Source organism: Carya illinoinensis, chromosome 9 (assembly GCF_018687715.1).
Source record: "Carya illinoinensis cultivar Pawnee chromosome 9, C.illinoinensisPawnee_v1, whole genome shotgun sequence".
Classification (NCBI taxonomy): Eukaryota; Viridiplantae; Streptophyta; class Magnoliopsida; order Fagales; family Juglandaceae; genus Carya; species Carya illinoinensis.
In genome coordinates, this window is record NC_056760.1 from 6326748 (window position 1) to 6398211 (window position 71464).

A 71464-nucleotide genomic window follows, 5' to 3' on the forward strand; every position below is an offset into this window, starting at 1 on the left:
ATAATAATATTTTATTTAATTTTTAACAAAACATCTCATCTGAATTGTATAATCAAACAAGACCTTAGTCTTTATACATAGTATTATAAGTTATTACATTAGTTTATTATACATCGGTATATGTTTACATATATGTCATACACTATTATTAGGTTTTTTTTTTTTTTTTGGAAATAGACTTCAATTCACTATTATTAGTTAATTGACTCACTTTAATTTATTTATATTATAGTATAATTATATTATTTAGGAACAATAATTAGCTCATATTATTATTGAATTTAACTAACTATATAAGTTATGAATAATACTAGATCCCCCGTTGGGAGCTACCGCTCCCAGCTTTTTATTTTTTTATTTTTTTTCTTTTTCTTAGTGATTAAGAAAAATTTATTTAATATTATTGTGAATTTTTTATATTTTTTTAAATATATAAAAGTATTAAAAAAATGATGTGAAAAAGAAAACATAAAAACAAGTTTTTTTTTTTTTTTTGGCCCAGCAGGAGCTCCCAGCGGTGGCCGTAGCAGTGTTCTATAGGTTATAGTTATATAAAATATAAATTTATGATAACACGCAATTATAATGTATAATAGTTAAAGTATAATAACTAGTACTATATATTAGTATAATAGTATTACTTGTCATTATAAATTTATAGATTAGTGTTTGTACATTAGCATTAAATATTATTATAAATTAGTTAATATACATCAGTATTACAACTAGTCTTTGTGCATTAGTATTACAAGTTATTACATTAGTTTATTATACATTGGTAGATGTTTACATATGTCATACACTATTATTAATCAATTTAGTATACTTATATTATAAGTATATTGGTTAGGAGTAATAATTAGCTCATACTATTATTGAATTTAAATAACTATATAAGTTATAGTTATATAAAATATATATGATGAATGTATAGAAAAATATATATATATTTTTATAACATGTGTACAATATCAGAATTGAAGTCAGAATTGAAATTGGAGCGGAGTTGGAGTCTAGCTTTGCCTCCAACTCCGACTTAAAATTTTTTAAAGAAAAAACTTTCAAAAGAGAATTAGATAATCGGAATCAAATTTTTAAATTTTTGTTCACCCCTGAAGAATGTCGATAACAAGGCCTTTCCAATCTCTTAAAATAGCAACAATACCAATTCTGCCATCTACACCAATAATGGCTGCCAATACGATGGGATTGCTACTTTTTGTTATCAGTTAGGTTTTTTTAAAAAATTATTCCTCGACTTTTATTGTACAAAAATTTGATTTACATAAATTTCTTAGATGGATTTGCTCTGTATTTCTTTTTATTTGCTGAGTAATGTTAGATTGATTTACGGCGTTTAGGCATCGTACACCCCAATTAAAAAATAGGAAATTTATTATTAAAAAGTGAAAATTTTCATGTAGGTCAAATATTTATTTATTTATTTTAAATAAATTCATGAAACTTATATACACTAAGATTATGCAAATAATTTTTATAATTCATTTATATATGAGATTGCATTATCAAAAGCGAAATCCAAACTAAATATGTCAAATGATTTTTAAGATAGATGGTCTTTCTAGGGATTAAGTTTTATAAATTTACAGAGAGAGTGGGTATTTGTGGATTAGACAGACAGACACCCTCTCCATTCCACTCAGCCTGCCTATACTGTATACTACGTACCAAGCTATAAAGTTATTTTTCCATTGTTAGATACGGACGATGCCATCGTTCTGGTGGTCCCAACCGTGTCTGATGGCTCAAGAAAAATTTTAAACATAACTTCATACGCTATATATTATATATATATTTTTTTCTTTTTTTCTTTTAATAAATATTTAATATATAAATAATAGGTAGAAAAATTTAATTAATTTTAAAAAATAAATTTAAAAAAATTTAAAATTTTTTTAAAAAATAAAAAAAATAAAATATGTGATGCGTGGGGCTTATGAATAGGAAAGCTTGATGGCTCAAATGACATCAAAGTCTTTATTACCCCAAAATAATCAATAATACCAAGTTTCTTGCAAGTATAATACTGTTAGAGTTTTTTATTTTTATTTTTATTTTTTATTTTTTGGCAAAAGAAGAGATATGGACGACTAGCATAGTAATTGTCTTTAAATGTGATCGTATGAGTAGCTTTTTGCTGCTGAATGTTTAGTTAGCTACTGTCCCAAACGTGGGCCCATCACCACAGCATCTTCAAAGTATTTAACTGATCCAAAACTCATCTCATGGCCCAAAAATCAAACTTTATTAACACAAGTGGTTTCAATTTATGTCTAGTATCTACCTTTCCCTCACTTTTTTTTTTTTTTTTTTTTATGTTAGAAATATCAACTCATTATTCCATATCTTAGAACTATAAATCTCATTGTTCATTAAATTGATTAAGTTTAGTACTATCAAAGTATGAATTCTCTACTTTTATAAAATTATTCATCATTTTTTAACCAAATTATTTGAATTTGCTACTCAAAATATAATTAAGTGAAAATTTTAATTAAAAAAAAATAAGAATATTATGTTTTAAGGATAATAACGGAAAATACGAGTGATTTAATTTAAAATTATTTATTAAAGGAAATTATGCTATATAATTTAAAGAATGATATTTATAAATATAAATAATTTAGTTAGAATATTTAATATAAAAAATACAGGGGATCTTCTAATTGCGCTGTTTTATATTCTATAAACACATATTTCTGTTCCTTTCGCATCCACACAAGCACTACGTTCCCGTGCGAAACCCGTACCCTTGGCTGGCTTTACAGCTAAAATATCCTCCGTACCTCATTCTCTTCGATAGAGACTTGGATTCTTCCTCCTTCCCCTTGGGTGCTTATATTAATCCTAATCTAACAATTCCTTCTCTTCGATTGTCTCTCCTCTCTTGTCTCTCCTCTCCGTCTTTTCTGACCCTCTCTGTGCGGTCCCCGCCGCCAAAACCCAACTCCGGAACCCATCGCACCTTCACAGACCTCTCCAATTATGCCGGGTCCATGGAATCTACGGCCACCGTTGCCCTCCGTATGCGACACGTTTGATAGCTTAAACACTGTACAGCGTAATTAGAGAGGGAAAAGGTTAAAAAAAATCTATCAATCTTTCTATCGTAACTCTAGTCATCGATTGGTAAAGCTGATGGTCAAATACCCTTCAAAGTCTCGGTGATTTTGTCACCATCACTCGTGGTGAGCTTGTGGCTTGTGTTTCTTCTCAGGCCCTATTATCCTGTTCTTTGTGTATATTGGGTTATTTATGCCTCTGGGTATTCCTTAGTTTTGTAATATATATATATTTATATATATTTTGGGTTTATCATTCTCTGGACCCAATTATTGGGTTTCTTCTGTGATTAATGGGGTCTACAATGATGAGTTTTTCTAGTTGTCAATATGCACGAGTTTACCCTTCCGTGTTTTAGGCTTTTTTCTATTATTTTATTGTTGAGAGTTTTTTTTTTAATTGATTTATTTAGTGGGTATTTGTTTGGGATTTTCCAGGCTTTTACGGAAGGTGGGATTTGACTTTGAAGCCAAAGGGGTTTGTTGGGTTAGGCCGTGATGAGCAAATTCTGATGTCTGGGAGGTCTGTGTTTGGATGGGCTATGATGGGTTTCGACTTCGAGGGATTTTTCTTCTGATGAAGATGAAAGTACGTTTTGGGGCTGTCTCATTCATGGTCGGTTTTCAAGGATTTCAATGGTTCTTTGATTTTCATGAAGGAAAGATTTGATTTTTAGTAGCCAATTTGTCAATGGTGGTTGATGGGTTTTAGGAAATTTGGTTTCTGGAGCTTCGAAATTCATATAGTATCGTTTGAGATTGACCCTTCTGCTCAGCTAGAGGGAAGAAGATTGCGGAGGTTTGTGGGTGTAAGGTCTTGTAGAGTTTCAACGAATTACCACGACGGAAAAATGGAAGAAGAAGCTAATTCCTGGATTAGGAGAGCAAAGTTCTCTCATACAGTTTGTCATCGATTGGACTCTTCTAGATTGATCTCTATTCCATTTTCAGTACAGCCTGACCGGTATGCAGGTTTGAAATCAAGGCCCGGAACGACTGCTACTAATGAGAAATCGATTCCCAGTAATTCGAAGATACGGCGGAATCCTATTACAAACAAGCAGAGATCGTTGTCCCCTTCACCTGAAACCGTGCTCTCTGATGAGTTTAAGGAAGCAAGGTCTGAGCGAAAGAGATTCACCACTCCGTTTCCCAGGAGAAGGGAATCGGAAAAGGGATTTATGAATACGGATACCAATTCCCCATCTCGGTCGAATACTAGTCCGCTTAGGCACTTAGCCTCGCTGAAAGTTAATGAAAAGTCAAAGTCCCGGAAGGAGTTGTCGTGGGCAAGGTATTTTGATCACGGTGGAGGGAGGGTTAATGCTGTGGAAACAGCATATGAATGGAGTGTTGATCTGTCTAAGCTGTTTCTGGGGTTGAAGTTTGCCCACGGGGCTCATAGTCGGCTTTACCACGGGATATACAACGACGAACCTGTTGCGGTTAAAATTATTCGGGTGCCTGATGATGACGAAAATGGAGCCTTGGGGGCTCGGTTAGAGAAGCAATTTAATAGGGAAGTCACTCTTCTATCTCGTCTCTACCATCAAAATGTCATAAAGGTTATCAAACTTCTTCTATTTCACACCCCCCCCCCCCCCCCCCCCCCCCCCCCCCCCCGCGCGGCGGGGTCTGTTATTCCGTATTCCTATATGCTTTACGACAGAAATTGTCCTCTGGCTTATTCAGTTTTTTAATGTGTTGATCACATATTTGCTAAGCCTTAAGTTTTTTAATTCGTTATTGGTTTTTGAATTTATTTTTATCACAGTTTGTAGCAGCATGCAGAAAGCCACCAGTTTATTGTGTCATCACAGAATATCTATCAGAAGGTTCCTTGAGGGCATATTTACATAAGCTTGAGCATAAATCACTTCCTTTACACAAACTAATCGCAATTGCTCTGGATATTGCTCGTGGAATGGAATACATTCACTCCAATGGCGTAATTCATCGAGATCTTAAACCAGAAAATGTCCTTATTGACCAAGACTTCCGCATGAAAATTGCTGATTTTGGTATAGCTTGCGAGGAGGTGTACTGTGATTCTTTAGCTGATGACCCTGGAACTTATCGCTGGATGGCACCCGAGATGATTAAACATAAATCCTACGGGCGAAGGGTTGATGTGTACAGTTTTGGGCTCATCCTGTGGGAAATGGTGGCTGGAACGATCCCCTATGAGGACATGAATCCCGTACAGGCTGCTTTTGCAGTAGTAATTAAGGTTTGTTCCTGCTTTTTTTCTTAGTCTCTTGATCTTTCTGAATTTTCTAGTTGTGCCATGTGATCTATATGTACAGAATTGCTTACAAATTGATGGGAAAAAGACTCGCCGTCTCTCTTTCTTTTTGTTTTTCCTCCCTTGGGTTTGTCTTCCTTGCCATTAGATTTCAGTCTTCTTGTATTTGGAAGTTAATTTGCGCATAATTGAAGTTTCAACAAAAAAGATTGTTAAAAATAAACGCAGACTGACTTTGTTTTATCAATGTGTCATTCGAAGCCCGGATTGGATACACAAAACCAAAAAACTCATCTCATCTCAACTCATCATTACAATTTTTTCAAATCCCCATACAAAATATAATAAATAATTTTACCTTTTCAAATCTCAATACAAAATTAATATTAAAAAATTATATTATAACAATATTTTATTCATTACTATTTAAAACATTTCATCTCATCTCATCTCATCTCATCTCATTTATGTAACCAAACGGGAGACAATTTACTCAAGCATGTTAACTTATTTTTTAGTATTAGATGATCGTGACATAGAATGACCATTAACTTTTAATCTGCACTTGAAATGAGAATCGATTTTAACCGAACCACATTCTCCTTGTATTTAGTACTCCGGTTTTCTTCCCGTGTTACCTAACTCTTGTGAATCACAATTAGATGTGTTTTATGGAAGCAATTATAACACCAGTAAATTTTGCATTTTCAGAATTTGAGACCTATTATCCCAGGGGACTGTCCACCTGCCATGCGAGCTTTAATTGAGCAATGCTGGTCCTTGCAACCGGAGAAAAGGCCGGATTTTTGGCAGATTGTGAAGGTGTTGGAGCAATTTGAGTCTTCACTTGCCCGTGATGGAACCCTAAGTCTGGTACAAAATCCTACTTGCCAAGATCATAAGAAAGGGCTTCTTCATTGGATCCAAAAGCTTGGTCCCGTGCATCCTAATAGTTCATCAATGCCTAAACCTAAATTCACATGAATCTTTCATAGGACCTGGCCTTTATAGCTGAATAGGTCATTGTAATTAAAAGAAGGTTTGTTTTTTAAGCCTCTCTTATTGCATTATTCTACATTCATGTGAAGTTGAATGAATAGATTAGTAGGCATGCATTGGCGTGAAAATCTCTTTTATTTACACTAAATTCAAAACGGATGACAATCAACTTAGTGTGTGTGCCCCCCCTTCCTGGGACACTTGGTCTATCTTACTATTTTATTTTCACACCAATTTGCTTGAATCATTGTTGATTTTCTTTAATTGAACTTACAAAAAAGAAGGGGGAAAAAAGACCAAACCCCAAAAGAAAATAGAATGGGTTCTATCGATAGGGATTTTTTACAAGTATTATTGAAAATAAGTTATTCTGGTGTAAGTTAATTTCATACGACACATTTTAAGACGTTTTTTGCCCTTTTGGGTCCAGCAAAAGGGATTGACCCCTGTCCCATAAATAATGTCATCAAATTGGTGGTGATGACAGTAGTCCTATGCTATTATCCATGTGACTAGTCTTAAGTAGCATACCTTTCACGTAAATGCATATGAGCATAAACAAACATGCACATGCATGGTCTACACACGATCTTTCCGTGTCTTTTCTCTAGGATACTGGTTATATCAACCTGTGGGTACTAGGATCTATGACCAGAAAAGGAAAAGGAGCAGGAGTGGCTGAGATTCACACGTTCTCTCCGTGCCTGTTCCATAACCTGGATATTATTAGGAGCACAAACTGGGTTCATTCGATCATGTTTTGGATGAAACTGTCCTCTCAGAGTTTGTGCATGGAATGAGTACTCTGCTTTTTAGGTGGTCATGAAATTCCTCTGTATCAGCTTTGCCTAGATTTTTCTCTTGCTAAAACCACTGTAGCTCTATCATCCCTAATGAGATTTTTTTCAGATCCCCACATCAAATTGTTAAAGAGTTTGGTGAGCATATGCATTTGTATGCACTCACCAAGCATACATGAAGGCCGATTTAAGAACAATCTACTTTTGTTCAAGTTGTTATTGTTTCTGATTCTCTCTGTCTTTCAATTTTCTTTAATCTGTGAATGCGAATGTGAATGCACCACCAGAACTCCCGTTGAGCAGGTGGAGCATACCCTAAATTGGTGCCAGATACAATGCAACTGCTTAGCTGGCCTTGAAAATCACGTTGAATTTTAGTGCAAGTTTCTTAGTTTGATTGTTACTTTATTTTAGTGTCAATATCAAGTTGCCAAAATTGACTTGTTCTTCTTAAGTTGCATGACACGTAAAGTGGTTGCTTGGGCCTCGGATGGTTTTAAGAAAAAGCCCATCAAATTGAAAAGGGCCATCAAATTTTGTGCAAATTCAATAATGTAACTAATACTAATAGGCCGATTGGCTTCATTGAATCCGTGGTAAATATAAATTCAGTCCATATTATTGTGTCGAATGGAATATTTTGTATGACACGCAAAAGGGTTACATGGGCCTCAAGCAAAATGCAACTTGGACTGGCTCAATGAAGCTCACAAATATGGACTAGGATGGGGTTGTTTTAAACGCTGCAGTTGTACGGTATTGGAAAGCAAATGACTGAAGTTGTTTTCGATTTTTGAACTAAATCCAATTCATTTCAAATTAATTATTGATGGGATCTATAAAAAATTTATAACTCATTTCAACCTAAAAAGCTAAATTAATCTCATTAATCTAAAAAATTTAATCCATCTTTATAGGATTTACAAAATATTACTATTCACAATTTAACATCCAAACATGGTCTAAACCTTCTCCCAAAATACATGCTCAAATGATTCGAAGACTATCTCTACATCCTGAAGTAATTACGTGATTAGAGTTTTTATAATCCTTTGTCTAGTGTCTAACAATTTTTCAAATTTTTAGAACTTTTTCATATTATTTATATCTTAGAAGAGGTGATAAAGATTGAAATATTCTATTAAAGCAATAATGTTTTTAATGATAAAGCAAAATCATTTTGGGATTTATATAAGAGTTATTCTGTTTTCAAGTCGGAGTATAGAGCACATAATATATATCGCTGAAATGATAAATTTTAAATTTTCAAATTTAAACTATATCATACATATAAGTACTTCATTTATAAGTGTGTTATCTTCACCAGCTTGTAAATACAATTTTTCTTTATAAAATCGCACCCAACAGAATTGTGTATCAGAACATAATTAAGAAGAACTCCTACAATTATTCTGACGGGAGCTCAATATTCTCAATAGGTATGGACGTGCATCTATCATCAACTTGTTTCTTCCTCTATAAGGTCTTCTTTTGTATCGAATGGAATTATAGTCAGCTTCCAAATTTTAGGATGAGTCTCTAAAATATATTGTTGGGAGGAACTCCATGATCTTCGATCTTCAGAAGTTCATGTAGGCTTCTAGTGCAACGCAATTGTCAGTGATCAATTTGATTGAAAGCTCGTAGGAAGGACTAAGGAGCCTATTGGCTGGTTGAAAACTGTTTGCAAAATGCAGATCATGCATTAAAGCATATAACAGTTTTTGTTTTTTGTTTAAGCTGAATGCGGTAAATGGTTGGTGAAATCTGGCAATGGGACATGATTCACGGTTAAAACACTCATTTCTCTCCCCACTATGTCTTCCTCCTTTTTTTTTATTTGAGGAAAGTACGAGGAAAGTAAAAACAAAAGAGAAAGAAGGCGGTGGTGCGTTGTTAGGTAAGGTTAAAATGAATGTTTTAAATTTTATTTATGCGATTATTTTAATTTTAAATATTGAAATTAAATATTCTGATATTGGTACGTTTTAATGTATTGCTTCAAGATTAACTAAATAAATTCATAATTTATAAAGGAAATACATATATATATATATATATATATAAGTGTCAATCAAATATGTATTGTGTGGGTATATATATATTACATGTGGAAGAATTAAAATTTTCTAAAATAAATATTCGTTGAAAACATTAAAAAAATATAGAGATATAATTATAAAGAGATAATATTAAAATAATTACCAACTTGAGTTGACACACAAAATTAAAAGCAAAGATAAAAATATAGTCTATAAATTATTAAAAATAATGAGATTTAAAAAAAAAAAAAAAAGAGTAAGAGAATGAAGAGACATATTTAAAATTACAAAAAAAAAAATTATATAAATTCTTTTTGGATTTTAAAATTACATGAATGTAATATAGATTTAAAATTTACAAAAATGTTATATAAACTCAAGAAAATTATAAAATTTCCATTCAAATAATCTGGACCGGATGTAGTATGAAATTAGCCGCCTAAACAGACCAAAAATTGAAATAAAATGGAATAAGAATATAGAGTACTATATCGGGTAGAGAACGGCATAGAATTCAAAGTATGGTTAAAATACAAAAGACCCAATTAATGCAAAGAACCAAGGTCTAGTCTTTGTAGTTTGTACTATTCTTTCATATAATAATACAATGAGTTTTTAGGCATTAGCATAACATGAAGAATCGAATAGAAGAGAGAAACGCCAATAATATAAGTGGGATTCAAGAATTCACAAGATCAGATTATTGTTTTCTACCTTCTCAATGTACTCAATTCTAAGAAATTGCCTACGTTCCTACCAAATATTGACAACTTGAATTTTGAGTAATTGAGCAGAGCTTTCTATGTGTTTTTCCTTTTTCTTTTTTTAATGTATTAATTAGTCTTGGGTCCTTTTATTGGTGTTGGACTTGACTAATGACTTCCCTAATCCAATAAACTTTTAGAGCAAAAAGGTAAGTGCCCAGTCGTGCTTTTACTTAAGAGTCGTGTTACCATGACGTTGGGCGTGCTCTACAGGTACTTAAACGAAGTTTTTTAATTTTTTTTTAAATATATTTTGTTAAATATTTTTTAAAAATAAAAAAATCTATTAATCTATTAATATTTACTTTTTTAACTATTAAGTAAAAAAATAAATAACAATAAAAAATTAAAATACATAAACGGCTAAAATGAATCAACAAATTCATGAAACACCATTACTCTTTGCTTAATCAGCAAACAAGGACAGCAAACAAGGACAAAAATAATTTCCCCAACTCAATATGGCACATAGGATGATGCTGCGTCCACTGCTGTAACCATTAGTTATATGTAGTTCTTTTGTTATTTTTTTTTATGTATTTTTTTTTTACACTTTTAAATATTTTTTATAAAAAAAATTCATAATATCATTAAAAAATACTTCATTAATCACTAAATAAAAATAAAAAATAAAAAAAGGTGAGCGGGGAATATCATTTCTCACAGCACATGATAGAGAATTGTTATAGATACAAAGAAATTATACAAAATAAACTCATAAACTGATGTTGATTCATAGAATTCGTTAGATCGGTTTTGTAATAAAAATAACTTTATAATATGACGTATCACATCAAGTCACATCAGTTTATGAGTTTACTTTTATATAATCTCTTTGTGGTTAAAATATTTTTCCACATGATATGTTTTTTTTTTCTCGGCTCCCACATGATATGTTTTCACGTACGTAAGTGATCCTGATAAATGATAATGATCCGTGACAACAAAAATGTTTTGGGACTCGAATTTGCGTCCCAAGTCACTATTTTTTTAATTTTTAATTTTTAATTTTTAATCTTAATGATTAAGGAAATGTTTTTTTAGTGATGTTGTGATTTTTTAAAAAATATCTAAGAATATAAAAAAAAATGAATGAAAAAAATAAAAAATAAATAAAAAAACTTCTTTTACCTTTTTGGGTGGGTTCTCGGGGATGTAGCACTACTCCTGTGAAAATGTGCTGGAATATTATCACTTTTTGTTTTTCTAATTGGAATGGACAGGTATCTTATTTATTATTTGGACCCAAAAAAAACAAGGTTTAGGTTAGTACGAGATTAATTCAGAGCAAAAATAAACTATTTTATAGCTGTTCTAATTAAAACTTACATGGTCGTGACTGGATTAGTACTGGACGTGTATCATATAATAAAATAAACAGATAAAAGGGTATTTCATTAGGAAGGAGGAAGAGGGGCTCTAGTGGGAGACCTCTCAGCCGTCATCTTGACCGTAAAAGTTGTTCTATCAACTATATTAATTCGGCCGTTAAAAAATCGATTCCTGAAAGTCTGTGAAGACCTGAGACAAGCTTCCAAGGAAGCCGACAGGCATGAGACATGCGACGATGATATATAAATGTTTACAACGTGGCCGCCCAATTATAAGACCAATTATATATCTGGATTAATAGCGCTGCAGATCCCAATCCTTTGAAATAATTAAGTTCTTGATGTATCTTGTAACTTTTCAACTTTTTGCATGTTTGAAAAACGGGTGTTCATCTATTACTCAAGTTTATTTCAAATTTTATTTATTTATTTATTATTTTTAAATACTTTTTTAACATCTTTAATCACTGAGAAAAACTTTAAAAAAAATGTAATTTTATTAATACTCATTTTCTTAATCATTAAGTAAAATAAAATTTTAAAAAAAAATTAAATATAAAAATAATAGTAGATGAATAGTAATTAAGTTGTAACTCTATTATTATTCTTCAAAAACATTCAGAAAGAAAACCCAGGCCACAAGCTGGAACATCATTAACTAGGTTGTTTCAATCTAGAAGCAAGAGGATGTGTCTGATTCTCTGCCTCGCATTTTACCTTAAATTCTAAAGTGAGATGGCCCATTTAGTTTTACCTCTCAAGGAAGGGATTATTGTCTTTATATATTTTTTTAAATGAGATAATTGTCTTTATATAGAGAGCTAGCCTCGCTCTCTTTTTATTATCTGTGTTTTTTATGCATGCAGTGCTTTCTTGAAGTTTTCTGCACATATACCTATCAACGACAACCAGAACTATTCTAAGGTTGTGATAAATACAAAGTTAAACCAGCTGGCAGGCAATAGAACACATGCAACACATGCATATATACACATCTTTTATCTTTATATATATAAAGAGCTTATTAAATAGAAATTTCTTGTATTAACGGAATTACAGTAATTTTAATTATTTTTTGTTAACTTTCCATTAAATTCGTCTGGGCCATCAAACTTCACTTGTCTCATTGGTTGCTATAAAAGAATATTTATGAGAAAGGAAAATAACGATTCCAGCAATAAGCGTCTTTTCGTATTCATCGCTCTTGCTTCGTCTTCCACATGAGAGTTCTCGATGTGTCTCGTCAATGGCTTATGCCAACCCTCAAAATCTCCCTCAGAGTGTTCAAATCCCTCATTCAGCGTTACTCCAAAGCCCTCTAGCGCCTCCATTCCTCTACTACCATTGCTAACCATAACACTCATCTTATACTTTCCAAAACATTGCTTCTAAAGGGTTAAATTTGTCCAGTATTTCTCATTTTTTTTTTTTTTTATTTTAGGTTTTTTGTGATTTCGAAGTTATATTTTCTTGTATTAAGATTAATTTTTTTAATATTTTTATGAGGTTTTTAAATGGATTCCTAGAGCTTGATGGAAATCGCAATTGATAGAAGCCTGCTTGATAGAAATTTGCTAGCCGGATTTTGTGTTAATATTTTTGGCATCTCGTACTTCGAATTTGGATTTTTGTGGGTTTGCTGGACCTCTGTTTCGTGCATTTACGTATGTGTAAATAGTCTTACATTTAGGGTTTTTGTGTTTAATTTCTATGGGTTTTGTTTACTTTTTGTTTGTAGTTCATTTTTTTGATATTTATGCGTTCAAATATGTGAGCTTTTGATGAGTTTGTACATATTTTGGTTCTTATGGATATTGGTCTTCTAGAATAGAGAAGTTGTTTTTTGAACTTTTGTTATTGTTTATTTTTTTTCTTTTTTATTGCTATTTTTAGTTTGGGATTGGGGAAGTATTCTTGAATTTTACCCCCCGATTTTGGTCTTGTTAGGGACAAATGTTTATGGAGTTTTGATATTAAATAAATGGTATTTTTAATAAATGGTATTTTTTTTTTTAATTTTGATTAGTAATTATTCATCACAATCAGGGCATACCAATATATATAAAAGGTATTGGATGGTTTCAACAACAATATTGGATGTGTAGGGCTTGATAAGTTGAATTTTCGGCTAGAAAGTCTTTGTCAAACCGAATTGGGCCGGTCATAGGAGAATCTCAGTAAAGTTTTGCTAACTTTGCTGGTTTTTTAGGAGGGGTAGGTTGAAATTACCACTGGTTTGTATTGTTCAATATGTTTAAGAGTTCAATCTGATCTAGATTCAGCGTTGCTACTCTATACACTGTCATCATGCTGGGATACTTTAGATCACACTGTTAATAGGTTTGGACAATAATAAAATACTAATTATATCATGGATAGAACTTAAAAAACTTTTTATTCTACTAATGGTTGGTTCCTTGTGTAACTTGCAAGTACTTCTTTCCAAGATTTTAGCTGCCAATTGATAATTATGTTTTGTTCTACCTGGACTGCTACAAATCTCTTGGCTGCCAAGATAAAAATTGACAACAGTTACTATCCCAAGGTATTGGAGTTTTCCCAATTATATTTGGTTTTCAAATATTGTATTGCTTATATATAACTGTTTCAATAAATCCACAGACATTGCATCAAATGTACATTGTCAATGCTGGTCCTGGCTTCAAAAAGATGCTTTGGCTTGTTGCACAGAAGTTTATTGATACAAAGACCATAGCAACGATACAGGCCGTATGGGATATATTTAGGCTTATAATATCCCAATATGTTTTTCCCATGCCTTCACCTGTAATGGGTTTTTTGTAATATTTTTAAGAAGTAGATCTTTTTATTTTGTTGATTCAATTTTTTTCTTAGAGTTTTGGATTTTCAAGAGAATATGAACAAGTTGTCAAGGTGATTTCTTGCTTATATTTTGGTATTGAGCTTATGGTTTTGCTAGGGAAAGTTGAGCATTAGCCAATATATATATATATTTTTTATAGGTAATAAGAGATTAATTCCGGCGTATATTGATCCGATGAATATTGATCGATATTCAAGTCAAATGTACTACACGTGAAAAAATAGGAAAAATCCTTCATTTGTGAGCTTGATGGCCGGAATATCATGCAAACTGATCGATGATTGAGAATGTCAAGCTGATATCAGTTGAGGTGTGCAAATCTAGCAATTAAAATCGTTTGACAATTTTTTTGTCTTGTATTCGAAAGTGTGTGCATTTGCATGTCTTGGCCGGTTGCTTTATTAACAGTACTGCTGCTTAAATAATTGTGCATGTTTCACGAGGCTAGCTGCAGCCTTCGCGCTGAGGCAAAGTCGAGCCAAACAAACATTTCAACAAACATTGTTTGATATTATCAGTTTTAATGCAATATTGTAATTACACGTACACTCATGATGATGGCTGCAGGCTTGATCACACGACCGTCGACGGGATTTTTTTTCTTTAGCTTTTGGTCATGGATCATGATGCATGCAAGCAATACTTGTTACGGATCTTTCACGATCTTTTTGTCCCTTGATCAATGAACATCATGGCTTTGTCGGTGCTATAATTTCCACGTTATTATGCGGCTTACCAGGGCGCGCAATATTTCAACGATAAAACAAACAATATTAGATAGAAAATGAATGATTCATTGATTTATATAAGTATTCGAATATCCATTAATTCATGTGTGCGACGTTTACGTACGTACAGAGCCTTACAGGGCATAAATTTGAACTTGGGGTCTATATATACGACTATCTATGCACAACAAACTTAAAAGGAAAAAAAAAAAAAAATTACATAACTGAGCTTGCTTGGCTTCCATGCATGCATGCATCTTATCTGTTCATTCAAGCAGTTGCAGGGTTTGATCGAATGACCTTACATGAGATAGATCAATAGTTAATTACCTTCGATACATAAAGATAACGTACGTTATGATATGCGTATTTACAGATCATTAAGTAGAAATAAATGCCCGGATGGTCAGTACCATTTAAAATTTGAAAATTGGAAAAAATAAATTCTGAGTAAATTGCATGCGCCTATGTATGCAAATTACATCGACAGCCTTTTAGCAATGATGCATGCTGCATGCTCTTCATTCATTTGCAATTATTTTTTTCCGACAACATAGAATTTTATTATTCCCAGCGGGTAGACTGTAATTTGAAGTTAAGCAAAGTCAGTCAATTTCCATCGAATTTAATCATGCTATTGATGGAATTTAAAAAAAAAAAATTCAAAAAAATATATAGGTGCAGTTATAGTGAGAATCAATAAAGATAATTTTAGATAAAAATTGAAAGTTAAATAAAATATAATTTTTTAATATTATTATTATTTTAAAATTTAAAATAATTGAATTATTTATTATATTTTATATAAATATTTAAAAATATTATAATAATAAAATACAATGAGATAGATAAAATTGTGATTATCGAAACAGGGCGCAGCGTGTACATGCATTTTTCACAGTAAAAAATCGGCGGCGCCCAACGAATGGCTGGCCGCTGGAGTTAACAAAATTGACAAAAGAAAACCGTGCGGTCCGTGCGTGTTGATTCTTGAATTTTGAGTCTTTGACTATTATAATTACTGTTGACAAATATGCCAAAGGTTGGTAAAGCCGAAATTCATACAGTCAAGACCCGTTTGATACTCAAAATATTTTATCTAATTTTATTTTATTATTATAATTTTTTTAAATTTTTTATATAAAATAATTTAATTTTTTTAAATATTTAAATAATTATAATATTATAATAATATTTTATTTAATTTTTAATTTTCATTTAAAACCACCTCACATCACTTTTAATTTTACGACACTCGTCTTCTATCGGCATGCAGCAGATCAAAAGAAGCATAACTACTAACTAGCCATCCCCACCACCGTCTGAAATCAGCCACATTTTTTTTTTCTCCCAGCGGCACGTGATAATATATATATATAGCTTTCACCTTTGGCTTTGGAGTCTGATAAAAAGATTTCAGTAAGTTAATGCCCAAAACGTCAGATGAATTTGATGGTTTCTTGTGCTTTTAACTTCGTGTAGCTAAAACTTAATCATATCGATGGAGAACAACCCTAGTTCGTCATCCAGAACTGATCGAAAGACCATAGAGCGAAATAGGAGAAATCATATGAAGGCTCTTTATTCCGAGCTCAATTCTCTTGTCCCCCATCAAAGTTCAAGAGTTCTCTCTCTCTCTCTCTCTCTCCCCCACTCCCCCTCCCCTTCCCCCTCAAGCATACACGCACAACACATGTACATATAATACATTATTGCTGACAGTAACAGATGATATTGATCATGAACTTTTGATGGGGCTGGGCATGCAGGAAGTGGCCGCATCGCTACCGGATCAGCTGGATGAAGCTGCAAACTATATAAAGCAGCTACAGACAAGCTTGGAGGAAATGAAGAAGAAGAAAGACAGCTTAATGGGAATTGAAAGGCCAGGTGCAAGCACAAATAGCGGAGTGACGGTGGGGTTAAGATTACCACAAATTGAGATTCAGGCAATTGGTTTTGCATTAAAGGTGATTGTGATAACTGGGTTGGATTTTCATTTCGTGTTCAAAGAGACTCTTCGTGTACTTAATAACGAAGGAGCTGAGATTATTAATGCCGGTTTCAGTGTTGTTGAAGATACAGTGTTCCACACAATACATGCTAAGGTAGGCAATTTTTATTATTTTTCCTTGATCTCAAGCCCTCTTTTGCGAAAGATTAATGTCTCGCGTTTGTTTGTTTTTTAATTTGAATATAAACCTATTTTAGGCTTCATATTCTGTATAGGTTGGGGAGTCAGCATCGATGGGTGATGAAGTTGCAAGAATATCTGAGAGACTCAAGAAGTTTGTCAGTGACGTCAATGTAATTTGAAGTACTATATATGATGATGATACGATGAAATAAGAATCGATCGATCATGAGATCTCAATGCCCTGTGGCAACTATAAATCGTATGTTCCCTGCAATTAGTGTTATGCATATATATGTTACCATTTTCGCTACTAATGCAAGTTAAAATTAATATGAGTTCAAATATTTTATGCTTGCCCAATAAAAAAATGTCAGTGCATGTGTGTGTGTATCCACTAATTACTTCTAAATTACAAGGAAGCTCACAAGAAATATATCTTCTCAAGGAGAAGTTTGACCATTCAAATTGGATAATAGGGTGAACAGCAAGACCCGCATCCATTACCCCGCATTTTTCCCGCCCTGTACCCCACTTATATTTTTACAATATATATAAATATATATTTATAAATATTTATATTTTACAAATTATCACCCCTCCACAAGGACAAGGTGCAAGGAAGGGATGACTCTGCTCCCGCATATGCTGATAGCACCCCTATTGAATATATATATATATATTTACTCATCCTGATTTCCACATGATCCACAATTTACTGAATTCATAGTATATTACTTGTTAGGGTATGAATCATGATCATGATGATATATATATATATATCAACTAAGCACTAGTACTCGAACAAGAGATATATATATATATATTTATATAGCATGATGACATGTTAGAGAATAAATTTAAATTATTAAATTATAACAATAGATAATTAAGTGATCAATGTAAATGAGTTCTTGTTAACTTGAAAGATATATCATGATTACTATGATAATGAGTAGCTAACAGTACTTATTATAATGTTTATAATTAAAATGTTGCTGAAATCACGTAGTACGTACAAGCTAGTACTCAATCATGTACGTATATCAGATAATTTTGCAACTCTAGCTATTTCTTACTCTATCTCTCTCGATCGAGCAAATCGCACAATATGTATTTGTTTTATAAAATAATCACGTTTTCCTTAATTCACTATTTGGTACACAATTAAGCTGCGGTAATGGCAATGCTCTGAAGACCATTTGATTCCTTACTGTTAAATTAGGTTAATTTGAATTATAGCAAAGAGTCAAATTTCTACAGACTCGGATCTTTGCTCGTCTTACAATGCATGTTATTTTGTTGATTGCACCTCTACATCACTTAGGAAGCTATTAGAGTTTTTTTAAAAATTTCGCGCTTCAAAATCAAGAGATTAGAGAAGATATGAGATGAGATAAGATGTTATAATATAGGAAAGGGAATGATATATAAGATAAAATGAAATATGATATGATATATAAAATGAGATGAGATATAAGATGATATTTGAGATGAGATGAGATATGTGAAGATATGATATATGACATGAGATGAGATATGAGATGGTATATGAGATGAAAAATAAGATAAGAGGTGGGATGAGATACAGTCAATTAAGAAGTATTAGATACTTAAAACTCCCATATTTCATATTAAAGAAACTGCAACCTCGATCGACCGATCCCATATTTCAATTAATAATTTTCTTGCTGACTATTGAATCGGAGAATTCCAAACGCTAAAGGACTGAAAGCTTTCTATGAGAAATTGGGAAACACAGGACACTGAAAATACGAAAGAGAGGGAAAATTTTTTATGGGAAAACCGCGAGTAAGAGAGGAAACAAAGCTGTGAAAGAGAGAAACTTAAAGAAAAACCAGCTTAAAAAACACCAAACACAGTCGGTAAAAGAAAGCAAAAGACAAAACAAATGGGAATTTTCTTAGAAAATAAGTGGCATGATTGGAATAAACAAGTGAACCAAAAATTACTGTTCATCAGCATAAACACTTGTATAACTAAGGTAGATATATGTTTTTTTAAAAATTTTATTTACTGTCATTTTTACGTATTTTTTTACACACTCTATTTATTTGATTGTTTGCCTATTAAAAAAAATTAATATATCTAATTAAAGTAATAAAATATATAAAAAGTACATAAAAATAACTGTATGTAACTCATAACAATTATATCCTCAACTTTTCAAATAGCACTCCTCGATAGATTAATTCTGAGGCAATATATAACACATTGTTCAGTTGAGAGGCGCCCTTTTATAATAAATTTATCTTTGCCAAAATCCTTGGTAAAACCTAATCAAACCGACTTTTTTTCCTTGTCTATATTCAATCGTGCCGTTATGGACCTGGCCTAATACACCCGCCTAATGCCTATGAGGTGCCCTATAATAAGCATAGTTTATCTGAAAAGTTCCCTCAAAGTGTAGGCCCATTGGGCCGAGGGCACAAGTGGACAACACAGAAACCCAACAATTGGAAAGTTGTCCATCAAGACAAACCAGGCCATAGGATGATTAAAATTTTTCAGGTTTTTCGATTGAATTTCTTTTCTATCCTTTCCCCCATTCCAAAACCCTCGGGTTTCAACCGTCGCCTAGGGTTTCACTCTGCTTTTCCTCACTGGGCACTCAGATCCAATACCGGAGGAGCAAGACGAATCCTTGAGCATGGTAGGACTCGAAGTCGGATCGGTTCCATTCAACCCCGACGGATGGGGCCCACCCGATTACACCAGCGCTACCACAACCGTCGCCGCTGGCAACATCAACCACCACCTCCCTCTGAATGTCCCCTTCGCCCCCTTCTCCCGCTCCGACAAACTTGGCCGGATCGCTGACTGGACCCGAAACTACAACAACCCGGCCCGCTCAAAGAACCCTTCTGACTCCGTCTTCGACTTTTCGAATGACGATTCATTCCCCGCTTCTGCCGATGATGACTCCTCATTCCGCCTCGTGGACGGAAAACCGCCCCCGAAGCCGAGATTTGGCCCTAAATGGCGGTTCCAGCCTCAGCGCCAGCTCCCTCAGCGGCGAGACGAAGAGGTCGAAGCCCGCAAGCGCGAGGCCGAGAAGGAGCGCGCCCGCCGCGACCGTCTCTACCACCTCAACCGTTCGAACAACTCGCAGCGCCGCGAGGCCGCCGTGTTCAAGTCCTCCGTGGACATTCAACCCGAGTGGAACATGCTAGATCAGATCCCCTTCTCCACTTTCTCCAAGCTCTCCTTCTCCGTTCCTGAACCGGAGGACCTCCTTCTCTGCGGCGCGCTCGAGTTCTACGACCGTTCCTACGATCGCATCACTCCGAAAAACGAGCGTCGCCTCGAGCGCTTCAAGAACCGCAATTTCTTTAAGGTTACAACCACAGATGATCCGGTCATCCGCCGCCTCGCTAACGAGGACAAGGCAACGGTCTTCGCCACCGATGCAATCCTCTCCACGCTTATGTGCTCGCCGAGGTCGGTTTACTCGTGGGACATTGTTGTTCAGAGGGTTGGAAACAAGCTGTTCTTCGATAAGAGGGACGGCTCGCAGCTCGATTTGCTTTCGGTGCACGAGACCTCACAGGAGCCATTGCCGGAGGCCAAGGACGATATCAACTCCGCGCACTCGCTCGGTCTCGAGGCCGCGTACATCAACCAGAATTTCTCTCAGCAGGTTCTGATAAGGGATGGGAACAAGGTGACCTTTGACGAGTCCAACCCCTTCGCAAACGAAGGCGAAGAGGTCGCTTCCGTGGCGTACAGATATAGGCGGTGGAAGCTCGACAACGATATGTACTTGGTGGCGCGGTGTGAGGTCCAGAGTGTGTTTGAGGTGAACAAGCAGAGGTCCTTCCTCACCCTGAATGCGCTCAATGAGTTTGATCCTAAATACTCTGGTGTTGATTGGAGGCAGAAGCTTGAGACTCAAAGAGGTGCTGTATTGGCCACCGAGCTGAAGAACAATGCGAACAAGTTGGCGAAATGGACTTCTCAAGCTCTGCTAGCTGGCGCGGATCTGATGAAATTGGGGTATGTCTCGCGGGTTCATCCTCGTGATCATTTTAACCATGTGATATTGGCGGTTGTTGGGTACAAGCCGAGGGAGTTTGCGGGGCAGATTAATTTGAACACTTTGAATATGTGGGGGATTGTGAAGTCCATTGTTGACCTGTGCATGAAATTGAACGAGGGCAAGTATGTGCTTGTGAAGGACCCGTCTAAGCCGCAGGTTAGGATCTATGAGGTGCCACCAGATGCGTTCGAGAATGATTATGTAGAGGAACCGCTGCCAGAGGACGAGCAGGTTCAGCCTCCCGTAGAGGATGCTGATGCTGGCGAGGCAAATAATGCTACAAATGATGTGGAAGTTAAGGAGGTTGATGCTCAAGCTTAAATAAAGGTAATGGTTTTCAGTTCAGTTCACTTGCCACATACCTGTTATCAGCCCTTTTTTTATTTTTACTACAAATGGAATAGTTCAAAATTACGTTATTTTTAAGAGAGAGACTGCGTAAGCATCTCACAAAAGTTTAAAAACTTACACCACCCCAATGTAGTTTTGAATTTTGCCAGCAATTAAGAACTTTCTCGGTGCCCTGCAAACTAGAAATCAATTGTGTGAGCTTTGTGGGGGAGTTGAGTTTTTTTTTTTTTTTCATTGGTAAAAATTTCATTGAAAAGCTCAAAATGCACATTCCAAGTGCACAAGTTGTGTACAAGACAGACTAATCTAGAAAGAGGAAAAGATACAAGAAACTCACGTATTGTGCGTAGTTGAATTACTCTACTCATTTGAACCCCAAGGGCCAAACATGTGATCCAGGGAAAGATGGCTGCAACAGAGAAGTGTTTTTAGTATGTCAATTGTTTTAAAACGTGCAAAGGTGTGCTACCCAAGTACACCTCGATGCATACAGAAGGAGTTTATTCCTTAACTAGTTAACAGTTCGGAAGAGAATACAGAGGATAGGAGAGTTGAAGGTGCATGAGACTTAACAACATGAATATTTCCTATCATCTCTAGGCTTTGGCGAAACCTCTAAAAGCAATTAGAGACATCTACAGAGGCTAAGTAATCTTCCAGAAACTGAGAAAGTACCAAAAATTAGCTTGTAGAAGTATGACTTGTAAAGAAGCCTTACAGGACTCTAAAAGTACTAAAATACTCAAGTTCTGAATTATTTGATTCATTTATTTTTACCTGTGAGCTGTTGATGGATGAAACTCATAATCATGCCTAGATTGCTCTCGAGGGTCAAATAACTTCTAGTTTTCTACCATAGAATAAGAGTGCAGTAGTTTTCTCTCCCAACAGCACTATTATGTAAAAAGCTCCAAATGAAAGCTCTATAGAGCAAATGTTTCAATGCAGTACTCTGCCGATGCCATGACAACTTTACATTGCCCTGCGAGTCTTCATCAGAGCTGGTTTGGATTCAAAGATGAAATGAGATGGTTTTAGATGAAAGATTAAAGTTAAATATAATATTGTTAGAATATTATTTATGTTTTGGAATTTGAAAAAGTTGAATTGTTTATTATATTGTGTTGAAATTGGAAAAAGTTGTAATAATAAAATGAGATCAAATCAGATGCTTTCCGAATCCAAATGGATCTTAAAGTTTCCCGAGGTGGATTCAACCTGTAATTTGATCTCTTCTTTTGTTATGCCTTTGTCCATGGTCATATTTGCTGCATCTTGAAACGGTTGGGCGATAGTGATGCACTTCTGGCAAGTTTTAGCACTATAATGACTTATCAAAAAAAGTTTTAGCACTATAATGTGTTCTTTTTAAGATTTAAATTAACAAATGTCCCAATTGAACCGAATGTTTCCATGTTGATTTGTTTTTATTTGCATATTTATAAGAGTACAATTATGTTATTGATTGCTAAATATTGGATGGGTGCTTGCAGATCAATACCATCTGCTGAGGAAGAAGCGATTGGCACTGACATTGCTGGCAGTGAAACAGATATGTACACATGGTACTCTTTTTTTACCCCCTTGTGTTTTGCAAACCGTTGCAATTTAGTAGAAAGACGCGACCTTTTTATAGCTTGCATTTTTGGAAAACTCTGTTGATCCTTAATTACTTGCAGTTTGAAGGATTGTGTGTGGGTCTAGAAATAAAAATCGCACCATTGGTTTGTTCAGATGCCACGTTTTGGTTTTCACATTTCAGCCTTACATTGGATCAATTTTTGTCTAAAGTGGCAACTACTCCTTTGAGAACTTGTTTGGGAAAGGCTATAGAGAAACAAAAACAAAAAGAAGTCATTTTCCATTTCAGTCATTTATCTTCTATTGTATTCGAGAGAGAGCGTGAATGGTAAGAGAGCCCATTTCCGTCGGGGGCTGATTCTCATGTTTTGGGCTCGATTCAACTTCTAAGCTGAGCGAGCCTGGGCTTAGAAAAACAAAATTAAATTTCGTGCAACAAGCTGGAAGAACCCAAAAGAGAGAACGAGTCTTTTACATGCATGAAAAATCCAAAAAAAAAAAAAAAACTCTTGCTTAATTTGTATTATCTCTTGTGCAACAAGATTAATAAATAAAATGGTGGCTTCCATCCTAATTTTTCAGGGAAAAATTTAGTTACAACTATAATTGTATATTAATCTATACATTAATTTAATGTGATTGGTTAAAAAGTAGATTTTATTAAAAATAATGTTAATTTAAATTTTAAGAATGAATAAATTATTATTAATACGTAAATTAGTACACGATTTTGTTTGTATATAGTAAAATTTAATTTTCAGTACCTTTATGCATTCTCTCCTCGTACATGCATACTATGTGTGGTTGTCATTGATGGGGCTTGATTATCATTAACTAATGCAATTGGTCTGTAAGTTGCTATTGGGCACGAAATTTACGGACTACGCATGAATGGGAGGTTTTTTTTTTTTTTTTTTGATAGAGCATGAATGGGAGTTTGAACTGAAAAAGAAAAAAGAATTCGCAACTGGGTCCCATTTGAGGATTAGAAGTAGGAAAAATATAGTTGTAAGTATAATTATATAATAATTTATGTACTAATGTAATGTGATTGATCAAAAAATAAATTTTATTAAAAATAATATTAATTTAAATTTTAAATATAAATAAATTAGTATTGAATATATAGATTAATATCTGATTGTATTGGTATATAACAAAATTCTTAAATTATGATGAGGCAAATACCAAAACAAAGTTTCGAGTCAAGGACTGAAGCATTTTACAGCAAGTATCAGTATTAGCAATTGGGAGAGGACATTGGGATTGGGGTTCAAAGTTTTCGAGGTTTGTGAGATTTACAGATATCACGTGGATGATTGACCCCCACTCCAAAAAAGGAGGGGGAAGGTAACGGACCATTTCTACTAGACTATTCCTCCGTATTTGGTTTAGAGTTTTGTCAACTACCAGCAACATGTTAATTTATGTATTAATAATTATTTTTTTATATTTAAAATTTAAATTAATATTATTTTTAATAAAATTTATTTTTTATCATTTATATTAAATTCGTATACATATTAATATATAACTGTACTTACAATTAGATTTCTTTGATTTAATTTCAAAAACAGCATTCTTAATGTTTTTCTAAAAAATCATCTCAACTTTTTCCGTGTAGATAGAATTCTTTATCTCATTTTATTATTATTATTTTATTAAATTTATATATAAAATATAATAAATAATTTAATTTTTTAAAAAATTTAAAATAATAATAATATTAAAAAATAATATTTTAATAATATTTTATTTAATTTTAAATTTTCATTTAAAATCATCTCAATATTCAAACTGACTAAAACACTTGCTTTATTCTATCTCACAATTCTGTAATGTAATTATCGTCACTTTATTTCCTCGTTTAAATTATCTTCTAAGAATCCTTGAGGAGATTTACGTAAATTCTCTCCTAAGAAACAAAAGGGAAGAAGAAATTTACGTAATTTTTTTTTTTTCCCGTGAATTCTTTCAAGGGAATTAGTTATAATGTAAATAAGGTAGTTTTTAAAGGAGAAAATAATTTTGTCACGTCTTTTTTTGTTTTAATATTCTTTTATTAAAGTGAATGACAGAATAAATAATTTTATATATTACAATGCGTAAATATTACATAATTATTTTTAAAAAAATAATAGTTATTATTATAAAATTAATATTTTTATATAGATCTTAATTTTATTTTATTTTTTAAAATAATTATATGACGATTTTATAATTGATAATTATAAATATTTTTTATTTTTCACTATCAACAAAAGGTAATACTGACGGGACAGGAATATCTTAGCCATAAAAGCAAAAAGTGTTCACCAGCTCACCGGCATAATAATATTTTCGACCTAAAAGATGAGGTCGGCGTCGAGAAAATTGATGTCCAAGACTGTGCAAGTGTTGATAACTTGATGGTACCGGTTTAGGACGACAATGCCCATTTTAGCCTTCACATAGAACCAGAGTATATTCCATAAAACAAAATAAAAATTGCAATTTTTCTTCAATCACTTTCAAAATAGATATGAGAAAAGATTGATACAAATTTCAAATATATAAGTCTCATATAAGTTTTTTTAAAAATTATACTTCACAAAAAATAATATATAAAAAGAAAAAAACTTATTCTTTATTATGGAATCTACATTTTTACAAATTATTTATATAAGACTTATTTATTTAAAACTTATACCTAACATTATGTTATATATATATATATATATATATGCATTTTGTTTGATTTTTTAAACATGTCAACCCCACATTATTAGTAAAGCTGAGAAAGGTGTCTTGAGATGCGAAACACACCCAAAAACCCGCCACAATGAAAGGCAATTAACAATTATAGGCCTTGACGGTGCGGATGGAAGAGCACAGTGTCCGGGTGAACACTCAGGTTGTACAAAAATGATGAAGAAAAATAAATGACATCATTATTAAATACTGTTCTTGAGGACCCAACATTAATCACTTTTTAATGTTAAAAGCAGAGAAATGGAGGAAGATTTTCCATTATCCACCTTTTAATCATTCAGATAAAGATAAATGAAATTTTATATATATACATACATTGATTTGACATGAGTAAATACTGTTGAGGACCCGACATTAAGCACTAGGAAGTTCATACATTATAAAAGATTAACAAATTTATAGGAGTATTTGACAAACAAAACAAGGACCAAATTCTTAAGCACTTCCTCGTACTCCGTATAATTTTTGTAAGTTGGCATAAAAAATAAATTTTTAAACTTTAAATCGTTAATATGATATAATTTAATTTATAAAAAAATTAAAAATTTAAATCACTTATAAGTTAGAATTTATCACAATAATAATATAAAAAAAGTATCATAATTTTATCTAATTCGTTAAATATGTTTTATAATAAAAATAATTTTATAATATGATCAATCATATTAAATTATATCAATTTGTATGACTATTTTTATATAATTTCTTTCTATATATAATATTTGTCAAAATAAAATGACAGCTTGTTGTTGGGCACTGCTTTACATGCATATTCATGCGCAATTAATCATGTAGCCAAGAAGTTACGGGATCTATGCACTTATATTTAACTCTATAGTATTAAATTTATTAATGGTACATTAATTTTAGTTTTTTTTTTTTTTTTAATTTTTTTTAAATATTTGTATTCGTTGATCACATCGAACAACCGCAATACAATCGAACGTGACTAGCTATAGCTACTACAATCATCACTGCGAGTGAAAGAAAAACAAATACTCGTAGAATATTAACCCTTTGTTCCTGATCTCGGATGCTTGACCCAACTCATCCACTCTCATTGCTTCTCGATCCCGTTATGTCTCGATGACAACTAGGAAAGGATCACTCCCATGTTCCCATCATAAATTTGAGATCTATAGAAGAAAGACCACATTAATATCAACTAAGAACCTCAAATAAACCTACCCTAAGTTGAGTTGGAAACTCCCCTTTCCCCCGATAAGCGGAGAATAATTTAAATTAATTGACATCTCAATGGGTTCGATACAAAGAATATTTAGACATTGTTTATGACTTAGACTTAACTTAGATTAATTTAGTTCAATCTAGTTTTAAATTAAGTCTAATATCTAAATACCTAATTCTCAAATTATTAAATTCATTTCAATTCAAAATCTTACACATGGAACCCATCAACATTTTCAACTAATATCTTTTTACACGTGGGATCCATAATTTTTTTTAACTTTTCATAAATACATTTAAACTCATTTTAATATTTAAATATATCTAAAATGTGAGATCCACAAAACTCACTCTACCATTTCAACTCACGACTATTCATAACTCAATATCTCTTTACATGTGGTACCCATAACTTTTTTTAACTTTCTATAAATATATCTAAACTTATCTTAATATTTAAATATATCTAAAATATGGGCTCTACAAAATTCACTCAACCATTTAAACTCACTACTATTTATAAAGAATTCAACATTTAAACATGACCTAATTAAATGAAGTAGATTGTATAATTATAATTTGAACTTACAACCTCTCTACTTATCAAATTACCGCTTATCCCTACATATTAAATTAATTTTATAATTTAATTTATATTTTTAATACCCATATCAAAACAAAGGAAGGCTTATCTTTTTGAATTGCCCTATTCTCAAAGTTGTTTTTTTTTTTTTCAAAAAATAAAAACAAATAAAATAGAGGGAACTTTATAACAACGATCGTAAAGGCTGACATGGGAAGCATGATTATTTTAAAGCACCATGATATTCACCATATATGCTAATAAACAGAAAAAATCATGAATAGATATGTAATGATAGTCATGCCTACCACTGTCACACATTCTTAATATTTTCAACTTCAAAATGAATATATAATCTAAAATACAATTTGAGTTACGGCGGTCCAACCCAAACTTTGTCCTGACTTCCTTTGTCTTTTTAAAGCATTTTTCTATCTTCGAGCCTCTTTTTTCCTAGCATTGGTATATGAGAAAGAAAATGCACCCTCTGGCCTCAATTAATTAATTAGATATTAAAAAAAATTAAAAAAAAAAAGCACTCTATGGGAGACTATGACCAAACCTAGATTACATGGGAAGGGTAAAAAGTGAAAAAGAAGCCTAACTCCTTGTAACGTACACTATTCTCTCAGCAATCAAAGCCCTGCTCGACATCGAGTACTCTCTGCTTTTCATTTTGGCCAAGAGCCACATCTCCCTCTTGTTAACCTTTTTCTTTCCTTTTTGCTCTGTTTATTTTGTTTCTTTCCTCTGCTAAAGCCCCATGTAGTCTAAGCTCCAGTAAAGTCGTAACAATTTTCAATTAAGCAACGTAATTTTAATTAAAGAGGTAAATGTGTTTTGATTAGCTAAATCATAGAGCTTAACATTAAAGTTTTAAACCATGGAAATCGGGTTCATACACCAATGACCTCGGAAACTTCTACATTTGCCTCGCAAAATGTGTAACTTCCAAATATTTACTCTTTCCATCATCTGCATGTGACCCTCTCAGGCACTTGTTCACGCCTCAATCACTCGTCACCTTCTACTCTGCCGCTCTTCCTGCCAAAATCAACTTCTCATTTATTTTTTTAATTTTTTAATTCATAATATTTTTTCATTTTAAAAAATTTAAATAAATCAATACACTAATAATTAATTACTTAACTTTTATATAAAAAATTAAAATACACAAAATATGAGGTCAAAATAGCATTTTTCGAATTAAAAAAAAAAAACCTACTATTTTAAGGGCTCATCTGAATAGCACCTGGCCCACAAGATTATGGAGCTCCTCTCTCTTCTTCCTCCTAATAGCCCCTGGCCCACAAGATTATAAAACAAGTTTTTATCAACAAAAACCGGAATGAATCAGGCTAGGCTTCTATAAATCACCTCCTTTGAAACCTGACCTCAACATCACTACTGGCACAGATCTCTCTCTCTCTCTCTCTCTAGCTTCCTTCTGAGCTAGAAAAGCCAAGAGAAAAAATGGGGTTTGCCCTGAAACGGTTCGTGCTGCTGCAGCTCACAGTACTAATGGTGAGCTGCTACCCTGTGTTTGGTGAAGAGCATGCAGCTCTGCCACCCAGTCCACCACCGGCAGAAACCCCTAGTCACCACCATCATCACCATGCTCCTCCCCCGAGTCATCCACCCGTTAAGCCTCCGAGTCATCCACCAGTTAAGCCTCCGAGTCACCCACCCGCTCACCCTCCTACTCACCACCATCACCATCATGGCCACCCTCCAAGTCAAGCTCCAGCTCAACCCCCGAACCATCACCACCACCACCATGGCCACCCTCCCAGTCACTCACCGGTTCATCCTCCTCCTAGTCTCCCCCCACCTCACCTGCCTCCAAGCCACCCTCCGGTTCACCCTCCAAGTCACCCACCTCATCATCATAGTCCTAGCCTCCCTCCTCTTCACCCCCCAGTCCACCCGCCGGCTCATCCCCCAATGCCGGCTCATCCCCCGGCGCATCCACCTGTTTTCCACCCACCAAGGAGCTTTGTAGCTGTTCAAGGTGTTGTTTACTGCAAGTCCTGCAAGTATGCTGGGGCTGACACACTTTTAGGCGCCTCGCCAGTTCTTGGTTTGTTCGAACTCCCAAAGCTTACTTGTCGACTATTTTCACAAAATGCTTTTTCTTACAAAATTATTTTATTTTTTACATGAAAAATAATTGTGTAGTTTACTTTTATTCTCTCATGTAGTCTATACAGTATTCAGTATCGTGCAATTTCAACGTTTTGTAAATACTCGTTAGGGGAAAACGTACTACTTGCAGTTCTTTTTAAAGTTTAGAAATTATTTTGAACGATATTGGTTTTTCATTGTCGGACATGGCTGACAAGCCAACCCCATCCCCCACAAAAATTGAAAAATTTCCCAAATTTTTTCATGGCCAAACACATACTTACTAATAAGAGCAACCATTTTGTTGACTTGAAGTATTGGCACCCATGAAAGGTATGAACGAGACTAATACGTTGTTCTTCGATTTTCATGTGATAATTATGTTTCATGGAGTTAGAATAGAAATGTCATGAAACTGAAGTAACTTTACGTATGGTCCTGCTCATACGCCTTCCCCAGCTGCACAAGCATGAATGTTAATGGACATTGGTTATTTTGGCAGGTGCTATTGTAAAGCTACAGTGCAATAACACCAAGTACGGGCTGATCCAGAAAGCCAAAACAGACAAGAACGGCTACTTCTACCTCACAGCGCCCAAGTCCATCACTTCCTATGGCGCCCACAAGTGTAAGGTCTTCCTAGTCTCATCGCCGGTGGCCGCATGCAGCAAGCCCTCTAATTTACACTACGGTCTCAATGGCGCCCTCCTCAAGCCTGAAAAGCCATTTGTATCAGATCAGAAACTCCCTTTTATTCTCTACTCCGTTGGACCTTTCGCTTTTGAACCCAAATGCCCACACTAAAATGTTTAGAGCGGCTTGAATCATGTCTGTTGTGTTAACGCACGCGCGTATTGTACTAGGGTTGTGTCTACTGTTTCACGATTTAGACTTTTCCGGATTATTATGTTTTGGGAATGGTGTTTGTACCTCGAATTAACAATAAATTGATGATATTAAATTATAATAAATGGTATATTTGAGGTTGTGCAATTTTAACATCTAGTAAAAAGCCAGCCCAACGGTCCATTATTTTTTGTGTGTCATATGGCAGACACGAAGCTTTTTTATTGAGGAGGCTTGCTTCGAGCTTTGAACCTCAGCATGGCATGCACCAGCTCTCCCATTGGATTCCTCGATCAGTAATGTCACGTAATGTCTGTGGATAAGTAGTTGATGGTACGTAGCAGAGTGGGCCTCACGGTACTGAAACGTCTAGACCGTTGATATCGTCGTTCGAGCTTGAAAATTTGAACGAGTGAAGTGTTATTCACTAAAGAGAAAATGTACTATAATGGCGTAGGGTTCCCCAAAGTGATCGTAAAGATCACGGACTTCTTCTCTTCACAGTCCGGCTACCTATCTTTTGCTCTGGCGCGCTCTGCTTCATGCCCTGCGAAAGCTTCTTTTTTGTTGCGTTTTCAACTTCCAAGCAGTATATATACTACACAAGTCTACAATCAGACATATCAAAATGGCACGACTCATGTTACATGGCCTAGCTAGCTATCATGATAGCTAGCTCAAATGTGACAAGAATAGCGTATACGTAAAATTGAAAAATGTTAATCATCGTTGCTCATAATATATATACATCAATAAAAGCGCTACTTTATTCAGGAAAAAGTAAGTCGCAGGCTTGAATGGATAAGCTTAACAGGGATTTGCCCGCTACATGCTATTTTATTCGAGAAGAAGTAAGTCTCGTGCATATACGTAACTGTTTTAGTTGCGTAGAGATGGTCCAAGTCAATAAACAAGTAAATGATAAATATCACATGACAATAATCTCATAGAAGAATGATCTAATCGAACAGACATTCTTTATATATACAAGTAACTCCAAAAACAAATGATTTTCTGAATTCTAAATTTTTGAAAAGATATATTGTACTACTTATGCATTGGAGTATTTTCAAGTGTATTACACCAAAATTTTTTTAATATTTACAAGTGAAGAGTTGCATAAACAGTAGTGACACACGTTCTTAACAGTACGTATAGCCTTTAGGCTGCATGCATACATCTCATAGCTTCTTAAGTTTATCTACTTCGTTCTAAGGGTGAAAATCGATCTCATCGGCATGGTTTTTGGGTAAAACCGACTCCGACCGATGAGGTGAGATTTGCCGGAACAATCGACCATAACCAGTCGATAGGGAGGAGGAAAACCGTCCGTATCTACTACGATAATTCTTTGGTGGTTCACGGTTGGTTCTCGATCCTCTAGTTGCGTTGGTGCTCGGAGAGAGAGAGAGAGAGAGAGAGAGAGAGAGAGAGAGAGAGAGAGAGAGAGAGAGAGAGAGAGAGAGAGAGAGAGAGAGAGAGAGAGAGAGAGAGAGAGAGAGAGAGAGAGAGAGAGAGAGAGAGGCTGTGAAATCCAGGTGAATCGAGGAAGAAGAAAAAAAAGGAAGAAGGAGATCAAAACAACACCGTTTGGTTTTAAATAAAACGGCGTCGTTCTACTTATTATTTTTTTGTTGCTCATAGATAAAATGACGTCGTTTGCTTTAATACAAACGGCGTCGTTTACATGTGTTTTAATTACAACTGATAGCATCAAACGACGTTGTGGAACGACATCGTTTTATGTAGGTATAAATTAAAAAAAATATATATGTATATGTTGTCGGCCGGTTCAGCAGTTTGAGCCGGCCTCAAACTGAGACCGAACCAACGAACATTGATTTTGTTCATTTTCTGCTGCCCGTCGACCGATTCCGGTCGGTTCCTGACTCCGGCGGCCGGTCTGTATCGATCACGACCGGTTTGTCCGTTTCTTGTACACCCCTACTTCGTTCGCAACCATCGAAGACTACGGTCCGTTTATTTCTTCAATTAAAATAAAAAAGAGAACAAGAGTTTCTTATTTGTTAGGAAATTAAATTGTCGCCGACACTAATTTTACCTCTGATAGTTGGAGCGTGATCCTTGAATCATAATGAAAGTAAAAGAACTTCAATGATGCATCAAGACGATCTCCCTGAACACAACGAACCTTATATAAAAGAACTTAAATGTACTTATTACTTTGCTACTTCCATTTAATCTGAGGAGAAAGCCCCTGATTGTGGTGGTCCTACTCCGGATTGACCAATGATGATCTGTCTGGACACCTCTGATGGCTCTAGGCAAAATGCCATGCACGCCCAAGCCCCAGATGGCCTACATTATCACAATTGCAATCATCTCTGCTTTACTAGTTTTGCCTTACTTGAAGACCTCTCTTTCTCTCTACCGGCAAGAAACAAAGATATAAAACCGAATCCAACGTTGATTTTTTATTGTCCTAAAGAAAGATTTTCAAATGGCCGGGTCCATGCATATTTATTTGGATAACTCCGTGCTAAACACGTGCAATAGGGAACGCCTTCAATGGTTGAGGAGAGACAGGATGGAAAGGACAATGATGGGTTATTGCGGACTAATGCTTTAATGCCAAAAGGCGGTGTAGGTTTGCCTAAAAGAAAAGGCCTCTCTCTTTCTCTCTTGCCTGCCCGGTAACCCAAAAAGTCACGAGCATTCATTCATGGACTAGGTGTTTAAAATTAATCAGAGGCCTTGGGCTTGGCCCAAGAAAAACCTTTGGTGGGAATCATGTGCTCCCACGCCAAGTGCATGGCCCAACTCGTATTTAGGATGATGCAAATAAGAAGCCCAAATAACTCTGGCAATTTGATGCTGTCGCTTAAAGTTGAAAAGTGCCAATTTGATGCTCTCCTGCTTCTTGATTACAATTTGTTTACATGCATATATGTATCGCGCGCATCGATCCATGGCTCTTCGATCGGTTGTATTCTCTGCCCATCCACTAAGGTTTCTTACCATAAATCCATGCTTAATAATTAGATGTCATCATTTGGAAGGGGTTGGTTTACTGTTCTTTTTATTCATGGTCTGCAACATGGTTAAAGACTCCGAATCCCTTACCAAGTAAATGAGTTTTTTTATTTTTTTTATTTTTTTATTTTTAAAGACAAACTGACAAAGAACTATGATCTAATGAAGAAAAGAAGAAATGAATCTTTCTCATTGACACCAGAAGTTTCTTTTCCCTGACCAAACAGTAATATTCTAATTAACTCGTGAAAACATATACCACAACCAACCCACCCAAGAAATTATAATTAATTTCTATTGAGGTATTTATTTGATATTATATTGGGACAAATTTTGCGTCTCAGAAATGTGTGGGTGTCAATTCGGTGGAATCACAATTGTTGTCAACGTACGTGTTCCAGGCCAGTGGGTGCATCTGGCACTATCCAACTCATAAATGGAGTCTCCTCCATGACAACACCTCCTCAGGCTTGTGGGAAGTGTTGCACTTGGAATGTGGTCCCTCTCGCAATACTTTCTACCCAACATTTGCTTTCAGTAGATATTACATAAAAGAATGAGAATTGGATTCACCTCTCATCTTCACCTTTTTCCTGTTAGTAGTGTAGCTTAGGATCCTGGCAATGAGTATCAAATACAACGTGGATACTAGTCATTCTGACTTCTGCAAACAAAAGCTAGGCCACACTTGCACGTCAACTAAGATTGGAACTCTCATTTTAAGGGTTTTGGAATCTTTTGGTAGAAGATCATGAACAGTTTGGATTTATAAAAGTAAATCGGTATATTGAACTTTACCTAGTCATATTGCAGCTAGTTCCTTGCGTCTTTGCTAGCTCACTTCTGCATGACAAAGGAAGTTTGGTGCAGTAGGGTTATGATTTGACTGGTATACTAATAGGAAAAGTAATATATGCATCAGTACTACTGGCTGAGTTCCATGTATAGGTCCGAGATTTGAGAAGAAGAATAGATAGATCAAAGACAACCACCCTTTGATTTGATGTTAAAAATAAGAGAGTAATTATTAAAAGCATATATAAAGTAGAATATCTATCTGGGATGGGATGCATGTATGAGTTGGGCAATCAGAAATCGGAAAGGAACTGTGTTTCTCAGAATTGGCTGAGCAACCCATGTCTTACCACATTTGGTTGCAAAGTAACTCTTGATGAATGATTGCTGCTTTAGTGTGATCTGATACTGAAGAGAGTAAGAAGCTCTATCGACCTAATAATATGGTGGTAGTTCTAATTGAGCAGTTAAGTCGTACTAAAAGCTGGTTCTTTGTTAATTTGCTGATCAATTGCTGAGTAATCTAGATAAAGCTACATGCCCTTTAGAAAATAGTGGTGTTCATTGTACTGGCAAATAACTGGAAGCATACACATGATATAGATGATACTAGTTATAGATTGAGAAATGATAATTGTAGTTGTGATTATGCAAGTGCTGCATAATTATTTAAAAAATAAATAAAAATTGCGGGACTAACATAAAAAAATTAATTTTTTAATCGTAGATCTTATTCTTTTTCAAAATGACTGCATGTCGTTTACGTACTCCACGACTGTATGTAGCATTACTTTTAAAAAAAATATTTATTTAAGTAAATCTCACTTTTTTTTTCAAAAGATTTGTCTGTTTACAAACACAACTGTTATCAAATATTTTGAAATTATTTTATTATTATTCACAAATTATTTATTACTGCTTACAAATAATTCATTACTATTGACTAACATATGTTCTTGAACTACAGGAGCCGGTATTGCTAGATAAATTTGCTTACTGCGCATGCTCTGATTGCTGTGTTCTACCTCGTTTCCGGATTCAATGTTTCTGTGGGTAATGTGACCTGTGTAGTTTATTTAATTCTGGTGAAAACTTTATACATATTTTTCTTCCATCGACTGTCGTATTTTGATGATGCAGGACCTGCGCACAGTGGGCAGACGAGTTGTTTTCCAGTATGGGTGTTTTTCTCGATCGACTCTCTCCTTTAATTTGGTGTCAAAAAGTTCCATTCTCCAGATTGACATCAAGGGAAAAAGAACAGAAACTTGAAGAGGAGATCATTGACAAACATACGAAGATTCCTTATTAAACATGGAAGTTGTAACTCTCAAAATATCCCCCAGATGTAGTGCTAAAATATCTAAATGGGAACGGACAGGACCAAATACCAAGTACTTAGGCTTAATACATTCTTATCGACCAAATGATTAGATGGGTGACAATTACGTGGGGGACAAAAGCACCGCTAATGTCTTTGCTGCCATGGACTTAATAATTTGTGTATGACAAAAATTATCGGATATGGGTTGATTAATTAGCAACTTAAGTGGGAAACACACACTCACACACTACTTTTGTGCCTAGGAAGCATCTACACAAATTTTTAAGATGATCTTTAGTTTATTTTTTTAATTTCTGATTTGCTCAGATTTTAATGTATATCCAATATATATTATTCTCCTAGACGAACCATTTTTTTTCCTTTTATTTTTTAAATTACCGTAGTCAGCCTCAAAGGCTCTGAAAGTCAATGGGAAATTTTGAAACTTTTTTGACGATTTTTTCCATTCGCAAATATCTAATCTCTCTCCTTCTAACAGCGCGTATTTTTCAGTTTCTGCGGCTTGGGTTCCTTCAGTACTATTGATTAGCTCAAATTTAATACGCAACTGCGAACAATAATTCTTGGTGTAAGATTATATTCTCCAATTTGTATTTGTGTATAAAAAATTTTAAAAATTAAATCTAAAAAATTAAATATTATTATATAAATTATATAGATGACATGCTCTATATACTTGTTTAGAAATAAAATAAATTCTTTTTAAAATTATAATAATTAGATAAGATGAGATTATACAACATGAAATGCTTCTTGTATCTAAATAAACCTAAGTTAATAAAAAAGTCATTTTGTTAAGTAAATTATGAACAATATGAATAGGATTAAACTTATACTTGTATAAATGTTTTATTTTTTAAGTGTTGTTTACAGAATAATTTGGTGTACAACAATTTTGACGTATTTATAATATTTTCACAAATATAAATATTTTAATATCCTTGTTGATAGCATTAGCCTAACTAAAAGTGGATTTAAGGATAAAGGACTCATCGAGTTGAAATGTCACGGTTTAGAGCAGTGAGGGAGCTTCATTCCGAACATATAAAACCTAAACCAATAAAAGCAGCAGTTTGGCATGTTAACACCTCTAACTTAACAGACTCCTGTTCTTTTGGGACGTGTTTCGCACACTCTCAAGCAACGTGTGGAGTTAGAGCCGCAATCACAGACTCTAACCAAAACATTTCTCACCAAACCCGAAAAAGTAACAAAGTCTCGTCTCATCTTTTGCCCCTCATATTCTCTCTTCTTCTCCATCTTCTTCAGAGCTCTCGCTCTCTATCTCTCTCTCCGTGTGTTTTTGAAGCAACTTAGAGGACATCGATGGAGTCAATCTCTCCAAGATATCAAGAAACTCAGAACGCAAGCCCGTCTTTCTTGCCATCCCCCAACAGCCGTAGCTCCAACAGTAGCAGCAGCAGCAGCGCCACCAACAGCAATGGACTCCAGCCCACGCCACCCCCGACCCCACCACCACTGCAACACCAACACCAACAACAACAACACCAACCTTTCAGACCCATCACCAGATCCGAATCTACCAACCCGTATCCGACCACCTTTGTCCAAGCCGACACCTCCTCTTTCAAACAAGTCGTCCAAATGCTCACCGGATCCTCCGAGACCTCCAGGCACGCCTCCTCCCCCAAGCCCACGACCAACAACAGTCCCGTAACCGACTCTCCGTCAAAGACCCACATCCCACCTATAAAATCCATCATGCCCAAGAAGCAACAATCCGGATTCAAGCTTTACGAGCGCCGAAGTTCCCTCAATAACCTCAAGATCAACCCCTTGATCCCTGTATTCGCTCCCAACAATTCCGGGTTCTCCCCCCGTAAGCCCGAGATCCTCTCCCCGAGCATTCTTGACTTCCCGGCGCTCACTCTCAGCCCCGTCACGCCGCTCATACACGACCCCTTTGACCGATCCGCTTACGTCTCCTTCCAAAGCAACGTTAATGCCAATGTTAATGCTATGTTAGACGAGGAGGCTGAGGAAAAAGCGATCAAAGAGAAGGGTTTTTACCTGCACCCCTCTCCGGCGACGACGCCGAGGGAATCCGAGCCCCGCCTTTTGCCTCTGTTCCCAACGACGTCGCCGAGAGTTTCAGGTTCTTCTTGAAATAATTAAATTTTAACTTTGTGTAAGTTTATATGTATTAATGTTGGCATTGAGGAGGATAAAAAACGATGTATTTGTACTGGGATGTTTGCGGAGAATGAGAGCATCTTGATTCAGTCGTAAAATGTAATGTATGTATCTCTTTCTTTTCTTTTCTTTGGGCTCTTATTCTTTGTTGTGTTCAAGATTAATGTTTGTTTGCCGATAAAGTTGATTGTTGACATGAATTTTTTAGTCAATTAGTTGTGCGAAGCTTAGTTGAGTAGGGATTGTGATTAAATTTCTACGGATGAAGTCATGAAACCATGAAACCGCAAAGAAAAAGCATCAATTTTTTAAAATTTTCGGGATCGCCATAAATAGCTGGAGAGAATCTTGCTCAACTTTGAGTGCTCTTAATAAATGGTAAAATGAATACTGAGATCCAATTCAGTGATATTACTTTTAGACATTAATAAGCGTTGTAAGAAGTGCAGGTGGATAGAGAGAGAGAAGGGGAAAGTTTGTTCACACCAATGGCAAAAGCAGCTTTGGGCTTGCTGTCAAAGAAAAGAGTATAAGAATGGGCAAGGAATCTTGATCCTTTTGTTGTATTTGTGAGTGAGGAAAAGATGCCAAGAAAAGCAGACAGAGGTTCTAGTTTCTATGTGCTTGTGTTTACAAAGCTCTAGTTTTTTTCTTGCCATTATTTGCTGTGTGCCAATTTGGTCTAGGAAGTATGCGAGTGTATAGTTCTGAGGAAGATGTATAAGGAGAGTAATGAATAGATAAGAAACTCAACATTGGTAATGTGATGGGTCCAAACTAAAATTGTTCTCTGGTGCAGGGTTTACACAGTCAATCTAGGTTTGGCATATGATCTATTGTAACTTTAAATTGAAAAAGTGTCACCTTTTTTTTTTCTCTCTTGGTGGTTGGAGGTCAAAATGGGGTGGGGCCTGGAATAAAATCCATTGGTCTTGATGACCAGATTGGTACTATTGCAGCCACATGAGATATAGAATGGGACCCATTTAATTTAGCAACTCACAAGTTGAGTTGTATGAGTCAAGGTTCTTTAATACAAAGCTTTGAATTGCAGTAAAAAGCAATCATGCAAAGGTGGTTCTTTATTTGAATCCAAGGCTGTTTTAAGTCTGCTTTTTGACTCGAAAAGAGACCAAAACTGTTGTGAATGGGGACATCCGAAAACGAAGGCGGAGAGGAAGTGGGTCTGGTGATGATGAAAGGAAGGAAAGAGAAAACGGGCAGTGATGAGAATGGGAAAGATGAAAGGAAGGAAAGAGAAAACGGGCAGTGATGAGAATGGGAAAGCCAGAAAACATGGCGTGCTGCGGCCTCTTTTGTGTTTTTGTCTGTTTGTTTCTCTGCTTGTTTGTTTCTGTGGGTCTGATTTCGTAGAATTTGCACCCATAGGTTGGTGGGGCATTCATTTGGAACTTTGAATCCCCCATGTGCACTGCTTGAAAATCTCTTTGTCCTGTCCTTGCCCTCTCTCTCTCTTTCTCTCTCCCTTGCTCTTCTTCTTGTCAAAATTAACTGCAATGACATCTAAAAACATAATAATAATAAATATATGGAATGCCTATGTTTGTCATCGAGTGAATTTACTTATGAAACCTCTGTCATCTATTGGTTAAAAGAATTTAACGAAAACAATATCTCAATTTGTAGATCTCTGCAAGCGTCTTTCTTAGATGTCCTTTTCCCTCTTTTGTATTTGGATTTCTGGGTATTTTTTCGCTGCCATTCATTCAGTAAGAACAAACCCATCCCACTCCTCGTGATTAAAGGAAAAAACCAACTCTATTAATAAGTAAACGTGTTGGTGGAGGATGCTGGTGAAAGCACAACACTCTGCAATAAAAGCTTGCAAATTTCAAATCTCTTTTTGACGATTCGTACGTCCAACGCATCCTGACCTTTCATGTCGGTTTTTCCTTTTGAGAATTTGAGACTGGCTACGTTTGGACGATTGTTTAATGAATTAAGTTGTAAATAGTAGTATTTTATGGATTATATTAAGATGGTTTAGGCTGCGTTTGGTTGTAAAATTCAGCTAAGATCAACTTAGTTTAATTTAATTTTAAGTTGAGTCTAATATCTATACACCCAACTCTCAAATTATCAAAGTTATCTCAATTTAAAACCTCATTATATATGGGACTCACAATCTTTTTCAACTCAATACATTTTTATATGTAAGATCTATAACCTTTTTTAATTTTTCATAAATAGTATTAAACTCATCTTAATATTTAAATTCATCTAAACTCATTTTAGATGAGTCTCACATAACTCATTCCACATACTCAACTTAATACTATTTATAAAGAACTTAACTTAGCTCGACATCTAAATATAGTCTTAATTTTTTTAGATTGAGATAAGTTTAATTTTTTTTATGATAATTTTAAAAAATAATGAATTTTATCAATAATTAATTTGAAATGAGTTAAATTTGATTTAACAACAAAATACTTGGATCATGGCTGCTAAGCGTATATTGAGTAAAGTGGTGAAAACAAGAACGAGATCTACATGAAAAACTCCTCTAAATACAACAAACTTGAGTGGACAAAGGCCATTATTCATAACAGGACCTAAAAGGGGATTTTGTATTCGGTTTTGGGCCTGGTTGGTTCACGAGGGATACGTTTTCCACAACCGGACATAAAAGAACGGCAAAAGTATAAGCTTTAAAATGTAGCCATATGTTTGAGGATGTCGATCTGTTAAATTGCATCCCGTGCAAATGGTGTGCATGCATGTACTGCCTGCATTTTAAGACTGGCTGGGCAGCAAAAGTTTGATGCCAACGTTGGAGTGCTAAAGTGCTAGGTCCGTGACGTGTTTGCTGTGCGCGTGTCCAGCACCTCTCCTCCCAATTCTGGGCCATGAAAATGAAATTAAGGAATCAAGAAGTTTTGCATCGACAAGACAGACAGATATCCCGTTCTTTTCCTTGGATTTCGAAATCATTTTTTTAAGGTTGCAAAATAAAGTCACGTCTTGGAATGACATGATGGAATAGCACACAGAGTATATGCCTTTTTTTTTTTTTTTCTGTTTTTTTTCCTGCAGAATTTTAGTGTTTTTAATTAATTCAATGAAGAAAATATTCCTGAAATGTGTATCATTGTTTTGTTCAAGAAGGAAATCTTATCGAGACTATCCATATTCATTCAATTCATCGTTGGTATTCTATTTTACAAATAAGTAATTATCTTAAATATATTAATTATTTCTTTCCTTTTCAGTTGTCCGTCTCGTTTAAGAAACACTGCCGATATGATGTATACTGTGGATCCTGACTGTTTATTTTATTTTTTATTTTTGCCTTTCAATGGAAATGGCTCTGTTCAAAGTTGATTGGGAGGTTCTGAACAGTTTTTGGACCCCAAAGGTAGCCCAGGTATGGGCTTTGTTTGGGGATCTTTTGGAAATAAAAATATTCATTTGTTCTGTCATACTTGGACTCGATTTTGGTTCCCAAAATGCTCCATCGTTCACCAATCACGCCATTAAATGGGCCCAAACAGATACGTCCTCTTTGTTCTGTCATCAAATTTATCTTCTATTTTTTTTTGTTGCTTAATCTTCATTCTAATTTTAAAAATATTTTATTTCATTATTATAATTTTTTTTAAATTTTTATATAAAATATAATAAATAATTTGACTTTTTTAAATCTCAAAAAAATTATAATATTAAAAAATAATATTATAATAATATTTTATTTAACTTTCATTTAAAACCATCTCAATTCCCATCTCATATCTGAATCTAAAGAAGCTTTGAGTCGAAAAATACTTTTTACATCATAAAGATTAGGGGTTATAAGAAAGGTCTCAAAAACCAAGCTTATATAAAAGTAAGTAGTGTATAAAACCTGTACTAAAACTAAAAAGAGGACTGAACTACGTCAAAATGGAGAGGACACGGCCTATGTTGTCTACACAAGTAATTTTACTAAAGAATTTTACACCTCACATATATTTATATATATATATATATATATCTTGAGAGACTGCAACTTTGTATGAGGCAGTCCATTTTCCATTATTGTTAAAGAACAGGAAGGATTGCAGAAATTTTGCTAACGAAGAAGCAGAAACTTCAAACATGGCCAACAAGCAACAAGCTGTTTCCATCCAAGCCAACAGCATGTATATATATAATATATAAATGGCTGTGCACTCTGGGAAATCACGATAAACATCGATCATTTTGAAAGGTAAGTCAAGAGTGATAGGAAACAACGAAAAGGATGGGTTGAGAAAAACTACACCCACTCCTAAAGAAATTTCTCTCTGTTTTCTAAATTATTATTATTTTCTTCACAAAGTCAAGTGCTAAACTAGACTAGAGAAAACTCACTTGTAGCTTTCCTTTAACAAAATCAAGGATTTCTGTTAACCCAAGGTGAGAAAATTTCTTATCGAATGTCTATGCAATTTTGAAATTAGTCTAACATATTATTCTTAGACACTTAGTGTCAATAAAAAAATGATAAGCAACATTTCTCAAATGGATGATGTTTCTAAGATTATAAGTTCTTTTATAGCTCATTTGAACACTTAAAAATATTTCAGAATTATGTAAATAGTGGTAAAATGATTTAAATTAAGATGTTTTATTAAATTTAAAAAAATGAAATATAAAAAGTTAAATAAAAATATTATAAAAATAATATTTCGTTTAAATATAATTTTTGTTTTGAACTTTGAAAAATTGTATTGATTTTTATATTTTATTTGAGAATTTGAGGAAGTTGTCTTGAATTTTGTGTTTGGATAATGATTAAGTAATAATTAGATGAAAAAATCTTCTATTATGCTGTCCAAAGTGTACCGCTGAGCGTGCCGTTTAGTGCATTTCTATTTTTTTAATTGTTTTCTTTCTTCTTTCAAATGTTTTAAAATTATCTTTAAATATTTTTTAAAAAAATTACATCAATTTACTAATAATCATTTTTTTAATCATTAAAAAAAAAAGTAAAATAAAGGAGCGAACAGATTGATGGGACAAATTCAAGTAGCACAATATCACTTTCATTTTGAAAATGGATGTTGCTACTCATCCCTTGATTGTACCGCTAGTGCATTTAGTTTTAATTTTTATTTTATTTTTAAATTAAAAAAAAAAAACATAAATGCATTAGCAATAATTTTTTTAAATAGCTTTAAAAAAATCAAATGCACTAACAGTAACTTTGAATGGTATACTAGAAGGGCTATATAACATTTTCTTTTAAAAATATATGAAAATGTCCAAGTGTCTAAACAAACCCTAAGAGCATCTTCACCCAATGAGATCATGAATTCTTCTCATGATAGAGACTTTTCACCAAACAATTAGCTGAAATCAAAACTCCCATTGATTTATATGATTATAAGCTCAGCCTTTATTCAGGAATATGAAAGGAAAAAAACAAAAAAAGTCGACGTCAGGTTGTCGTCATAATTGAACTTTTTCGACGTATTTAATAAATATTGCTCAGTATCTGTAAAGTCGGGGGGATATAGTCACCCAGCTACATCAATTAGTTGATTATGGGTCACTAACCTTAAATAACGAGCCGGGAGTGGTTGTCTCTGTCAGATAGAGATCCATTTTCAGAGACAACCGACGATGACAAATCTCCACCGTTACATTGCCATCAAATTCCGAATCATTTTCGGTAATCTAACATTTTCCAGAAAATCACGACGATTTATCCCAATCAAGGTGGCCGTAAAGTAGGGAACACAGTGGTCGTACTCTACTGGATTGAAACAGAGGATTTGATTATCAGCATTGAACGTGGCTGGAAAAGGTTGGGTTGCATGCACCTACCTAATGGATGCTGTGTAGACGACGTCGACTCTTTGACTTTTTTGTATATAGTGGCTATATTATCTAGTTATTTATTGGCGTAATTAAATCTACGGTCAAGATGCTCCTCTAACATGATGATCTGGACTTCCAAGTGGGACCCCATGCGTCAATCAACCATGTCAACTCATGCGTACTCCACGTCATCCGTGGCGTGGAAGCTTCACTCACCATTATTTTTAATATATATTGTTTTTCTTCTAATCAAAATGTATAGAAGAATACGAGAAAAAGAGTAGAGAATTAAAAAAGAAAACTCCTTTACAAAAGATGCAACGCATAAAACGAAATACATGAGCTATGTGTTTTTGTCAAGCCAAGAAGGGGATTATTCTAAGTGGCAATTTTATAATTCAAATGAAAGATTCATTGAATGTCGTTGTTGTAGTCCATGTTTGGAAAGGACAGTCAACTGTTTAGGAGTTGTCAAAGGAAATACTCAATTAGAAAACAAGTGCAGCATAGCTGGTGCATGAGGCTCATCAAGAACACATGATTCTATCGCTTTATGGGACACACATGCTACTAGGAGTGAAAAATCTGAATTTGGAGATCCCTACCATGCATGCCACACAAGTGCTTGTTGGTGGCCGTAATGCCTCACTTGCCGATTATGATTATGATCACTTAGGTTGATATGTTTGGGTAGTTAAGTGATCTTAAATGATTTATGAATAATAGTAAAATAGTTATAAAAAAATAATAATAAAATATTAAATAATAATAAAGTAATCTAATTACTACGGTAGTACGTGTGACATTTCAATGACAAATACGTGATATATTAGATAATTTTTTTTATCTAATAAAAATATATATATACGAGACTAATTTGTTGAAAGGAGAGGAGAGAGGTCGACCGTTGGAGAAGGTGGAGTGGTTGAGCTTTTTCTTTAGATAGAAAATAGAGAAAAATATTTATCAGTGTGGCTGATTTTGTACTGAACTATATTACGTAGATAATGAATGTTGTAAAAATTTTTAAGTAGATCAATTATTTATATAATATTGATCATATTATAAATATAATATAAAATAAAATATATATTATTAATGTACTTATCAATTTAAAGATGATGGACCTAAACCAATATATAAAAATTAATATCATATATTTTCAGATAACCAGTGAGATTATCCAGTGATTTTAATTTGTTTTTTGATTTATTTTATTAAAGATTGACTGGAAAAACTAGTTTAATACGAGGTAATTATTCAGGGGTTATTTTTTGTGTTTCAGAATAAACGATCAGAGAATTATTTTATAAGAATTAAAAAATTTATTTTATACGATGATGTAAAAATAGACTACTCTTTTTGAGCTTTTTGGAAGCATTAGATAACGGATAGATATGAGATCTCCAACAACCCACCGAGCAGCCACCTCGCCATGCACACGTGTGCGGCTAAGCCCTTTCCAAGTTCTAACATCACCAAGTCATAGCTTTTACGGTGATGGACCACGTTAGATACATTATGAAGTTGTCCAGCTCAATACCATAGCACAATCGTTGCTCAAAGATTGGGTTTAGCTTGTTTTACAAGTTATCATGTTCACTTCGGTCACAGAAATGGGCGACGACGACGACGATCATGGGTCCCTTGGAATTATACTTTCTTTCATATGTTTTTTTGATATTATGTTAGTGGATTTATCTGGCTATTACACACCAGGAAAAATTAGACTGCTTAGAAAAAGGAAAGGAAAATTTTATGATAGGAAAGAAAAAAAAGGATTGGGATAGCAGTCTTGGTCTTTGTCTCTATCAACTCTTGTCTGTTTCCCAACTGAAGCTGTACAGACTGTACAGTACAGGTGGTCTGGCTCTTATTGCAGTTTTCCTTTCCCCGTGCTTCTCTCTCTCTCTCTCTCTCGTGTTGCTCTTCTCTATTCGTGGGCTTCTGCCTGGTTGCTTTGTCTTCAGTTTCTGTTTCAAACATTGGTCACAAGCGACCCACTTAGATGGGGCTTTGGTAATTGTGGTTATGTCCCTTTATGCGCTTCAGGTACGGTGTCTTTTTCCACTTCTTCTCGCTTTTTTCATATATCGGATGCAATTCTCTCCCCTTTGGATCTTCAAAGATCACAAAAACTTAATCTGATGCTGCCTTTTCTGCTTAATTGACGTGGGTTTCTTTCAGTTTTAATGTTGGTGGTGGTTGTGGTGCTAATTTTCTCATTTCCAATTCTGGTGGGTGGCTTTGGTTATCGAAGTTGGTTGTCCAGACTTCCAATTAGCTGGGGCTTTCTATTTAATTGTTTTGATTATCTGTAGTCATGTTCGAGTGCAAAATATGACATGTAGCAGGGCAGTACTCAGCAGCGAATGTGTCATGCTCTTAGTTGACTGATTACCTTGAGTCTTACGGGTATCTGTTAGTTTAAGCATTTCTTACTTTTTGACCAGTTTCATGCCTGTCTCGAGTTGGGAATATGGGTGGTCATTTCTTGTTCAAAATATCATTGCTAAATTTGGTTTTAGTCGAACTCAATTTGATTTGATTTCTATCTGGGACATATGCATCCGGAATTTCTTTGGAATTGGTTAGTGCTATGCAACTTCAGATGAACCCGTTCACAATTAGCTCGAGTATCATTCAAATGGAGTCTTTGCAGTACTTTAAGTGTAGCATGTGTTAAACTCCTCATATTTCACCGGCGTTTGATCTCTTCTTTGAGATCTCTCTTTCACATATGAAGTGCAATGATATCATCATGAAGAAAGACGGCTTTGTGACTTCTGCGCCATGGAAAGATCAATATATGTTCGAAAGTCACAAAAAATAGTCTGCTAGGTTAAGGGGGAGAAAAAAGAGCTACCGAGAGATTTCCATTCAGTTTACTCAGATACATTTTCTTTGTTTGGACGTTACATATTCGTATAATTTGAATATTTCCAGAAGTTCCATGTTCTTTGAGTGAACCAAATATCCAAGAGTTTAAATTTCTTGTGCATGTGTATTAACTTTTAACTAGAGTTTCTAAAGTCATGTATTGGCTTATAGTTGTTGATTCTTTATTTCCGTCTCATTATCTGATGGATCGAATAATCAATTATCAGGTCAGCTAAACTGAAAATTTATATCATTCATCTTGAGAAGATAAGGCACCAAAGGAGAACCTGTGCCAACTCAGATCATGTCTACTAATTCACCAGTTCCATCGACTGAACAGAAAGAAAAGCAGGGCGTTCTCACTGTGGTAACGTTCCAAAGCAGCATTTGCTATTATATGGAATCTTTTTCTGCCTCTATTTAATATCTGAATGCTGAAAATTGTGATGCTTTCAGGTTGGTAACTTAGAAAAACAGTTGTGGGCATTGATTTACACCAAAAGTCTATTGCACTCTGATGTTCAAGACCTGTATCGAAAAGTCCGTTCCAGTTACGAGAAAATCATTCTAAATGATCGTGAACATGTGGAAGTTCAAGATGTTGAATATTCTTTGTGGAAACTACACTATAAGCATATTGATGAGTTTCGTAAGATAATAAAGAAATGTTCTGCTGATGGAGAGAGCAAAAACTTGGTGACACAAAATGCCAGTAGTGTGCAGATAATTGATGACAAACATATAGCTGGATTCAAGTCATTTCTTTCTCAAGCAACTGAGTTTTACCAAAATTTGATATTGAAAATCAGAAAATGTTATAGCCTCCCCGAAGACTCTTACAAAAAAGGTGCCATGTCTACTTCTGTCACACCAAAGAAGGTGCAGAAATGCCAATTTTTATGCCATCGATTTTTAGTTTGTCTAGGGGATCTTGCTAGATACCGAGAGCAATATGAAAAATGTGATATTCAAGAACGTAACTGGTCAGTTGCAGCTTCCCACTACCTGGAAGCAACAATGATTTGGCCAGATAGTGGAAACCCCCATAATCAGGTATTTTCCTATTAGTCTGATGTCATCAAATCATTATCTTCGCGTAGTGCTCACTCTTGAGGACTAGTTACTGCATGGATTTGTATCATCAGTTTTTATAATGCTTATATTTTTTGTTTTCATATGTGACCGACTCTCATCATTTGTAGTTGGCGGTATTGGCTACATATGTCGGTGATGAGTTCCTTGCTTTGTACCACTGTGTAAGGAGTTTAGCTGTTGAAGAACCTTTCCCTGATGCCTGGGATAACTTAATTTTACTCATGGAGAGGGTAAGAAGATTTTATTTTATAATTTTGGTGTTTAATTTTTATCCTCTGCACTTTTAGAAAAAAATTATCCTCTGTACTTTCTCTCTGCTTCTGATTTTCACATCTTTGTATTTCTCAAGGCTTGTTATGATTTTTCAGAACAGGTCGTCTCATTTGAATTCCCTTTGTGGAGAGGCCCACTTTGATTTCTTAAAACCTTCTGAAAGGAGCAACTTCCAGACAAAATCACAATCAAATGCTGATTTCTTAAATTGCAATATTTTGAAAGCTGAACACAGTCGCTCTGTGGACACAGAATTATGGTCTCTTCTTGTCAGAACTATGAGTTTCTTTTTCCTAAAATCCAGGTACTCCTTGTAAATTAGTCTTAATAATTAGTGTAAATTTATTCTAGTCTAATAATTGGGTTAATTTAAACTTGATCTACATTAATTTGGGTTGAATTTGAGCTGTTAACCTGTGGATTAAAAAATCACATCCTATCACCGGGGTTACATTCTTTAATATTTTCTGTCATAAATCTTTAAATTTGCATGTTCAAATGACTTGCCTCAAAAAGAATGGCCGAAAACCACAATAACAAGCTATGCAACTTTTTGAACCACAGGTTGGCAATTCAAACTCTACTCAACCCACAGCTGGGTAAAGTACAATTTCGGCTTAATTGGATTATGTTTTTTTTTTTTTTTTGGTGCATATCCTTATCACTTCATATGCATCTTGCTTCTATGAAGTGGTTGGTTTATTCAGTTTCTACACGAACTCTTATGTTTTCTGCTACTTTTTAATGCGAGGCAGTTTTGAGGAATTACCTTGTGCCTTTGCATCTGCTATGAGAGAGTTGGATGCTTTAATGGCACTAGATGATACAAAACTAAAGGCTGCATTGGAATCTTACTGGTGTTTGGATTCAGCTAGAACTGGCCCTTTTCGAGCCCTGCAAGTTGCTTCTATACTCATCTTTATTATAGAGAACCTAATTCATGGTCCACAAGTAAAAAGGTCAAAAGATAAAAATGATATGGAACACATTGCCCGGACACAATTTGCAATTGCAGCAGCATTAGTTTTCATGGGACGCCTTGTTGATAGATGCCTGAAGGCTACCCAATCGTATCTTTGCCCCCTTTTACCAGCTGTGCTTGTATTTGTGGAGTGGCTGCTGGGCATGCTTGATGAAGCAGAAGTGTATGGGGTTGATGAAAAATGTAGAAGCGCCATGTGTTACTTTTTTGGTGTGTTTATTGAACTTCTAAAGCAGCTCAATGTTAAACGTGGCGAAGCCATGTCTCCAGATGGTACTCCTCTGTGGGAAGACTATGAATTGAGAGGCTTTGCACCAGTTGCACGTGCACATATGTCATTGTACTTTTCAACTCCTTGGGAACACATAGACAGCTTTGAAAGTGGAGCTGAATTCCGTGCTTGCCGCATCACTAATGCTGCAATGAAGATTGCAGAAAGATCAAATGATTCTGGTAAGTGGATTCTGTATGATAAATTAGGAAGACAATTCTACAGTGGAGAGTCAAGTGAATTTCCGGAGAGAAAAGAATTGGAAAAAGTAGAGTCCCCCAGTACTGATCTTAAATTCAAAGAGCCCAACCAGCATGTTTACATGGCTACAAAAGAATGTGGGGAACAGATCCTGAAGGCAAGTCCAAGTAACCCTTGTGTGAATGGTAAATCTGTTGCCACTGATGAAGAAGAAGTTATTCTTTTCAAACCTCTCTCAAGATATAACTCAGTGCCACTTTACACTTCCGTTGACATGAACGATCAAATGTCTCCAAAAGGTTCAAGGTATAAAAATGTATCATCTGATGAATGCTTGCCCCGAGCTATGTCACTACTTATTGAGCAAACCAAGGCCGAGAATGATCCTTTGGCTTTCTATGCTGACATCTATAGTTCCCGGTGCAAGAAGTCATTTGAGCATCAGGAGCCTCACGTGAAGGATACATCAGCACATCCGTTGTTAGGAATCCCAATCTCTGCTGGGCCTCCCTCACTAAGTGCTTGGGTACTCAATAGGGGAAGTTTGAGCAATGATAGAGAGAAGACAGGTAATATTAGCAAACACGGCTGGAAGCCTATCGTAGAAATGGCTTCTACAACCTTGGCTGGTCTCTCCATAGGTGAAGATGAGGGTTCTGTGAATAATTCTGAGCCCAAATCTACATTCATCAATTTGTCATCTCCTACATACTTACCTCCAGTGCCTTCTGCTCCTTTATTACCTGATGATGCTGTTTGGTTTAGTAGCATTCAATCTAACTTTGCTGACTGCAGAACCTCTGCAGGCTGGAGCAAAGCAAATGATTATCATGGTGCATTGCAGGTATCAAGCACTTCAAGTTGGGTTGCTACTCATGAGCCTCGTGGTTTCATGGATAATTACCCACCAACACGTCGAATGACTTCTTCTGAATGGCTTCGCCAGTACAGAGAAAAACACAATCTTGAGCAAGCCAATGTATTGCCGGTTCAGTATCATGCTCAGGAGAACGCTTCTAAGTTTGATGTTTTTGATCAGTGGGGAAATCCTACGTCTTATAACCCAAGTTTATACATGGCGAGCCCACAAATTCCTCCGGCTCTTCCTCTTGTTTATGGTGCAGATGAACTCAAAAGGGAGAAGCTCTTTCCTGGTTACCAAAGACCTAGCCCCTTGGGGTGTGGTGCTGTGACAGACCTCAGAATTGAGCCACATCCACTTTTGCAGTATCTCAAAGAGAGAGAATGGCGACTCCAGCAAGATCCTTCCCTGGGAGGCCCTACATATATGGGAAATTAAAAAGTTCTCAATTTGAAACATTTCTCTGGTACAGCATGTAGAGCATAGCCCCTTGGGATTTCTGAGATGTCCGAAGTTTACTTGTATGCATGCCATGCCATATGTATGCGTCCCTAGATGTTTTAGCATGCCCTCTGAAGGAGAGGGGGTTTCAAGAAAGAATGAAAAGCGTCAAAGATTTTTGCTGTCCTCAAGTCTGAAAATTGCAATTATTCACATTCTCTTACTGATGGAATATGATTTTAGGCAACCATTGACGACAAAAGAATGGCAATGATTTGTTGAAAAAGAATGTGAATTTAAGCACTAGATCTTGATTCTAACGGACCCTATAAAGCCAAACACCATGCATATAATCACAAGAAATGTGTAAAAATGTATTTATAAAAAATGTATTCATCTTTGATATATATATATACTAGTAGAATTAAAACGTCCAAGGGACGTTTGCCTAGTGGAGGCAGATTATAAATGTAAAACTTTTCCATGAAAGCAAATAATAGTATAAAAGAAAAATACAGCAATTGTATTAAAACAACTGTATGTTTGAGAAATTGGAACATAACAAGTTGTTTTCTACAACAATAATAGATTGTGGCACCCAAAGATATGGACCATAGTTGAAAGTCTGATGTACAACCTTCACTGTTAAATCAACACAAAATGATAAAAATATATATATGAGTCCTTTGATATTTTTACTCTGATCCATCATTTTGTGTCATCCTGTACAGCATCAATAGAGACGACATTGAAATTCTTGAACTGCTTTTGGTTGAGTCGATCGAGGTCTGCAAGAAGTTCAATCTTCCACTCTTTCTGTGAAACTTGTGCCACAAGATTTTCTATATATGACAAATGTTCCTGTAAAGGAAATTTTTAATTATAATTGCATAATTAATAAAAATTTAAATAACTTATATGCTGAAAATTTATGTCTTATAAATTAACACAAATTTTTGAATGCAATGTTTTTAATTAAATTACTATGCATGTTATAAATAAAAATAAAATTGACATAATAGACAAGTATATAAAAATCAATTTCAACGATTTTTGTTATAATTTACTTTTAAAAGTTTTTTTAATATAAACCTCAATGTATTTATAGATAATGTATTAAATATGTTAAAAATTTTGAGATAGATTTTTTTACTCGCAACAATAAAGCGAATGGAAAATAAGAAGATGTACATCTCCAGTATGATTCATAAGCTCAACTGCTGAACAACCGAATGTTTTTTCTACAACTTCACCAAACATAACAGCAGATAGTCTTCCTGTATTATCGTCGAGTTCAACATATGCTCGGCAGTTATAAATTTGTTGGAAATATCATTTTAAGTTAGAATCAATAAAAACTATACATTAAATCTATTACATAAATTATCAAATAAAAGATTTGAAAGATACATACCGTGGTTGGGAAATGCTTTCGTGTTTGCAATGGTAACAAAGTAATGTATCATTGTAATCATATCCAGTTCCTTTATTACAGCCAATACATGACATGTAAAAAAATATCTAGCGCAAATCAACCACAATTATCTTCGCCTTTATCCAAAATTTTGTTTTCTGCATCACATTAGTTAGAGACAATTTTTTAGAAGAATTAATTGTATAAATATTTGAATCTGTTACGAAGAATAGGATTTTACCGCCATGGGTTGCAAATTTTTGATGAATTCAGCAACATCACAATTCTTGATTATTTCCCGAATGCCAACAGAAGATAGAGATGCAGATGGGTGTGTCAAGTTTTTTGCAATAATACTCTTGAGTAATAAATCATTAATCGCTGCCCTTAAAATTCATAAAAACAAATACAAAATAAGAAATAAAAATATGAAAATTTCAATATTCAAATTGTATGAAACAAATAATAACTTATTTGTAATGATTACCACTCTTGCAATGAAGTTGCCTCAGGAATAACAGGATTGATCATAAATTTACTTTTCGGACGTGATGATGGAGATAATCTTTCATTAGAAATAGGCATCATAATTAATGCAAGCATATACAATGTAAAAAAAAATATAAGATTGTTAATTATTAAAAATACCATTATAAGAACCAACTCTTATTTTGGTTCCAAGTATAATTGGCTTTGTCTCAATCATTTTCGAGATTTTTTTGCATTCATCTTGCACGAATCGACCCCACATAGTTAAACATATGGGGTTTAAGCTACAAAATTGGAATAAAAAAAAAAGAATTAGCAAAATATGCAAGAAATAAAAATTGGAACATAATTCAAAAAGAGTGAACTATTAAAAAATATTTTTACCCTTGATCGATAACATATATCTCTTGAATAGTTGTTGGTCCATGTGCTAAAGTTATCTCTCTACATGGCTTGATTTGGATTGCAACAGCTAAAATGTCTGACAAATAAGATTTAAATTTTTAGTATATTGATAATTAAATATTCTAAAGTAAAGAGTGAATTACCTATTTCTGCAATTGAATTCTTGTAGGCATCTAATTCATTGAATAGAATGAGTTGGTACTTTGGTGGCTCCAATTGTCCTTCATCCTTTGGAACTTCCTCAATTATCGTTTTAGCATTCAAGATCCATTGATATTCATATGTTTCAATTCTATACTTCGGATCCAATGGCTTCACATATGCATTACTGATGTAATATGACTGGAAAATGTGCAAACTATCTTGTCGCGAGTCAATATCCTTATCAAATATTGTAGCTTGCAGCTGATTTCCCTGTATAATATAAAAAATTGTAACAGATAATTTACAAAAAATAAATTGTAATAAATAATTGACTATAATGATTTTCTTTGATTTTAAATTGTTTTGAGTTATGTGTAAAATTTTTGTTTTTAAATGTGTTATAGGAAGATAACTAAATTAATAGAACATCATCGACATTTATATAAGGAAGCCAAAGATTTAAAAAGTCAAACATCAAAAGACCCAACAAATTAGCAGTAACAAAATAAAAAATAAAAACAAAACTCAATAGAATGAATGCAAAAATAACAAAATCATTTACCAGTTTTTAATCTACTAAAAAAAATATAGAACAATAGATAGAAATAAATATTATACCTCTGGATCAATCAATGTTAGGCTTTGCTACTTCACTGGTGAGCGTTGGCCTGTTCGTTTGGATGACTTTTCTGCCACAATCATTTTGATTTTCCAGTCTCTTGTACTTGGAGTGATATCTTTTATCAATGTATAAACCGTCCGCATCTTTAAAGCTGTTCACACACAAAAATATTAAATGTGTAAGTATAGTCAACGCAATATTAAATAAAAAAAATTACAAAGAGAATTTAAGAGTAAAATAAATTAAAAAATACAATACTAAATATACAGAAAATAAAATTCTATTAAGTGCACAATGTTGTTGAAGTAATTAAACTGAAATTATACAATCGAATCATTACCCATTTAACATTAATCTGAAGATGCTAATCTTAATAATTCCGTATAGACGATATTTTTTGTGCAGTTCTTTTCTGATCGCTCAGTTGACACTGGCCGTATTAAAATCCTTACTGTAGATGCAGTCTTTGCCCTTGATAAAGCCACATATAATTGACCATGTGAGAAAACAGGTTGAGGTAAATATATTCCAACAAAATTCAATGTTTGCCCTTGTGACTTATTTATAGTCATTGCAAAACTTAATCTGATAGGGAACTGAGTTCGTTTGAATGGGAAGCCACTATTTTCATCAACATTTGGTAAGAATGGGATCCTTGGAATAAAGACCCTTTTTCCGCTGTGATGCCCAACTGCGATTTTTGCATCAATGACATTTTGATCAAAAGCCCGACAAATTAGACGTGTTCCGTTGCATAGTCCTTCTGAAGGATTAATGTTTCTAAGCAGTATGATAGGACAGTTTATCTTCAGTAACAATTCATGAAGAGGAAGTCCATTTGGGGTTAGAGCATTTAAAAAATCTTCCATAATTGACTGTTCAGATGTATCTATTGCTTCATCAAAGCTATAATATCGCTTAAGCTCACCAGGAAATCTATGAATTAGTAATGCATTTATTTCATCAACATAACTGTTCTTTGGTGTTAATATGGCCCGATTCATCATAGCTGAAATATTTATTGAATATTCATGAATATCATGAAAAACAACATATATTAAATGATCCAAAGAAGTACAGTCATCTTCATAAGGAACAAGCATGCCATCAAGAATTTTTATAGTTTCATCAACTGTGATTGGTGGCATTCCGTTGCCCAATTCTAACACATATTCTGAAAAGACTGAATCCAATCTTGCTCGCATATTTTCAGTCAAATGAAACTTGATCAATGTAGGCCACAAGTAAGAAGAAACCAAACTGGCGTCAACATGTTCTTGTCTTGTTCCTTTACGAACCACAGGTAAAACCTGGCAAAAATCTCCACAAAAAATGACAACTTTTCCACCGAATGTTAACTCTGAATCATTAATGTCTCGTAGCATTTTATCTAATGCTTGAATATGTTGTTTTCTTGACATAGGGGCCTCATCCCATATAATTAACCTTGCCACACATAGTAACTTTGCGATGGCACTTTGTTTACTGACACAACATATGCTATGTTCATCAGTATCTAGTGGAATCTTAAAGCGCGAGTGTGTTGTTCGACCTCCAGGAAGGATGGATGCAGCAACACTAGATGAAGCAGTTGCAAGTGCGACTAATTTTCTTGATCTTACTGCGGCAAGAAGTGCCTTGTACAGGAATGTATTCCCCGTCCCAGCAGGGCCGTCGACAAAGAATGTAGCAGCTTCATTAGAAAAAACTTTTCCCAAAACTGAATTATAGACATGTCGTTGTTTACTATTAAGGGCTTCTGATGCAACAATATCTTCTTCTGAAATTTCAACAGCCAATTCATCATCGATTTCCCTAGATTCGAGTTGGTCTTCACCAAAACAAATGTTGTCATCAAGAAGATGGAACGAATTAATGTCTTTCCCCATTGATTCAAGTGTAAAAGAGATTGAGCGCAAAACTTGCATTCTTACATCCGACATAGAATCTTCAGTCGACCTAAAATCAACTGACATATCTTGCTCAAAACGTTCCCAAAGCTCTCTCGGATTGGTTGGATTACAATAAACCAAAATAGTTGCAAATATTCGTCTCAAACTGGACGGCATTTGATATAGAGATGCTTCATGTAAACAATCTTGTAAGCTACTGTCTCTTTGTAGCAAACCATGTATAGTTGCTGCCTCACGAAATGTTGGAACCACGACACTATCAACTGTCCTAAGATCTTCAAACGACAAAGGTCCTCTTACATGATTTGGCAATATCCGCAGATAATACCTCTCACCTTCAAATGGATTTGCTGTAACAATTCGACCTATAACAGTTTTTTTTTTTTTTTTTTTTTTCCGACGAGTCCACTCTCTGTATTGTTGGCTCCAAACATAAAATTCTGGAAATTCTTTGTATAACAATGTCCTGGCATTTTCATCTACTTGGTTTAATGCAAAGAATTCTATTAACATTGATTTTGCAGATCGATCAGAGTTGAGAACATTGATTAAGTCTTCATTTGCTCGAAAAGTTACTTGGTGTTTATCCTCAAGATGTAAATGTAAGCTATATACTGATGGGTACATTTCATTAACAATGAAGCCGTATATTCTCCACATAGCTTCAGGTGGAGCAATCCATCGGGCCGATTGGAATTGTTGGATTTCGTCAATTTGTTGATTGGTTTGTTCGGAAACCAAATTGAAAGCAACACGATCATGCCCTTTGTAAACGTACTTATAAAGATATTTGACTGCTTTTATCGTAGAACAAATCTCCACATTAATGTGACAGTCAAATGTTGCAAGCAAATATGGATTATATGGAATGACCCAACGGTTATCCAAATTATGGCCTCTCAGTTTGACAGTTATTCCATTGTCAGAACACTTATATATTGGGAAGCAATCATTTCCAACAGTCGTACCTGATGCATAACTTTTTGGATATTGGCTTTTGCAACAACCATTTTTTTTCATGCAAACATTTGTTGGATTCAACACTCCACATGGTCCATGCATCATATGCTTGATAACAGCATTATGCAAGTGCAAATTTGTATTTTTATCAGGTATTTCTGCCGATACAATCTCATCAAAAGATTCAGACGCATAGAGTTTCCAATTCCTCTGTAATATAATTAAAAAATGCGCATGTGGAAGCACTCTTTTTTGGTGCTCAATAACATAAACATATGCCGAGACTTTTCCAAATATCTGCTGCTTGAATAATCGATCCTTTAATTCTTCTAATTTTGCACGAAAGACCCGAGCAACCAAATTAGGCTGATTTTGACTCTCCTCATGCAGGCGTAATTCATTTGAAATTTCTTACCAGTTTGGATTGCACGTCATTGTTAAAAAAATGTCTGGTTTACCATAACGCTGAACTAAAGCCATTGTTTCCATATATTTTTTTCGCATATCTCTTGGACCCCCAATAAATGACGAAGGCAGAATAATCCGTTTTCCAACATTAGAAGCATCAGTTTCCCCAAGTGTAATGGTATCAACAATACCTTGATATAACTCAGATCGAATATGTTGTTGTTTGTTACGGAAATAATCTAATCTTGACGTCTCGATCTTAACATACATATTGACAACAAATTGTTGCAATAGGCGACCAGACAGTAACAAAATTGATCTGACATTTTCTCTGATTTGTAACTTGTAGCAATAATATTCACGACACGAAACAATTGGATCCTTCCTTTTTTTGTTCAATGCTGCAAAAGTTGTAGGGGAATGAAATATTATAAAATTGGATGTCTATAAACTAAGTACAAAATTAGAAGATTAAGATTACACTATAACCTCGATCTTCTCTTCTAAGTAATTCTTCTACTGATATTGATCGGTGATGATCTATTGATCGGATTGTTTTGTTACTTGTTAATGTGCTTCCTCTATTAACCCTTTGAATGCATTGGTGCCAACCAGTATCGCCAAGAGGAAATAACAACGGATACTGAAGTGGATCATAGCAGCCAAAATAATATTGAACTATATGACTTCCACCAGAATGACTAAAGACATAAATGTCTCGTCCTCTTAGCTGATCTGCATCTTCATTTTCAACCCATATTGCTGCAACTTGTGAAGATGTCGGGACATTGAATACACGTTGATCTAGACCAACATCTGATCTTATATGGATTACTTGATTTTTCAAATTTGACAAATCACCAAGAGATCGAAAGAACAAAGAATATGGATTGATGTGAAGAATATCGATGAGTTGAGCTATAATTGATGGATTCATTCTGTCTGAATCAGAAATGCGATTTTCTAATTCATGCTCCGTATCATAGAAATACAATTGAAGATAAGAATGACGACCATTTAAAGGGATTAAATCATTGATATAGTGATAGATCTGTCCCTGAGTTCGAAAGGTATAAATTCCTTTATTCCATCTACAAAGATCTTCATCGAATTTAACTCCAAAGGATGTAAACGCGAACTTGTTATTATAAGTCCGAACATAGGTCTTAAAATGCGCAGATTCATCTGTGTTAGAGGTGAAAAGATCATAAAATTGATCAGGGACGGCATTTGTGGCCAAATAAATTGTCCCATCAGCACAATAAAATCCGTTTGTTTCATGATAGAATCGCTTTGCTTTACAATGTCTGCAACAAGGCACATACGGCAAAGAATATGCTTCAGATGGCACGACTTGTAATAATTGCTTAAGTTCAGCAGAGCGGCGATGCCCCTCACCTATTGAGTTCAAAAGTGAATATAAGACAATATGTGTAAACTCATCAATTGTTTTTTGAATGATTTGACCAAGGACACTATTGGAAGAGTGACAAGAGTTGACAATAGAATCAGAAGAATGAATAATATAATTATACTGGTTTCTTACCCCTACAAGGTGGCGATATACTTGTTTCAAAACTTGACTGTTCCCGAACAACACATGGAGCCTATTTGAATAGAATGTTCCCAAATTTCAATGAAAAAGAACAGAAGGATGTTTGAATACGAAAGATGACAAAATAATTTCAGGAAAACCTGTTGAATCAGAAACTGATTAGAGACGGTTGTTTCATCTATGTATGTATTTCCTGATTTACGTGTCAGAAAATCCATAGAATGACTCGGACAATTTGAACGATCTGTCACATTGTTTAATGATGAAGTTGCCTCTGAATCAACCACACAGAGATTTACACCAGGAGGAACACATACTTCATGAGATGAAATCAGTTCACCGATGTCAATATCAGAATGGAAAATCCGTTGTCTCTTTGACACCTTTTGTAGAACAGTAAAGTCTTGAATGATGTTTATATGTTGGACATCATCATTTGAACGTTCATCAATTGATATAGTCAGTTGATCACCATCAAATGAAGTTGAATCTTTTAATTGGAGGGAATCGCTGCTAAATGCCTTTTTTTTAGCATATATTTCTCTCCGTTTTCTACGGAGTTCTTCCTTTTTCTCTTATGGTAAATCTTTATACGGGATATTCTCCGCCCGTTGTTTTCTTTGATCTTCAAAAAATAGTCTCCAAACTTAACTTTTACAAAACTAATATTACTATTTCAAAACAAATGCTACATAACTTATTAACACAAGCTTACCACTACTCATTATGTTAACGAAGTAAATGATTCTTCCAAAAGTTGGATACTGTTCCACACAACCAAAATTAAATGAATAAATAATAATTGCTTAATGCGAAATCCATACCTCCATGATGCATTTTAAATGCTATAAACAATTTCGTTAATTCATATGTTGAAAAATACATACAACCAAATTATTTATACTTTAAATCAACAAGAAAATGAAGATAAGAAAATAACACATGAAATAGAAAAATATCATGAAAATGGAACTTATAAAAAGCATAGATCGATATCACATATCAAAATTATTGAATAAAATATTTCTCAAAATTAATTTGCCATTCAAAGCAAGGATTCACAAAAAAATTATAAGTAGGGACCAGGCCTGTTGTTTTCTTTGATCTTCAAAAAATAGTCTCCAAACTTAACTTTTACAAAACTAATATTACTATTTCAAAACAAATACTACATAACTTATTAACACAAGCTTACCACTACTCATTATGTTAACGAAGCAAATGATTCTTCCGAAAGTTGGTACTGTTCCACACAACCAAAATTAAATGAATAAATAATAATTGCTTAATGCGAAATCCATACCTCCATGATGCATTTTAAATGCTATAAACAATTTCGTTGATTCATATGTTGAAAAATACATACAACCAAATTATTTATATTTTAAATCAACAAGGAAATGAAGATAAGAAAATAACACATGAAATGGAAAAATACCATGAAAATGGAATTTATAAAAAACATAGATCGATATCACATATCAAAATTCTTGAATAAAATATTTCTCAAAATTAATTTGCCATTCAAAGTAAGGATCCACAAAAAAATTATAAGTAGGGACCAGCAAAAAGAGATATATAATATATATATATATATATATATAAAGGCACTTACAGGTCTTGAAATGAACAATAGAGAGTCTTTTATATATTTAGATATTTTGATGAGGACAATTCCTGTTTAGACACAAAAGGCATTGTAAGTTTTAATTGTATTATATATATATACATATATATACACAGGCAGATTATGTGTAGGCAGATTTTCCTTATCATAAAAAAAGAAATAAAACTAAGGAAATACGTACCTTCTAAAACAAAAACCGAATCAGCTATGCGAGACCAAGTTAGAAGTGAACACAAATGAGCCATAAAGACCGTTTTAAGGTGCCTGTTATTCTTAATCATCCAGACGTCCTATCACCCTGTCAAACCACTGCTGCAACCAAATCTCTTTACGGATTCATTTCTTTAATTGTTTATGATTTGTGGCTCTCTCCCATACTCCTTTTTTTTCCAGGATGGTAATATTTTTCTTGATGTTGAGATTGACAGCAAATCTACAAAAGATATATCCATATTTAATATCTTTCGTCCTAAGTACAGACTCACATCACACATGAATTGGCAAGATTTTATAGGAAAAATCAATTTTTTCTATTATTTCTTTATTATTTTTTTCAATCACTTCCCTTTATATATATTCTACTAAAATCAAAACTTAATTTGATGAATTTTTGTCGCTTTTCATGTTTGTTTCCTATAAGGTAGGCCAGTACGTACGTAGTGCAATAATTCAACATCGATCATGATAATGATTCCATATTTTTATAACTATTATTATATCTATATGTAACATATTTTTTGCATGAGAATAATGCTTTTACATATCATGGATTATTTTGAAACTTATCATGGATTATTTTAAGAAGTCTTTATAGTGAAAATATCAAAAGTAAAGGAACATTCATATCTTGTGTGTACAAGCAGGATGGATATTGTCGGGGTAAAACGAGATTGGTATAAGTCATGATTGGTTTGAGAAATTACGTGCAGCTCCCGACCATGGGGCTATATATACATAGGATTTATATACCACGTAACCCCCATTTACCAAGCTTAGGATTTATTATATATATTAATAAAAAATTCAAAAAACAAATATATATTTTTTTATTTAAGTAGATCAATATGTCAATATTTTTTATGTGGTGTGTCAATAAAAAAACATGTTAATTGATTTATTATTTTATATTTTAAATGAGTTGTGCTACTTTTAAGTCTAGTACTATGCCAACACACCATTTATTGTGTGATAAAGGAATGTCGAGATAAGGATAAGAGTTAGATAAGAATATTATTTAGTACTGAAATTACTATTTTAGATGAGAAAGCAAAGACGATTATTGTGGATCGAATGCATGTGGCATTAACAGGAATATATCTCTAACCTATAAAATATCAAGTCAATATATATATATATATATACTGCCATTATGAAATTTGATGTAACATCATTATAAAAAAACCACTCGTCCCATCCTAACTACTAACATTGAAATTAAAGACCAGTATCCTAAAAAAAGTCCGCACAACATACTAATTAATAAATCATCTGCTTAACAAATTTAAATGATTGAATGAGTTATATCTTATCTATTTAATATGGATTTAAAAATATAATTTAATTAATAAAAGATACTGTTTACTTAAAATACAAATATATATTTAAATTATTGTTATCTTAAATAAAGAAAAGAAAGACATGTTTTTTTTAGTCATTCTATATGATTAAATATTTCATGATTGTTTCCACTTGCGGGAATGTTGAGTGGTTGCTTTCATTGGAGAAGCATTATTGTCAAACTTTGGGCAAATTGCTTTTATATTTTTTGCTTTAAAACAGGAAAGAAATGTAAGATAAGGAAAAGGATCCCACAACCCTTGCAACCGACCCTACCCACTTCCTATATTATACTCCATAATATATTATCACGGGATAAATAGAAAGCACAATAGATTGAGAGTGTCTCCACACTACAATGATAAATTCGTATATTAGTAAGAAATAGTACTTTTTAGCGCTAAGAACGCATGACTCATTCCTAAAAATTAGTTTATCCCACATGTCTGCAAAAAGCTTGAAAAATAATAAACGACAAAGCAAATTATCCAACGAAAGGTGTCTTAAAAGTCAAAAGTAGAAAGAAGAAAATCATCAATATTCGATGATCATCATCGGTGCCAAAAAAAATAAATTATAAATATTTTTTCCCGAGCCACTCTAAGGGACGTTTGCCTAGTGGAGGCAAAATATAAATATAAAACCTTCCCATGAAAGTAAATAATAGTAATCAGCAACACGTTCAGCAATTAGCAACACCGTTATGCACCGCTCAACAGCAGGTAAGAGAGGGGTGAAATGCCCTAAAATAAAGAACAGAAGAAATAAGTACATCTCATTCAGTATACTGAAGCAACTGAGGTTATTCATGTGAATCAACCTGTTTAGAAGGAGAGCAGCAGCGCTGTCACGATTGTTGATATCTTGATCCCGTGGAATTTTTCCAAATAACAAGCAAAGATTTGTAAAATGAGAAGCTTCAGTTGGGATTTAGAGAACATTCATGGAGGAGATGAATGGAATTATTAAATCTAAAATACCATCTCTTAAATACAATTAGTATTTCATATTCATATTACGATTTTGTAAGAAATTGTGCATTATTAAAGGAGAAATAAAATAGAATACATAGAAGATCTAACAGAAGATAGAAACACAAATATGAATATTTGTGAAGTATTATTTTATTATCACAAAGCAAAATTACAGAAATTTGAGGCTCTTTGCCTCAATCTTTAAACGCTATTACTTTTCAAAAATCTGCATGCCTTTCCTATCTAAAGGAATAGCCACTCGAAAAGAAGAGTTAAGCAAAGATTTTAAATCTCTGTTCTCTCGCTTTAGTGCTTCTATCTTCATGTTGGAATCCATAAGAAGCCGCTGAAGGATAGAAATATTCTCGTGGAGTTTGTCAACCCCACCAGTCCTAGATTGTAGTCGCTGAGAATATGCGATAAGGGTTGATGAGTATCGGGTACCGAGACTCACAAGCTCGTAGATAATTTCATTATCTGACTTATTAGTCAGATCATTATTGGATTGCATTATAACACCTACAAAAGAAGCAGAAACAACTGGTGAACGAGGTGCAAAATACCTCATACATTGGTAATGAGAAGATTGCTGAGCCATTGCAAAGTGAGAAAGCAAAAAGAGATTGCAGAGTAAGAATGCAGACTAATTTCAGAAAAGTGAAGAAGATGAGATGCGAAAGAAGATGAACTGAATAATTCTTTTATAGAGAAAATTATGATGAATCATCTCTCGTGAAGTATTTCTCTACAAGAGACAAGAGTGATGTAGTATCATAGCTGCGGCGCCTGACAGCTACAGAAGACCTGTAAAAATCCTACTGATCAGAGTTGTCTGGTCTAAAACAAAGGACCACCGCTCTTGTTAAGAGAGAGAGAGAGAGAGAGAGAGAGAGAGAGAGAGAGAGAGAGAGAAGTTAACTGCTTAATTTTGACGAATTCTTTACTAAGTATATTATTTAAAAGAACACTTAAAGTATATCATTTATATTTTTCTAAGGAAATCGAGAGTTTACACTGAAACCGAAGATGTTAGACATGGGTACAGCTGAAAAAATTCCGGGAGGTCGAATCTGCACCGTTTTCCATCTAAAAACCCTCCAAACAGAGCAAAAAAGAGAAAACCAAAGAAGACAACGACCAAAATCTCTTCGTACAGAGCTTTATCAACAAAAACGGAAACTCACATGCAAATTCTATGAGATAGGGCAAAAAAAAAGTAGAGAAAATAAGTGAGAGGAAAGAGAAGGTGAGGAGCGAAATGATAGGAGTCAGGGTGGGTAAATGGAAAACAGTTTTATTTCGTGAGAGGAATGTGGGAGGTTTGTGTACGTGATAATACACACAAGGGAAACCCACATGCAATGTATTTATGCTGAGAAGTGGATTTCCTCCCACCAAATGAAAACCAGGTGTCCTTAAAGCGGTTTTCGGTTTTGCTTTTTGGTGAATCACGACTTGTTTGGATGCTCGACTAAGTATGTCTTCGACCCGTTAAATTCCTAAATTAACTACTCTACTCGCAACACCATCAACATGATATAACATCATATTTAATACATTACGCTACCCGTTCATTATTAATCAATCATTCAATTACAGTATTGGTATTTAATCTTAATAAAAAAAAATATATAAAACATTAATTATGATTGATTAAAGATTGCAAAAAATAAAAATTGTGCTTAAACTTTTAAGTTAAAGAAAGAAAATAAGAGAGAAGTCGACAGAAAAATAACTGAACGGTTTTTATTAATTTTTTGCAATCTTCAATTCAACACGTCAATAAATTTTGGATTCTTTACCGACACATGAATAGTTACTGATACTTTTTATAAGATGGGTTCGAATAATTGAGTGGACCCCATTCGATTAGGAAACGTGTTGGTTGGAGATTGAAATAAACTGATCATGATCAACTCAATTCATTATTAATTATTATTCATGTTATGCAAGAAAAATATATACTTTTATATTAATTAGCTCTAAAAATCATTAATATTTTTATATATAAAATCGTATTCAATCTTTTCTAATACAACTTTTTACTCAATAATTGCGCACCGTAAGCATTAATCTATGTATCAAGCTATCTATATAGCAGCCAGGAGAGAGAAATTTAATGCTCCAATGAAGACCTTGTACAAAGATCTTTGTTTGGAACTTTTGAAACATAGAAGATGATTTAGTGAGAAAATGTTATAGGGTCAAAATCCCAAACACAACTCAGCACCATTAAAAAACTAATCAACATGCTGTGTTGTGGGACCGGCTTATTAGAGGCTGATTTTCTTAATCAAGGGTTAATCTTCCTGCAATACTCGCAGAGAAAGATATTATTTAACGTACACGAAATTAAGAGCTTGTCGGCGCCGTTGGTGAATTATATATTAAGAAGTGTCGCGTCTAAAAGTTTCATAAAAATAAATTTCCAAATTAATATAATTTTTTAAATCTATTTTATAATAAAATTAATTTTACAATCTCATATATCATATCAAATTATATCAGCTTGTAAGTTTACTTTTGTATAATTTATTTATATCTAAAATATTTTTCTTATATATATATATACATATAATATGTGTGGTGCATGATTAATTGGTCCAAAACAAAGAGCTAACAACTAAAGAAAAATAAATCTTAGGTCCACTCCAATTGACTTTTAGCACCAAAATGTGATGATGATCATGGAAGCAGCTAGCTAATTGCAAACCACCACGTACGTACATGGTTGATGGAGGATCGGATGGGTTTAATTTCTTAGTGAGGGAAAGACCATATATATGAAAAAGCTGATGGGAGTTGGGAGGGTTTTAATAATTAAGGCAAACATATATTATTAAATAAAATCAAAGCTTATGATCCCTAATGGAAAATAAGTAATGAAATTACGTACCCCGCCCATAACAAAAGCAAGCAAAAGATCTTTTAGCGTTCAAGCTTTGAATTTATGTGATATTGGAGACATATTTCAATAGCTAGCTTTCAAAGATTGGGGGGCCTCCCTTGTCTCCTAGGTGGGAAGCATATGTCTCATCATATTCTATTATTATTAATTATTAATAATAATACTTAATCAACGTGCATTGCATTTCGATTATATACTGAGGAGTCAATAGAATGGACATCGTTTTGTGACATTTACCTAACCAAAATGGCGTGGTATCATTTCTTTCCAATCTTTTCAATGGATCCAAAGATACGTACGTGCCTCGCTGTACCCAACTTTCTATATGCTCTTCTTCCTTCATCCGTTCCACCACCAAGTTTCTTTATTTATTCATATATTCCTTTTCATATTATAAAACTATTTCCCATAGCACAGCAGCACCTCAATTATTGTGTCGGCAGCTTAGATTTTTAGCTTTGCTGAATGCATCAATTCAGGTAGGGAAAAAATGATCTATTTTATAGGGAGACATTGTAACAGCCCAAAGATATACATACATATATATTAATTTAAGCACTATTGCTTTAATATTCTCTCATGGATTGTCTAACAGTACAAAAGGCTCATTTTCTCTTGATTAGGTAGTTGATTTAATTAGTAGTTTGGCTTAAGCTCTCACAACCACTGTTTACTCCTAATCATCTTGATAATCTTTTGTCAAAATCACCAACAACTTCACCAGTACATCTAAATCTTAATCCTTCTTGGGATCTTACTAAAAAAAATGATACACATAATTTTTTTCAAAATGTTTTTTTTTTATGTAATTCTATTTTAAATAAGATATGATTTTATAAAATAACCAATAAAAATAGCATCGCTTTTTATAAAAATACTTTCAATTTAAAATAATATATAAAGAATTATAAAAAAATTTATACTTGCATCATTGCTCATAAAAATAAGCCCTAACTGTACTTGCTTAGCCTAAAAAATCATGTCAATCTTCTACCTCAAATATCTTAAAATAAAGATCAGCCTTATTTGAGAGAATAAAATATAATTTACATCTTTTAGAAAATGAGAAAAGAAAATTAGGAGAACCTAACTAACTATATATAAATATATATATGCAATTGATAACTGATGTTACATCGACAATTGGAGCACTAAAGACATGATGATGAATGAGAAATCATGCAAAATTATATTATATTATTATAATTAAATATATCTGATGCGAGTTGCTTGGTTGTCTCCTCTTGACCATTAAGTTGCGATGCCACCAAACGATCAAAGGTGGCCCAATCACTAAGCCTGGTTTTCGATCGTTGCCAGTACAATTAGCTGTTTCGTTGATGAAACAAGGTTGGGTTTCAGTGAACATCTAATCGTGATCGAATGGCTGATAACAAGCTTTGAAACTGTGGTCATGATCGAAGGGTGAGTTGCCAATTGGAAGAGAAGGAAGGGAAGGGCTCTCTAATCGTGGGAGATGAAGGAATCTGTCATGGAGCTCTTCATCGACGAGCGGGCTTGTGTGTTTTACTGTAGTACTGAGGAACATCATGTTGTTAGTGTGGACGTTGGAGATGCTGATGTTGTTGAATGACTCGTCTTCCAGCTTGCAATTCCTTCCCATGTATAGAAGTATTTGATCCAGGACGCCTTCAATCTGAGTGTTTGAATCCATTGAGATTGAGGAGGTTTTAGGACACTTTGCTGCTTTCTGAAAATTCTTCTTCTTGAAGACACGGCACACCACCCACCCGTCTTCGGTCATGGCTCGCGACTTGCGTCGGTGTGCGTGTCTTCACGAAGTTTCTCGATATTCCTCTCCAATCTCCTTTCCCCACTTTCTGCAAACCCAATAGGAATAGCTTGTGCTCCTCCTCCGTCCACGGAACCCCTGCCGTTCTTCTTCTGGTTCTGCTGCTGTTGTTTGAGCTGCTTTTCCTTGAAGACCTCCCACCACTTGCCGAGGCGCTTTGGCGTGCGTCTAGGGACCTCGGCGGCGATCTTCTTCCACTTGTTGCCGTACTTGGCCTGGAGGGATACGACGAGGGACTATTCTTTTGTGGTGAGAGAGCCCTTTTTTAGGCCGGGTTTCAGGTAGTTCTTCCAGCGCTCGAGGCAGGACTTGGCGTCGTGATGGAGGGGCTGCCCCATGCGGACGGAGAAGAGATTCCACTCTTTGGGGCCATATTGCTTAACGTAGGCTCTGAGGAGTGCGTCTTCCTCTGATCCTGATCGATCGTCGTGGCTTTTGCAGGTAAGTAATCTTCTGGTTAGTAAAAAGTTCAGACTTTTCGGTGGGGTGGAATGGATCTTGAAGCTTTGACAGAGAGCTGGGTTCGTGAGCTTCAGAGAGAGAGAGAGAGAGAGAGAGAGAGTGGTTCAGCAAAATGGGGAGTAGAGACAAAGACGAGAATGAAAGATTTGTGTGGTCTGAAATTCTTTTGAATGACACAATTTCACTAAAGACCAAAACATCCTTATATAAACGGACACAAAGGAAGAAAACAAAAAGTTAAAAAAGTAACTATGCAATTAAAACGGAAGAAAAAAAACGGAACGCAACAATTTACTGCTCATTCCTGAAGAAGCGCGATAGACGCTTATTATTATAGATAGATATATTAAAAGTGTACTCTTATACTTTTATCATATTGTATATTCAAGTATGTAACTTAATGCATAAGGATAAATAATAACATATTAATAACCTGATTTTAATATTAATAAGATTAAATTTTCACGTTAAATTAATTTTATAATATGTATAATATATAGCATATAATTTATTTATATAATATAAAAAATTAAAAAAAAATGGTTCAGTTCCATTCAATTCAGTTTTCAAATCATAAAAATCGATTCTTAATAACCGAAACCGACCGAATCGGTTATAAAACCCTCGGCGGAGTTGAGCCGGAAGATCTACTTAGAAACCATTTCAACCCGATCCGTCTCCGTCTCCTTCTCCGTCTTTGCGTCTCTCTCTAAGTTTGCAATTCGAGATCTCAATAACTCCAATGGAGAATAAGAAAACAGTTGGAGAAGGCATATCATCCGCAAACGCTGTGTTACTCGGAGCTCTAGCCCCCGGTGTCAACGTCAGTACTCTCTCTCGCTCTCGCTCTCTCTTTTTTATATATGCATATTTATTTACAGCCAAGTACTGATGATTTGTTGATTGGATCCCAGGGTCCCACATGGAATACATTAAAATCAGCGTTCGTAACGCTGGGTCTATGCCTTGCTCTGATGCTGGGCTTAGCGTTCTCCGCAAGTGACTCTGCCTTGGTGCTTCATGTTGCATTCCTTGTTCTGATCACAGCCACCCTCTTCCTGCTTCTTAGCTGGTACCTTAACATCTCCACTAAAAAATACGTCTTTTCACTTATTTGTGCACCCTGTCTTCATATTGTACATGGGTTTTTGTTGGTGGCTTATTTTTCTTGCCTTTTCTGTTGTAGGCCAATGATCAATTGTGAGTTTTGAATTTTGGGGTTTTGCTTTAGCTTATCTTTTGTGCACGCGCGTATCTGTTTATTCCTACGCCATTGCTATTATCATTTGTTGCTGCTACCCCATTGGTCAATTCCTTTTTTTTAAAACAAATTACAAGTTCAAATCGTAGTATCAAATTGAAAGCGTTGATTTTATTATTGTGTTCCAGTCCATAAATTGTGAAGTGTTCTATTGAGCAAACGGCCTGTGAAAACATAGTTGTGGAAGGGGAAATTCTCATATTACATGCATGCGAGGTAGGTGATATTGATATACTTTGAGCATAACTTCATCTGATGAAATGGTTATATGTCATCAACTCAATAGTTATAGCAACAGGTGGTAGCCCTGAAATGGTTGTGAAAACATAGATGCTTTCTGAGGGTTTGATGCCCACTCCTGGCTACAAGTTCATCCTTCCACCGTTTTTCCCTCATTACTCTTCTATGCCACCATTATCGCCACCATCCCCACCTCCCTTTCCTTGGTCCTCAATCCTCTTTATCGCTAACAACACTCCTTTTCCCCTCCCCGTTTTCCCCATTGCTCAATCCTCTTTTCTTTTTTATATATATGGAAAATTAATTAAAAATACTTTGGGATGTACCAAAATTTTTCCAAATATCTATGAAGAAATCTACAAGGCTGCATTTCTTTTGAAAAAGAGAGATATTTCTTTAGATTGATGAGACAGAAATATATGGAAATTTTATATCTATAAAAATGCTATTGTGCTTTTTAGGACATAATACACTAAATATCCAAGAGGGTGCTATTGATATAGTCTGCAAATGAGCGATTAAAGTTATATGTCAAATTGAGTATAGAAGGATGGTTTATGAGATCCCACATTGTTTAGGAGGGATAAATTCTTGTGCTTTGTAATATTTTAAAGGGCTTCAATTATAATTTCTTTTATCGGTAAACAAAATTTTATTGATTATAAGCCCATATGTAACTTGGGGTTTATATATATATATGTGTGTGTGTGTGTGTGTGTGTGTGTGTGTGACTTTGCCTTTTCTTGGGCCATTACAAGTGGTATTAGAGTCGATTTGTAAAAAAATGTGGGATTTGAGCCATGCCACCTACAATGAAATAGCCTAATGAGGATGTTTTTTTTTTGATAGGTAAACGGGAGTATTAATATGAATAGGCAAAGACCAAGTATACAAGATATAATACAAGAGATAAGACCTATCTAGTTTGCTAAAGAGGAAAGAAGAAACTCGCGTACATTTTGGCCATTAAAATCTAAAGCAATGGCCCAACTAAATAAAGTGGTGAAAAAAAGAGAGCGAAGCTCCTCTATTGTCCACTCCTTATCCTCAAAGGTCCTTTCATTGCGCTCTCGCCAGATGCACCACATGATGCATATAGGGACCATCTTCCACATAGTTTTAATCTGTGGTAGTCCCTCCCGGTATCCCCCAACAAGCCAAAACATCAATTACCCTAGTAGGCATCACCCAGTTTAACCCAATTCTGCTGAGCACTTCACACCACAGAGCTCTAGTTGTCTCACAATGTAACAAGAGATGATTAGCTGATTCACCGGCTTTCTTACACATACAGTATCAGTCCGCAATAATTATCCGACGCTTTCGCAAGTTATCGGTAGTCAAAATCTTACCCAAGGCTGCCGTCCAGGTGAAGAAAAGTGCTTTGGGAGGTGCCTTATTCCTCCATAATTTTTTCTAAGGGAAGTGAGAGTTTGGTGTTGCTGAAAGAATCTTGTAGGAGGATCTTACCGAGAAAATTCCTTTACTCGCAGGTGCCCACCACAACTTATCTTCCCACCGGCCATTTAGCTTCAAAGAGTAGAGAAGGCTGAAGAAAGCCTCAAAACTATCAACTTCTCAATCTTGGGCTGCTCTACTAAAGATAATGTTCCAAAGGATTTGATCCCCTGAACGAATAAAAAGGTCCGCCGCTGAAGCATCTGGCTCACAAGCCATTCGGAACACAGCTGGAAAAGTCTCCTTTAACGCCTCATTCCCACACCAGATGTCCCTCCAGAAATTTATACAAGTCCCATCCCCCACTAGGAATCTAGTGTGATTAGCAAATACACCCCACCCTTGTCTAATATATTTCCAAATTCCCACCCCATGAGGCTCAGTCCCCTCTCTAGTACACCAACCCCCCCATGATCTGCCATACCTGCAGTCAACTACTACTTTCCATAGTGCTTCTGATTCCATATTGTATCTCCAAAGCCATTTCCCAAGAAGTGCCCGGTTAAACGTTCTTAAATTCTTTATCCCCATCCCCCTTGATTGTAGTGGTCTGCACACCTTATCCCACCTGACTAGGTGGAATTTGAATTCCTCCCCCATCCCACTCCATAGGAAGTCTCTGTAAAGTTTTTCAATGCGTGCCGCCACACATGCTGGAAGAGGGAATACAGACAAAAAGTAGGTTGGTAAGTTAGAAAGAG

The 71464-nt window shown here is 34.6% G+C and overlaps 8 protein-coding genes across 13 annotated transcripts in view; 7 read left to right on the forward strand and 1 right to left on the reverse strand.

The window, feature by feature from the left end:
- Positions 1-2746: 2746 nt before the first annotated feature.
- Positions 2747-6455, forward strand: LOC122276434 (serine/threonine/tyrosine-protein kinase HT1). 2 transcript variants are annotated; one of them, XM_043086141.1, is made up of 4 exons: positions 2747-3209; positions 3522-4648; positions 4858-5313; positions 6040-6455. In XM_043086141.1, exons 2-4 carry the CDS (start codon positions 3785-3787, stop codon positions 6310-6312), a joined length of 1593 nt encoding a protein of 530 aa, XP_042942075.1. In that variant the 5' UTR covers positions 2747-3209; positions 3522-3784; the 3' UTR covers positions 6313-6455. The 2 variants fall into 2 exon arrangements, with proteins under 2 accessions (XP_042942075.1, XP_042942076.1); XM_043086142.1 differs by having other exon boundaries at positions 2747-3101.
- Positions 6456-16221: 9766 nt separating this feature from the next.
- On the forward strand, positions 16222-17343 carry LOC122275658 (transcription factor bHLH162-like). 2 transcript variants are annotated; one of them, XM_043084804.1, is made up of 3 exons: positions 16222-16461; positions 16607-16945; positions 17049-17343. In XM_043084804.1, exons 1-3 carry the CDS (start codon positions 16339-16341, stop codon positions 17064-17066), a joined length of 480 nt encoding a protein of 159 aa, XP_042940738.1. In that variant the 5' UTR covers positions 16222-16338; the 3' UTR covers positions 17067-17343. The 2 variants fall into 2 exon arrangements, with proteins under 2 accessions (XP_042940738.1, XP_042940737.1); XM_043084803.1 differs by having other exon boundaries at positions 17067-17343.
- On the forward strand, positions 16457-30602 carry LOC122275657 (non-classical arabinogalactan protein 31). 2 transcript variants are annotated; one of them, XM_043084801.1, is made up of 3 exons: positions 16457-16478; positions 28904-29565; positions 30112-30602. In XM_043084801.1, exons 2-3 carry the CDS (start codon positions 28959-28961, stop codon positions 30411-30413), a joined length of 909 nt encoding a protein of 302 aa, XP_042940735.1. In that variant the 5' UTR covers positions 16457-16478; positions 28904-28958; the 3' UTR covers positions 30414-30602. The 2 variants fall into 2 exon arrangements, with proteins under 2 accessions (XP_042940735.1, XP_042940734.1); XM_043084800.1 differs by lacking the exon at positions 16457-16478 and having other exon boundaries at positions 28903-29565.
- Positions 19498-23115, forward strand: LOC122275656 (eukaryotic translation initiation factor 3 subunit D-like). The gene is made up of 2 exons (XM_043084799.1): positions 19498-21358; positions 22876-23115. The coding sequence occupies exon 1, from the start codon at positions 19643-19645 to the stop codon at positions 21350-21352; it is 1710 nt and encodes a 569-aa protein (XP_042940733.1). The 5' UTR covers positions 19498-19642; the 3' UTR covers positions 21353-21358; positions 22876-23115.
- Positions 30603-36706: 6104 nt separating the features above from the next.
- LOC122277725 (VQ motif-containing protein 4) lies at positions 36707-37841 on the forward strand. The gene has a single exon (XM_043087818.1). The coding sequence runs from the start codon at positions 36916-36918 to the stop codon at positions 37714-37716; it is 801 nt and encodes a 266-aa protein (XP_042943752.1). The 5' UTR covers positions 36707-36915; the 3' UTR covers positions 37717-37841.
- Positions 37842-45091: 7250 nt separating this feature from the next.
- Positions 45092-50744, forward strand: LOC122276077 (protein SMG7L). Of its 3 annotated transcripts, none has more exons than XM_043085525.1 (6): positions 45092-45600; positions 46656-46795; positions 46885-47481; positions 47631-47753; positions 47892-48100; positions 48552-50744. In XM_043085525.1, the coding sequence occupies exons 2-6, from the start codon at positions 46733-46735 to the stop codon at positions 50548-50550; spliced, it is 2991 nt and encodes a 996-aa protein (XP_042941459.1). In that variant the 5' UTR covers positions 45092-45600; positions 46656-46732; the 3' UTR covers positions 50551-50744. The 3 variants fall into 3 exon arrangements, with proteins under 3 accessions (XP_042941459.1, XP_042941461.1, XP_042941462.1); XM_043085527.1 differs by lacking the exon at positions 45092-45600 and adding an exon at positions 45615-45785; XM_043085528.1 differs by lacking the exon at positions 45092-45600 and adding an exon at positions 45795-45963.
- Positions 50745-51261: 517 nt separating this feature from the next.
- LOC122276004 lies at positions 51262-67294 on the reverse strand. The gene is made up of 11 exons (XM_043085410.1): positions 67061-67294; positions 58604-58846; positions 58455-58515; positions 57398-58306; positions 56959-57309; positions 54080-56910; positions 53005-53275; positions 52841-52937; positions 52455-52532; positions 52209-52353; positions 51262-51414 (listed from the first exon to the last, which is right to left on the reverse strand). Exons 1-11 carry the CDS (start codon positions 67292-67294, stop codon positions 51262-51264), a joined length of 5373 nt encoding a protein of 1790 aa, XP_042941344.1.
- A 1085-nt stretch (positions 67295-68379) lies between these two features.
- LOC122275696 overlaps positions 68380-71464 on the forward strand; it is a 7121-nt gene continuing 4036 nt past the window's right edge. The window contains exons 1-2 of the mRNA XM_043084850.1: positions 68380-68627; positions 68719-68876. Coding sequence (XP_042940784.1) covers positions 68547-68627; positions 68719-68876 — 239 coding nt within the window. The 5' untranslated portion in view covers positions 68380-68546. The remainder of the gene's footprint in view (positions 68628-68718; positions 68877-71464) is intronic.

Bases quoted from the DNA above. Each gene is read 5' to 3' on its own strand.
- LOC122276434 (XM_043086141.1), top strand. From the start codon at position 3,785: ATGGGTTTTAGGAAATTTGGTTTCTGGAGCTTCGAAATTCATATAGTA. The intron at 4,649-4,857 runs GTTATCAAACTT...TTTTTATCACAG, and splicing joins ACCATCAAAATGTCATAAAG to TTTGTAGCAGCATGCAGAAA. The intron at 5,314-6,039 runs GTTTGTTCCTGC...TTGCATTTTCAG, and splicing joins CTTTTGCAGTAGTAATTAAG to AATTTGAGACCTATTATCCC.
- LOC122275656 (XM_043084799.1), top strand. From the start codon at position 19,643: ATGGTAGGACTCGAAGTCGGATCGGTTCCATTCAACCCCGACGGATGG.
- LOC122275658 (XM_043084803.1), top strand. From the start codon at position 16,339: ATGGAGAACAACCCTAGTTCGTCATCCAGAACTGATCGAAAGACCATA. The intron at 16,462-16,606 runs GTTCTCTCTCTC...CTGGGCATGCAG, and splicing joins TCCCCCATCAAAGTTCAAGA to GAAGTGGCCGCATCGCTACC. The intron at 16,946-17,066 runs GTAGGCAATTTT...TATTCTGTATAG, and splicing joins TCCACACAATACATGCTAAG to GTTGGGGAGTCAGCATCGAT.
- LOC122275657 (XM_043084801.1), top strand. From the start codon at position 28,959: ATGGGGTTTGCCCTGAAACGGTTCGTGCTGCTGCAGCTCACAGTACTA. The intron at 29,566-30,111 runs GTTTGTTCGAAC...TTATTTTGGCAG, and splicing joins AGGCGCCTCGCCAGTTCTTG to GTGCTATTGTAAAGCTACAG.
- LOC122277725 (XM_043087818.1), top strand. From the start codon at position 36,916: ATGGAGTCAATCTCTCCAAGATATCAAGAAACTCAGAACGCAAGCCCG.
- LOC122276077 (XM_043085525.1), top strand. From the start codon at position 46,733: ATGTCTACTAATTCACCAGTTCCATCGACTGAACAGAAAGAAAAGCAG. The intron at 46,796-46,884 runs GTAACGTTCCAA...TGATGCTTTCAG, and splicing joins AGCAGGGCGTTCTCACTGTG to GTTGGTAACTTAGAAAAACA. The intron at 47,482-47,630 runs GTATTTTCCTAT...CATCATTTGTAG, and splicing joins GTGGAAACCCCCATAATCAG to TTGGCGGTATTGGCTACATA.
- LOC122276004 (XM_043085410.1), bottom strand. From the start codon at position 67,294: ATGACCGAAGACGGGTGGGTGGTGTGCCGTGTCTTCAAGAAGAAGAAT. The intron at 56,911-56,958 runs GTAAACCAGACA...CAAACTGGTAAG, and splicing joins GGCTTTAGTTCAGCGTTATG to AAATTTCAAATGAATTACGC. The intron at 51,415-52,208 runs GTAAAATCCTAT...TTTCCTTTACAG, and splicing joins AAAATTTGCAACCCATGGCG to GAACATTTGTCATATATAGA.